The sequence below is a fragment of the Corylus avellana genome, chromosome 2 (assembly GCF_965113065.1).
Source record: "Corylus avellana chromosome 2, dhCorAvel1.hap1.2, whole genome shotgun sequence".
Classification (NCBI taxonomy): domain Eukaryota; kingdom Viridiplantae; phylum Streptophyta; class Magnoliopsida; order Fagales; family Betulaceae; genus Corylus; species Corylus avellana.
In genome coordinates, this window is record NC_142491.1 from 1,367,553 (window position 1) to 1,428,500 (window position 60,948).

The window sequence follows — 60,948 nt, forward strand, 5'->3', positions numbered from 1 at the left end:
CAAGGAATTGAGGGCAAAATAGAAGAAAACTCAACGTCTGAGTAATCCTTATTAGAAAACTGATAAAATATTCAAAATCTACGTTCTTAGGTCACCCATTATAACATGCATTGTATTTATAGTAAACAAACCCTAAACTTAGTAGAGTATTGGAATAAGTCAATTAACAAAAAATGTCGCAGCCGTCCCAAATTTTAGTCCGAATTGAGATTTGGGATGCGCACGTACTACAACTTCCTGAATCACCTCGTTCCAAATCCAGGTTGAACTGCAATATTTGGAAGCAAGCTTCTTAATTTAGCTTGTTTGAATTATTTACAGTCCATTGGTAAGTGTAATTATCATTGTTAGAGGAAAAAAAGAAGAAATGAAAGAAAGTATGTAAAATAGTATTTGTGGAATACCAATTAGAAAGTATGTATGTCTCTGCAGGCACATGCAACACAACAAGGAGTATTTGAGTCGATGCATCGCACACTGATGATTGGAATTGGGAAATGGGAATTTGGTCCAATGGATATTGAGAACCCTTTTCCAAATAATGAAGGCTCAGTTCATGTGTGGCATGGTGATGACGATAGGATAATGCCAGTTACTCTGCAACGCTATATTGCCAACAAACTTCCATGGATTAAATACCATGAGTTACAAGGTGGTGGTCATTTCTTTCTATGTGATGTTGGAATGAGTGAAATCATCATAAAGGAACTTTTGTTTGGGGACAAGTAGTCCACTTTTGATGTTGTATGGTGTTATTGTTAAGACTAATATATTTTATCGTCATCAAAGTCAACCGACAGCTTCAATATCAAAAGATAAATTACGTCAAAAGGATAAGATTTGTTTGTCAGTTTTCTGATATTGTACAGATCTAGAGAGGATAAGATATATTTCTTGACTTTCTATTTATTATTAGGTTAAATACTTCAGGCCTCATGAAGTTTCATAATTTTATTTATTTATTTATTTTTATTGAGTTTCATTTTTATTATAGGAGATTTCTTTGGTTTTGATAATAGATCAAATTAGTCCTCCATCAGTTGACCGTTAGTTGACTTAACGAAATTTCAAGTGGACCAATCAAATGTTGACACGTGACACTTACTTAATTATTTATTTATTTTATATTTTCGAAAAAAAAATAAATAAATTGGGGACCCCTTGGCCGTTTGGGGGTCACTCGGCCACCCCCATTTGACCGGATGCGGGTGGCCGAAACCACCCCCAGTGGGTACTGGGGGTGGCTCGGCCACCCCCATGGATCCTAGGGGGTGGTTTCGACCACCCCCAATGGTGGTTGGGGGGTGGTTTCGGCCACCCTCTTGGCTCCAAGGGCGAGCCGAGCCACCCCCTTGGTGCCCAAGGTGGTGGCCGAAACCACCCCTAGTGGGTACTGGGGGTGGCCGATGGAGCCTAGGGGGTGGCTGAAACCACCCTCAATTGAGCCACTTCCTTGGTGCCAAGGGGGTGGCCGAAACCACCCCTAGTGGGTACTGGGGGTGGCCCCATGGAGCCTAGGGGGTGGCCGAAACCACCCTCAATGGTGATTGGGGGTGGTTTTGGCCACCCCCTAGGCTCTATGGGGGTGGCTCCCAGTACCCACTGGGGGTGGTTTCGGCCACCCCCTTGGGCACCAAGGGGGTGGCTCAACCAAAACCAAATTTTTTTTTTTTTTTTTTTTTCAAAAATACATATATTTTTTTAATTAAAAAAAATTTAAGTAGGTACGAGCCACCCCCAATTTTTTTTCATTTGTTTATTTTTTATTTTTCGAAAAAATATATATATCTTTTTTAATTTTTTTTTTTTTAAATTAAGTAGGTGCCACGTGTCAACATTTGATTGATCTACGTGGAATTCAGTTAAGTCAACTAACGGTCAACTGACGGAAGACTAACTTGGTCTATTATCAAAACTACATGGACTTCCTGTGATAAAAATGAAACTTCAAAGGAAAAAAATAAAGTTGTGTAACCTCAAGGGGGTCTGAAGTATTTAACCCTTATTATAAATACTACAGCCTTTCCATCGTTAGAGGCAAGGCAAAAACGGATCTGGCTTAGGTGCGGTAGTTCAAAACTACTGCACCTATGCTGTTAAATTTCTCAATGGTTGAGATTAAATAGAAAAAGAAATAAAGGCTGAGATTTAACTAAAACAATTTCTAACTAAACTGTGTCGTTTTATTTTCATTAAAATCTTCTAAAGCTAACATTCGATTTTGACGCCGTCCAATTCTGGTTGATATCTCCTCCAACCTTCTTCTCCTGAGCTTCTCAAAACTGAGCAGTTTCATTGATCTTCTATTTCTTTCAAAATTTATCATGCAAGGCCAAGTTTTAGATTGCCATTTTCAAATTAATCTCTATCCAAAGATCGCCAGAGGGATGGTGCCCATCAGCCCTAGAGACTTCTCTCTTACCACCTCCCCTCTCTTCTCCCCCTTTCCCTCATATCTATCTCTCTTAAACCTTCCACCCGGAACCCACTGCTGCTCTTAACGGTGCAAACAGTGGCCGGAGTCGCTAGCCACTCTCTCCTCCCTCAATCTTCTCCAACTCTCAACCCATATTTTATCTCTTAAATCTCTTCCTTTCTCTCTCTAAACTTATTCTCTCACGCTTCAAAATCCAGTCTCAAATCATCACTAAATCAACACTCGTCACAACAGAACGAGAGAAAACAAAATCACAAAAAAAAAAAATTATTTTACCTTCTTTCTCCTCTTCACCTTTGTCTTCTTCTCTCTCTCTCGCTCTCTGTGATTGAAAGGCAATAGAAGGAAATGGGTTTAGAACAAAATGAGTTTTGCAAGACAGACGGCGTTAAGCGTGTTAAATCTCAACCTTTGTTTTTTGTTTTTTTTTTTTTTTTTTTTTTTTCTATTTAATCTCCACCATTGAGAGATTTAACAGCATACGTGTGGTAGTTTTGAACTACCGCACCTAAGCCTGATCCGGCAAAAACACTTCAGTCGATCCTATTTTACACTTTACATATGGGGTGCTAATTGATGCTTTTACTTTGAGGGTGCAAAGGACCACAATTACAATAAATAAGATAAAGTAATTATACATAAGAACATCAAAATTTACCTATTTCGCTTGGCTTGGTCTACGGGTGGAGGCGATCACAAAGCTCCAATACATAAAAGTTTCACATTCCCACAAAAGATATTCTTCCATAAAGGAGAAAAGAACGGAGAAATAAAAGTAAAAAACACTTCTCTTTTGTTGGGAACAAGCAGCTAGCGGTTGGTCTTTTTTTTTCTCTCTTGAGGCTTCTCCAAAAGCTAGTGTGGCGCCTCCAAAATTTAAGAAAGAAAAAAACAATGCTTTATGTTTTTGTGGTCGTACAACACCTCAAATAAAATCTCTCTCAATTTTATTTTCTCGTGTGGCATTCTGAAAATGATAGAAATTTCCTTCGATTCATGTAAAATAGTGTCAAGTGTATATAAACATTTAAAAGACACATTAAATTTAGTCTAAGTTAATAAATTGCTATTAATGAGGTTAAGAATTTAATGTGTATTTTAAATGTTTATAGACACTTGGCACCATTTTACATAGGTTGAAAAATATTTTCTCCAGACTAGTTTGAAGAAAATTTATATCCTTATGAAAAACGATGTTTAGACCTCAATGCAATCGCTAGAGAAGATGAGTAGGTGATGTATAGCAATAATAGCACATTAAAAGTTTGCAGCACGTACAATATATCACGAGTAATGCACCAGAACAAGTATAAAGAGAAACATTCACCACAAGTACACATCAACGCACAAATTTTATTAATGAAGTGGAAACTCATAGAATCACACATTAAAGGTCATTAAAATCACTCCAGGACAGCTAAACCTAAAAAACCAACAATAAGAAAAATTCTTAGTACAAGAAAAGTACACTTACAACCTTTGTACGAGTTAGACATCTCCATGCACACAAGCACCCCCACTGAGCAATTCTTCTTCTTAGTGACTTCAAGTTGGTGTTGATGACAAACTATGTGGTTTGAATGAAACAGTACTCTAAGAGAATAGGCAATGAAAGCTCTCAACTCATAGATTTCTCTTGGCACATGAAAGAGATGCATGGTTAAGCATTGTTTAAGCTCACCAAACATGTAAGAATTGAAACTCTCTAAAACAAATATGAAATAGACTCCCTGTATCTCTGAAGTTCGTGGGGTATGATCATTATAGCGACTAGAGAAAGACAACGTACACTATTTGTTTTGAGTCGGCAGCAATTTTCGATGGATCAACTTAAATTTAATCGATCCAATTTAAATTTCTGCGATCCAAATATACGATCTTATCAGACGAAATTGCTTTGTCCAGACATAGATGCTAAAATAATACCAAACACAAAATATCATCTATATATGTAATTATACTACTCCCCCTATCTCCAAACACTGAAAATTTCTCACCCTTTTGTCACAAAATGACAAAGGGACTACAACCAGACTATCATCAAGACAATAAAAAAATAAAAAAATAAAAATAAAAACAAAGATAATCAATCCCGATGCTCCAGCAGATCTCTAATCTCATGCTCCATATTCTCAAAGCGCATCTTTGCAAGTACACCCCAAAATACTAAATTAGACTTAGTATGCCTTTTTAAAAATCAAGGATGTTAAGGTTGGTTTTAAGTTGGAATTTTGGAGTTTTTAGAATTTCTTGCTAGGACCTATTGTTCGAAGTGTGATAACGGGTTAGAGAACATTTGAAGTTGCGGACTTTCAATGCAACCTAGTGATGCAGGGTGATGTCGTGGGTCTCAAAAATAAACAGCAAGAAAGAAACTATTCTTCTTAAAAATCTTGAATCTATCAAAGATTCAAGGAAAACATAAAAGAAAACTCAACCTTTGAGTATTTCTTATTAATAAAATTCATCATAATAAAAATCCACTCCCTTATTACATATTAGGTCTGCTGTATTTAAAACAATAAGGAGCATCTTCAGCAATATTAGGTAAACTAGCGAATGAAAAAGTACAATTCTACTTTAACTATTGATTTTTGTATACACATTTCAACAAATTCTTTATTTTATTAAAATATTATTTTCTATACAATTTTTTATTCTTTTCTTAAACACTTTTCCTCTCTCTCATTTCTCTCCTCATCTCTCACATTTCTCCATTGCATTTCTCATGGAAGAGAGATGTGGGTTTCAGCCGAAAGAGGGATAGAGAGAGAAAGGGAGAGAGAATAGTGAAGGTAGAAGTTAAGGTAGAATAGCTAATATGAAGCTATTCTGTTGGAGCAAAAATAATGGGCAAAAATAGTTAAATGTAGCTAATATCTTCCTTTTAGATATGCTGTTAGAGATGCTCTAGCCCGCGCTATGCGTGAAATTCTTCATTATAATTTAATTTTAAAATTTAAACACATCATTTTTCATTATAAGTAAAAAAGACGTATCTCACCTCTTTAAATAAAGAAAGTAAATATTCGTTCCTATAAATATATGTGATTTAAAATGAATAGTATAAAGAAAAAAAAATAGCAAGAAAAATACATAGATTATAATATAGTTAATACAATTAATGACGCTAATTAAAGACATGTAGATTATATTGAAATATAATATATGAATTCTGTTTTTTTTTAGAATCCTAAACATATTAATATACATATTAATTGACTAATAGTTTGATTTATATTATTTGTTTCTTTATTTGATTCGGACATTAATAGTACTTAATTTATTGAATAATTTATATATGGAAAACTCTTGAAATATAATTTTTAAAACAGTAAGCAAACTTGAAGCGAAAGTAAACATAAACCTATTATGGAAATTTCTAGAATAATAAAGAAAAAATTACAATTAAATAAAATCATAATTTAAATAACGTAAATAATAAAATATAATATTTTCGATTGCTGGAATAAAATCTTGATTAAAGTCTCAAAAGAGCAATCAAGTCTTTCCTTATTGGATTCTTGTTTTTGTAAATCTTTGAGTTATCTTTCTAATAATATTGAAAAATGTGATGTCTAAAAATTTAGATATAACATTTTTAGTAAAACTCGTCGGTTGCAAATTTCATCCTAGATCACGGCTCCACAATAGTTCGAAGTGCATCCTAAATGATCAATAACCACTTCATGCAATTATGTTTAGAAACATCAGCCTTCTAGAATGCGCACCTACTTAAAGTAATATGTAATGCCTTGCATAATTAATGTCATATTTTAATAAAAGTAAAATGGGACAATGACAGATTAAACCTAGTTAACCTCTTGCATGTTATAAGTCATTAGTAAATAAAACGCCTTTCAAATAATTTTTTTTTTTTTTTTTAAATAACCTCTCTTTATTATTTATTTATTTAAAAAACTTGCGACCTTCAAATGTTCAAAGTTGAATTCGAATGATCGTCCTCGAAAGTTCAATCTATCCAAACATTTTTTTTTTCTAAAAATATCTTTAAACAATATTATGTATCATCTTCCAAATAGTCATTAATATAACATTAACAACTAACATCTATCGATCTAAGCAAACTGACAATGTGAGCCATTCGCTCGACATCTTCATCCCATCGAATTTTACTCTATATCTAGGCAATTTGCTAATATGCAAAATGCCGAGGTGTTCCATAGTTGGAAAAGTAACTAGTATGTCCACCACTTAGTAAATAAATTATTATGGAGCTTGTTTATGTAAAGATCACATAATTATTTCCAAACATGTAACACTTTTTTCACTATGTATAAATATTTTTGTAATTTTTTACCAAAATGCATTGGTAAGAAACTGAGAATAATTACTCTATTAAATCTATCTCAATGAAAAATTTCTTGTCATTTTTAAATAAAGGGCTAAGATTCCTTCTTGAAAAAGGGATTCCCACATGTGATCACCCAGAGAATTTTGGCCACAATAAAGGTCTCACATCTAAATGCATTAAAGTAGTTTATATTTTACATATGAGTTCACAATCTTCTCAAGATTTATAATCAATATCATAAAAAATATATAGGATTACAATAATTTCTTTTTTACGGTGTTTATAAAGAATGACAACTCCCACAATCTCTTTAGTGCATTGCATCCCTATACTTTTGCACCAACACTACAAGATAAAGTCTCTACGTCTTTCAATCAAGATAACTCATCATGGTTGATGTGTTGTAGTCTTAACAAATAGAATTGTCAGTTTTCATTAATGATCGCAAACATTAAAAGATTATGAACTTATAAAGTTTATGGTTTAGTTCCTTTGTTATTTTCTCTTTATGCTTAGATTTTATAAGGTTTATGTCTTACTGACTGTATTTTATTCTATTTTTATATTGAGAAAGGGTTTTCCTTAAATCTGTTTAAATCTCCCATGATCTTTTTGTTATTCTATCTCTCTCGCGGAGCTCTTTGAACGGTTTTCGTGAAAGCTAGGAAAGTCCTCCTAGCATTTTTCTTTTTTTTTTTAAATAAAAAAAAAAAGAAAAAAAAAAAAGAGTGGAATTAAATTGAGCACGTGCTCATATGGCCCACGATCGCAGCACCTTGCGAATTTTGATAATAGAATTCATAGTAAACAGCAGATTAAGTCATATAGTTATGATTCCTACGCTTACCTCGAGATCCATGACCCATTGAATATCATAGCAAACAGAAAATCAATTCATATATTTATGATTTTGAATGCTTCAAATCATAAATATATGATTTGAGAATATATGATTTGAATACTTGGAATGAGTGAAGTCATCGTAAAGGCACTTTTGTTTGGGGACAAGTAGAGCCCTCCCTTGATGTTGGGTTGCTAATTGATGCTTTTTCTTTCCATATTAATTTGAAAAAATAAAAAGAGAAATCAATTTCCACCTTTGACTGTTCGTCGTGCATCCCAAACGATGGATAACAACTTCATGCAATCATATTTTTTGTGATTATATTAATAATTGTTATATAACGGTTTTAATTGGCACATGATCAAGAGGGTTTGATAAGCCATGTCTAGGGAAGACGAATTACTCTACACCTTAACTTAGTATAATTTAGGTAGACAATTTGTACAACCCGAAGATGAGTTATGCTTATCCATTGATTGCGTATAACTGATTAAACGATTTGATAGTCCATACCTAGGGAAGACGGATCGTACCGCATCTAGAGATTAGACAAACGGTCCATGCTATTCGAAGATAGATTATACTTAGGGAAAAATGCAGTTTACCTCCCTGAAGTTTCAAGAGTTTTTCAATTTTAACCTCAAAGTTCAAAAATTGGCAATCTACCCGCCTGAAGTTTCAAAAATTGGCAATTTAAACCCTCCGTTCAATTTTTCTGTCAAAATTGATGAAAATCTATGAAATTACATCATTGCCCTCAGGCTTTTTTTTTAAAAAAAAATTTTCGTCCAATTTAACGGAAAAATTAAACGGAAGGTGTAAATTGCCAATTTTTGAAACTTCAGGATGGTAGATTGCCAATTTTTGAACTTTGGGGTTAAAATTGAAAAACCCCTGAAACTTCAGGGGGGTAAACTGCATTTTCCCCTTATACTTATTTCTTAATTATAGTATCTTCTTGACTACTTGAGTAAGACGGGCTATATATCATGCATAGTATGAATTTCTCTTGTTAATTTATAATTGAACATTACTTTGTGGTTAACGATGAAATCAACCTCATATTCTTTCTCTCATTACTATCTATCTTTACTTTTATGCATTTATTTTTAGAAAACAAAAACAATCAAACAAACTTCTTTTAATTAAGGGGTAACTTCACTGAAGACACGTGAACTTTCACTCGATTTGACAAATCCCTATAAACTTCAAAATTTCTCAATTTAGTCTCCTGAACTTTCAATTACTCTCAATTTAAACCTCTCCGTCAAATTTAGCAGTTAGAAATACCAAAAAAGACAAATATCTCTGATTTTCGTTTTTTCTAAATAAAAAACATTTTGGAATTAAGGGTAAAGTGAGAATTTTATAAAAAAAATCAAGGGTTTAAATGTCATTTAACGTTTAAAATCTGACGTAGGGGTCCAAATTGATTGCAATTGAAAGTTCGGAAGACTAAATTGAGAGATTTTGAAGTTTTGAGGGGTTTGTTAAATCGGGTGAAAGTTTATGAGTCTTCAGTAAAGTTACCCCTTTAATTAAAGTTATATTTGATCTTGACAAACTTAATAACAACACATGCACAGTTTTTGAGGTTCGACACTCTCAATATAACTCTATTCTACAATGATTCATTCTATTGCAAGTGATATTTTTATTATTGATAGTTTTGCATATAAAAAGGCCACATCACCCTCCGTATTTTATTTTGTCAAGTTTCACTATACAAATTTACTGCAAATTTGAAATGGGTCATTCCATGAGTTTTCTGCCAATTTTGCACCGTCTATTAGTGCCGCGTCAGCTTTTTTGTCACATCACAAAAAAATTAAAAAATAAATAAAAAAAAACCTTGGGTGAGCCCCCCACCTGATCAGTAATTGGACTTATTAACACCCAAACATATATATATATATATATATATATATATATATATATATATGGTGCTCTTTTTTATTTACCCAATACAATCAAAAGTGGGCTACTTGTCCCCAGACACAAGTGCCCTTATGATGACTTCACTCATTCCAGCACCAATTGGAAAGAGATGACCAGCACCTGGTACCTCATGGTATTGAATCCATGGAAGTTTGTTGGCAATATAGCGTTGCAGAGTAACTGGCATTATCCTATCTTCATCACCCTGCCACACATGAACTGAGCCTTCATTATTTGGAAAAGGGTTCTCAATATCCATTGGACCAAATTCCCATTTGCCAACTCCAATCATCAGTGCACGATGCATCGACTCAAATACTCCTTGCTGCGTTGCCTGCGTCTGCATGATAAATTGTGTCTGATACTATTTAACAAACATCTTGCTTTCTTTCATTTCTTCCTTTTTCCCAGTAGGAATGATTATTACACTTTCCAGCTAAAAATGATAGATATATAGGCATTATGTAACACTAGGTAAAATTATGTTTTATAAGTGATTTTAAGAAAGTTTTAAATCGACTAATCTTCTTGGGGGTGATAACAGGGATATGACTATTAATGCTTTTCCTAAATCGTTATACGCTCTAGAGGCCTTGTTTGTTAAACAACAAGGCTTTTCTAAGACACTGTTCACAATAAAAAAATAATCAAAAAGAAAATAATGATTGGTATAGCAAAGTAGAAAAGTGGAATTAAAAAGTGAAAATTTTTTGTTTTGTAGTAATTTTTGTATTTGAATAGTAGTAAAAAGTAAATGATGTGATATAAAAAGTGAATTATGTGATATAAAAAGTGAGAATGTTTAAATGATTTTTTTTTAAAAAATGAGATGAATAGTGTTTAGTGGAATTGTGGTGTTTGGTGTGTTTAACAAACACCACCTCGATCATGTGAGATGTTACAAACATAAGTATGGAGATAACGCAGATATGCCACCCACTTTATTTTTAAGTTTATTTTATTATTTTATTTTGTTTTTAAGTTTAAAATAAAATAAAAAATAGGGTAAAGTCCACATACCCTTCTCAAACTACCATTCAATTAACAATGTCCCCCAAACTTTCAATTGAGACAATGTGCCCCCCCAAACTACCAAAATTGTCAATGTCCCCCTCTCCAATGACGAAAATACCCTTAATAAAATTCAATAATAATAATAATAATAACTAATTATGGTGTGCAAATTTACAATATATATATATATATAGTTTTTTTTTCTTAAAGAAAAATTATTATTATTATTTTTTCTTCAAATTTATTGGAGTATTTTATCTTATTGAAAATCATTTAGGGTTATTTTTGTCTTTTTTCTAGCCTTGGGGGACATTGTCAATTATTTGGTAGTTTAGGAAGGACATTGTCCCAAAAAAAAAATTTTGGGGCGAGGGGGTATTTTTATTTCCATGAAAATCACCATTCCTAGGAATATAGGTCGGTACCAAACAAAGAAATGACTATTCTATATAAATAGCCATTCCATTTCAAAGAAGATAATATTTGACAACTTACGTTGTTAAGAGGCTATGTTCCCTCTAAAAACCTACTCGAAATTATCCTGTTAGGTGCTTGATAAGTTAAATTCAATGCAAAGATCATTAGAGATTGGGAATTCAATGCAAGCATGATCACTCCACCATGAGTATTGTAATTAAGAAGGAAAATTTCAAATACCTTAGACATGTTTGTCCCAACAATCTTGGAGATTATTTGAAAATCCTGAGGAGATAATGTATTAATGTTACCGACCACAGCGGTTGATGCAGGAAACCACTTCTGGGTGTTCCACCAATAGGTTAGCCATGGGATATAGTGAGCCACTCGATTCGCCCACAGGTCTTGAGGCAGCTCTCTGTAATAGGCCTCTCTTAACATCTTCGCAGGAAATCCTCCCCACCAATAGTTCACCACAGGAGCCAGTAGTGCTGCTCCTGCAAGCCTGTAGACATACATCCAAGAAAATTAGATAATATAAGTAAGATATAAAGCTTATATATATATATATATATATATATATATATATTTCCAATATTGCAAACCTTCTGCAAAAATTTCAAAACCGATCGAGTCATAGTTTAACACCAGTCTCATCGAGAACTCTAGTAGCACCCAAGCTAATTGTTGGGATTATCCCACGTCGGTCGTGGAAGAGGTTGGTGGTCAATTTATAAGTGTGAAGGAAAGCCTCACCTCTTGAGCTAGATTTGGGGTTGAGAGGGGTCCAATACCACCCAACACTGGTATTAGAGTTCAGGTTCAACCAACAAGTCCTGGTCCAACAGTTCATAGAAGAAACAGGTTGTTTTTGCTCCGACCCAGGGCCCGATGTGTGAGGGAGAGATTGTTAGAGTGTTATCACACATCGGTTGTGTAAGGGGCTAGTGATCGGTTTATAAGTGTGAGAAAAAGTCTCACCTCTTGAACTATCTTTTGGAGTTGAGAAAGGCTCAAGACCAGCCAACACTAATGGACAAACCAATAACCCCATTCACTTCTCATTGCGGAATTCGACCTTGGATCTAGCCCCAAGTGATACAACCTGAATGACCACTAAACCACACCCTCATTGGTATAGTTCAAATGCTTAATTATAGGAGTAACATTATATACTACATTTCTATCACACAACTATTGCACAATGCTGGCATTACATATCACTTGAATTCAAGTATTATTGCAAAGGAGAATCCCATAGATTCTGAAGTTTAATGATGGAATAGCATATATTTGGCTTCTTCTTACCTATGAGGAATATACTTGAGGCAGCCCCAAACAAGCTGGCCACCAATAGAATTACCCATTATATAAAATTTGGATCCGAAGTCCAGCTGATCAGCAAGCTCTTCTATGTCTAAAGCCAAACTTTTCACTGTTTGTTTCGGATGTGGATCACTTTCTCCATAGCCTGGTCTGTCATAGGACAAAACGTAGAGTCCAAGTTCTTCAAAAAATGCCTGAAAATGATTTCCACCATGAAGTTAATTAATTCAACTTATAATTGAGATAACCAAGGCCTGGAAATTAACCCAACTATGAATAAATAATTTCAATCTTAAAGGATTCAGTACTTGAGAGATGTTTACTGCAACCACTAGATCATGTCTACAAGTTCTGAGCCCATGAATATAAATAATCTTATATCTTGCCACTTCTTTTGACACTCCATGCTCCCTGTAGGCCAAATGCCTTCCATCCCTGAGCTTTATTCTAGGTGCTGTTACAGGTGGGCCGCCGGGGCTGCCGCAGATTTTGGGAGGCGGAGGGCGGATGGCTTGCCATGCCCAAGCCAGGAATGCAACCAACAAGACTAGTACTATAAACATCCCTAGGTTGGTTGGCGGAGGGGGAGAATTCTCTGAAAATGCAGGTACATATATATATCAGGTTACTTGATACTAGAGTACTTTTGAAGCAATTTAATGAGTTTTTATTACTTCGGCAAAACTTCACTTACTACAAATAACCTTTCATCATTTTTGCGCTCATACCCTTAAAACTTTAAAGTGTCAATTTAGCTTACTCATCTTTCAATTTTTTTTAATTTCACCCCTCCATTAGGATTTTCCGTTAAATCCTATCAAATTACCCCTATTTTTTTATTAATTTTTTTTTTCAAGATTCAAGTATGGGTATTTTTATACATTCCATTAAATCCTGACCAACATCTAAATCCTAGCCAAAAAAAAAAAAAAAAAAATTCCTAAAAAATAATTGGTATTTTGAAATTTTTGACACATGCATGATCTTCATTAGGATTTAATGGAAAAATCCTAACTAATGGTTGAAATTGAGGGGGGAAAAAAATTGAAAGATTGATGCATTAAATTGACATTTTTTAAAGTTTAAGGATATGATTGCAAAAACAATTAAAGATCGAAGGTCCCCAAGAGGTAGCTCAATCGGTTGGGATCACGCCTAATAAAGCAGAGGTCACTAGTTCGAATCCCCCTCCCCCTCTTGTGCGAACATGTCAAAAAAAATAAAAATTAAAAATTAAAGATTGGAGGTAGTAAGTAAAGTTTTTCCTAATACTTCTTACACATAAGGAAAGATGAATGAGAAAGAACAAAATAGCATATATCTAATTATGTATATGTTACGAATCATTTAAAATTTTGGTATAGCACCATTTTACAGCTTTAAATGTAACAAAAACAAAAATCGTGACAGTAAAATGGTTATTTTCATGGTGATCAAACTCCATAAATTAAGTTCCTATATTCTTCAGTCATGCACTAATAATAAGACTATATATATAGCAAGATGGAGAATCTGCACCTAAAGCCATGCATCAAATTAGACAAGTTTCTATCATGTAGAGTTAAGAAAGAAAAACAAATGAAAATAAACTGACAGAGAATAACAAATGCACACAAATGGAGAAAGAAAAGCTAAATTCCAAGAATGAACGAGAAATAACAAAATAACATTTCTTTGCTGACAAAATATGATTTAAACCCAATACATTACAACACAAAGCTCAATGCTAACCAGCACTGTTGGCCTACGTTGGAGAGAAGAGAGACAGAACCTGAAGTTGAAATGAACGTAGTAGTTGGGCTAGCAAGGCAGCATGCATGCCTTTCTGATCACCCTAAAGCTATATATATATATAAGAGGAAGAATAATGAGAAACTAGGAAATAGAGAAAACAACAAAGAGAAAAGCAAAACATCCCCACCAAACCAGTGGAGTAAATGAAATGGTGAGAAGCCACTGTTTGGTGGGGATGTTTTGCTTGTCTCATTATACACGAGTGACTTCTCACCGGCCATTTCATTGACTTCACTGGTTTTGTAGGGATGATATTTGCTTTTCTCTTATATGTATTCTATGTGTATAACTCGGGGATAAATGGCCGAGTTTGAGCGAGTAATGAATGTGCAAGCTTGGTTTTGTTTAATTTTTTACTTAAGGTCGAGTTAATCAGCTCAAGTTCGTGACGATTGTTAAAAATATGCTTGAGCTCAACTTGCCAAGGAAAAACCTTGTGCAAACTAGGCAAGCTTAGTGCCTTATCAACTACTCAGCTCGGCTCAAATACATTTTTAAATTAATTCCGATTTTAAACCCAAAAAAGTTAAAAATAAAATAAATAAAAAAAGTCCAATAATATTACTTTATTGTTTATGTATAACATGTTAAGGGTTATTATTTAAGTATAATCACTTAAAAAAAGAAAAAGAAAAAAAAGAAGGTTGTTAGTTTTCGTTTTTTTTTTTTTAACGACCTTTTAGAAAAATGATACTAACATTTACATCTCCATTTAGTTTCGTTTTCGGTATATATTATTAAAAATTTATTGAGAAAGCAATACTTTCCATTTGGGACATTAATTAAGCATCCTTTTTTATAAAGGCAAATCGGCAACAACCACAAGCATATATATATATCCTTTTCACTTCACCACGAATCAACTTATTAAATGCTTGATCACCTTCCTCATCATCTAATTCCCATGTTTCCTCTGTGTAATCTGCCACGTGTGTGGATAATAGAGTTCCACGTAGACGTTAGCACTCCAAGTAGCTAGAAGACCACGTAATATTATCCAACTAGAATTCTAGTGTTCTTTTAAGTAGGAATCAGTTCATTCGAATTTAAGAATATCCAGTTAGTTATACTGGATAAGTATTTTTGTTACATCAAAAAGTGAAAAAACAAAAATACCTTTCAAATATAATTAATCGGATACTCTTCAATTCATTTGAAAGATGATTATGTTTCTTTAAGTAGAACACCACGTATTTAGTCTTCTTTTATGTATTACTCTAGTTGTAAGGTGTTGGGCGGGAGAAGCATATAGGGAGTTAAATAATAGTAAGGAATATAGGGAGTTTAGATTTTAATGCATGATCTCTCTATATTTTTGTAAAGTATTGATCACTGGGATTACCCCAGTACACATATATGCATGCCTGATGCATACATAGATCCCAACAAAACATGGCCTATGAATTGTGTCTACAACAATGAAAAAAAGGAGTAAATATGAAATGGAGAGGATCGTTGTCCATATTTGGACCGTCACTACAGTCAGGCCAGTAAGAAAAAACTGATAACAAAAAATACTAGAAAGATTTGTCCCTATGATGAGAAGGAATGAGGGAAGGTGGCGATGAAGTTGTGAGTGGCGAAGTGGTGGAGATATGGACAGCATATTGGCAATGGCGTTCAGTGGAGGAGAGGGGGGCATTGAGTTCATTCTCTTTAAGGGGAATGAGAAATTTTGTCAATTTATGTAGAGAATAGATTGAAATCAATTTTTTTGATTCATGTAGAGGATAGGGTGAGATATGATGTTTTCATATTAGTCACCTATGGTGGTCCATGTTGATGTATCTATCTATTATTGGAGGGCACAAAAGACATGATTTGTGCCAAGTTTAAAAAATAGAAAAGAAAATTAAGAAAAATAAAATACCCTCGTTTGGTAGAGCTTTTCACAAATTTTCACCCTAGTTTGGGCTTTTTTTCGTCCCTGTCAGAGGTGTACAAGCGAGGCAATCATTAACTGTAACACCTCAAAATGAAAATTTTCTTAAATAAGTTAAGTGTGCTTTAAATTAAGCTTAGATCTTTGAAAGATGGATTGAGTATGGAAGTTTATACTTTTAAAGGATTTTGTAATCAATCAAACAATCGATTAGGACGATCGGTCAATCGATGAAACCCTAGTTTTGAGTAATTGATCTGGTAACCGAATGATCGATGGACGGTTACAACAACTTGATTTTTAGATATTTTTACCCATTTGGACGTGCAGCATAGGTTTGCTTTAATAGATGCTTCTCGACTAGTTAGCCTCATTTCAATATTTCTCATTCTCTAGAACATGTAGAACAGTGTTAAAATGCATTTTAGGACCTTATATCTTATTTAGAATAGATTTAGAATGGTTTGGTTTGAGATGATAGTTTCTGACCGAGAATCAAACGTTCAATGGTCAAGTCGAATGATCGGTAATGATCGACTTGCCTGATAAACGAACGATCAATTGTCTGGTAGAATGACTGATTTATCCTCGGTTTAAGATTTAGGGCGTATTAGCTTAGATTAAGTTCTGATTAGTGATTTTTTCTCAAATTTCAATGGAGTTGAGATTCTATAAGGATTTTTGGAGGAGCCTTGCACCCGATGAGTAACCTCACACAAATACACTTTATTTCATATTACTTTATAGCACGACTATTTTATATGATAAATGTGCATATTTGCAACTCTTATGAAATATTTTTTAGAATTGTGTGAACTCTAATTCTTTTATAAAACACATGAGTTAGAATGATATGATGTAAATAATGATTTATAAATGCATGCATATAAAAGATACTATAAATTGCATCATATGACATAGCGCCTCATGTATGGATGAAGGTTATTGGCTACCATTATACGGGTTAGTCCTTATGGTCAAGATATTTACTTTTTATGTTTGGCCTTAAATCCAATATTTTATAGGTGATTGGCGCAACCATGTTTGATTGGTAGTCACAATAACGGCGTCATTAATGGTGTGAATCATCCGAGGTTTAAATTTGGTCAGGCCACAAACAATCACAATATGCGGCAACATCGGTGCAACAATGTTGTACTACAGTTCCCTTAAGGCTACATCAACCCTACCAAGTAAAGGTTAAAGGCTTTGATAGACCATATGAATCACACTATGACATATTCTCTTAATTTATCATGTATCTCATATCTATACTACATTCATATGTTTATAAATGATGATGATATTGCATATTAATGTCTGGAAAGCTAAATGACCTTTATACTCAAACTGAGTTCACAAACTATAACTTGTAATCTTGTGCATCTTTACTCATTAATTCGTGGACTTGCATGTTATCTTTTCTGTGTAAAACACTCATATTCTATAGTTATCGATTCTTTGATGGATGGATGTTGGAAATCAGGACAAGAAACTGGCTTTAATTAGACCGCCTTACTCGGTAGATCTTTAAGGAGTTGGACCCACTCTAGAGTGGAGAGATATATGTGGCGTGATTTCGGCAATTCACTTCATGATATTTTCTTAGGTTTTCTTTGGAAGTATTATCAGCTTTGTGGTAACCCTTTGATGATTCAGTAGAACTGTTTATTCTAGACTTTTGGATATCTTTTGATAAACTTGGATGTTTATTATTATCATTTGATATTTTTTTAGTTGCTCTGGTATAATTGATGTGATGATTATTATAATGATTTTCTTGAAGTATTAGAAAAGTCTTTCGCTGTATGCTCTCTAATCAGAGTTCATGGTCCCTTGGCGCACTAAGGGATAGTTACCCGTTAACTATTTCTTGGAGCATTACACTAATTGCCAACTACATAACCGCATAGCCACATAACTGCTAATAATCACAACCGCATAATCACTAACTGCCTAGGCCCGTTGTGGTTATCGGTTTTAGGGATAAGCGAAAGTAGTTAATAACTTTATATTTCTATTTTTCTGTTGATAATTGGCAATTTAAAACATGACTATATAATCTCCAAATATGCTCAGGATACAATCAAGGAAAGGAATTTCCTAAATTTTCAATTTTTTTTTAGGGGAAACTTCATTAAGGCCCCCTGAACTTCCGGCCGTTTTTGCAGACCCCCCCTGAACTTCAAAAACTCTCATTTTGGACCCTTAAACTTCTATTTTCTCTCACTTTGGACCTTTTTAACTTTTTATACCCATTTTACCCTCGACTAAAACTACGCCGTTTTGGACTTAAACAAAACTACGTCGTTTTTACTCCAAAACTACACCGTTTTGAGCTTCAGAACTACATCACCACCCAACCCAAAACGACGTCGTTTTGGTCATTAATATTAAAAAAATAATAATAAATAAAATAAATTAAAAAAAATAATTTTTTTTTAAAAAAAAAAAAAAAAAAAAAAAAGAAATCGGGGGTGGCTGAAGCCACCCCCTTGGCCAAAATGGGGTGGCCGGACCACCCCATTTTTGGCCAAGGGGGTCGCTCAGCCACCCCTGGCTGGTCTGGGGGTGGCCGGACCACCCCCTTGGCCATGGGGGTGGTCCGGCCACCCCCAAAAGGCCCAAAAAAAAAAACGCGGGGGGGGGGATCGTGGGGGTGGCCGGACCACCCCCAAGGGGCTGGGGGTGGTTTCGGCCACCTCATACGGCCGGTATGGGGTGGCCGAAACCACCCCAGCCCCTTGGGGGTGGTCCGGCCACCCCCAAAGCACCCCGATCCCCTTTTCTTTTTTCTTTTTTTGGGCCACGGGGGTGGTCGAACCACCCCCTTGGCCATGGGGGTGGTCGAACCACCCCCAGATCGGCCAGGAGGTGGCTCCAGCCACCCCCTTGGCCAAAAATGGGGTGGTCCGGCCACCCCATTTTGGCCAAGGGGGTGGCTTCAGCCACCCCCGATTTCTTTTTCTTTTTTTTTCTTTTTTTTTTAAAAAAAAAATTTATTTATTTTGCTTTTCTTTTTTTAAAAAAAAAAAAAAAATTAATGCATAAAACGACGTCGTTTTGGGCTGGGTAGGTGTTGTAATTTTAGGACACAAAACGACGTAGTTTTGGGGAAGGGTAAAATGGGTATAAAACATCCGAAACGACGTAGTTTAATGTTAAAAGGGTCCAAAGTGAGAGAAAAAAGAAGTTTAAGGGTCCAAAATGAGAGTTTTTGAAGTTCAGGGGGGGTCTGCAAAAACGGCCGGAAGTTCAGGGGGCCTTAGTGAAGTTTCCCCTTTTTTTTATGACACGTGTACTTTCAGCGCAAGACACAATTTCCAAACAAGAAACGCGCGTATAGAAACAAATACAGGGCGTGTGTGGTGTTATCATGAAAATGAAATTTGACGTACAAAAATTTGCTAAAAATTGATTTTAATTAATTCATATTTGGAGCATGTTTGAGATTGTGTTTGAGAAATATAGCTTTTAAGTAAAAAAAAAAAAAAAAAAAAAACGTTTTTTGGCAATTTTTTTGGCTTGTTAGACCTTTAAAAGCGTTTTAAATTTTTTTTTATCAAATGGATATTTTTTTCAACAAACAGATTTTTTTTAGTGTTAAACACACTTTTATACTCCTCAAAAATATACCCAAATATGCCCTTTATAAAGTGATATGTGTTTCATAAGTATTTAAATAACATGTTATTAAAATATATATATATATATATATATATATATGTGTGTGTGTGGGGGGGGGGGGGGGAGTAATTCTCACATGTTAAGGGATGCATGTCACTTTATTAGATGAATTTGTATAAATTAACTACAACCAGACTAAAATAATAAATTTATGTCCAACTTCGACCTAGCAGTTCCAAAGCGATTAATAATTGCTAACTAAATATATCAATTTGTGATTTTTGGTAGTAATTTCATGTAGTCAATCAGATTTTGAAAAGTCTATAGTTTCTAATGTTTGAAAAACACTAACACAAGCATACAACAATCAATAGGCCCTAAACAGAAGATTTAAAATACTAAAAAGTTGCTCAAAAGGCCCATTATTTGACAAGCTAACGCGATTGCTATTTGGCCTTCAATAACCACGTAATCGCCCCGTAGCGGTTAATCTCTAGTATGCTAGGTTTATCGTTATTAAAAAATGATCATTATCTATAGCGGTTACGGTTACAGTTAAGGGAAAATAATCGTAACCGCAATCCCGTATCAAATCCAAATGACCTTAGAGTGAGTTTTGTATTAAAATTTAATAGGCCAAAAATGTAATTTTAAATCAAATCGCATAAAATGAATCATTTGGAATTGCATTTTCAAAAAATTGAAAATGTAAAAAAATCCAAAATTATAAAGACTAAACTTCGACTTTAAAAATCAAACTGCAATTTTATTAATAATTTAGCTCCATTTTTCAAAATAACATTTTAAATAATAGTTATTTTTAAATCACTTTTCTTAACCGTTAATCATAACTCCCAGAAAGCCGAGAGGGCGCTTAGGTGAAATGGCTTTATGCCGATTCTCAATCTTTCCCAAGTCTCCTACTTCATTTTTCCCCAATTGCCCTCTAAATTCCCCTGAATTTATGCACCTGCCACTCCTGCTTCAGAATCATAAGCCTACTCATAGAGTCTCCTCATCTGCGTTGCACTCATCATCATCGTCCATGGAATCTGCTCCTGAAGGTTATAGGAGAAACGTTGGTGTGTGTCTCATCAATCCTTCTAAAAAGGTATCTGCTTTTTTATGTGGGTATGTTTGTGTGCATGTGTTTTTGTTTGTATTTCTGTGTTTCAGTGTTTGTATGTTTATATGTTTGTATTGGGCCGGTGGGATTTTCTTTTTTGGGCAGATTTTTGCTGCTTCAAGGCTGGATATACCCAATGCTTGGCAAATGCCGCAGGTACATTTTTTTTTTTTTTTGTTATTTTTGAATGAGCTATTTTAATTTGATTGCTTTTGAAAGGTAAAGCGCTGTGTTTGGCTGCTCAGAAAGTGTAGGAAATTAAAATGAACTAAGAAATGGATAGGCACCCTTTTGTATTTGGTGCACCTGTGTTCTTCCCAAGTTATTGTTTGTTCCAAATGAATACCTCTATTTTTTTTTTTTTTTCAATCAGCATGTTTTACTTTTTTTAAAAAGAAAATGTTTGGAAAAGTTTTGGGTCGATATGTTGGGATTGAAACAAATGGAGCCTCTATTTGAAATGTTCTTGTGTATACGTAATGAGGAATTGATGACTTGAGTGATACGTAATGACCACAATGAGAGATGCTGAAGACATTGCGTGCGTGAATATCTTACTAAAAGAAATGGGGAAATGACTTTTTGAGGATTTTCTCGGTTCTTTTTTTTGATAAGTAATCAAAAATTCATTAAAAAATGCAAAGGCACAACCTTGGTACACAATAAATGTACAAGAAATACAACTAAACCGGAAAAGAAAAAAGATTAAGAAAATCATGAAAGCTTGAAATATTGTTGTAGTGAAAGTTAGTTGTTCAATGGTAAAGAGTATTGAAGAAAAAAGTCTTTAACTCCACCAAGGTCCTCTCGCAATCTTCAAATCTTCGATCATTTTTTTCCCTCCAATGACACCACATTAGGCAACATAGAATCATCTTCCACACTGCTGCACACTAAATATTACCAAAATGCCCTCTCCAACATGCAAATAGGTCTAGTACCACTTGTCAAGGCATAACCCAAGCTAGCCCAACACGACTGAATCTAGTATTCAATGAGGCACTAGCAATCTCACTCGTCTACGTACAACTAAAATTCCTCAGCATGTCCCTTAGTTTACTTTGAAGCCCAATTATAGGTCCCAACAACAATTTTTGGACCTCAAATGGAAATTTCATTGTAGTCATGCGCTTGAAGCAGAGACTATGATGGTTGTCATATTTTGAAAGTTTATGTTGTTCACAACATGTAAATTATTAAAGGAAAAAATGGAAAAAAAAAAAAAAAAAATGATTGTAGCTTGTTGCATGCAAGTTCAACTTTATGAATTTGAAGACAAGTATTGCATATAGCACTGGAGTGATGATTTGTAACTGCCAATATAAGGAGTAAATGTAGAGCTTATGAATGACAATTGGGAATAGTCATTTGAAAGCATATAATCATTATGGTAGTCTGCCTAAAAAGTTGAAAGCATCCACAGTGTCTTATCTTTATACTAATTGGGATAATTGAGAAAGTTGATATCTTCATCTTTGGGAAGTGCTTGATTTCAAGGTATAATTGCCGGTTTTCTCAATTTTGTGGAGTGCAATTGTGTGAGGGCTATTCTTACTGTGTTTTGTTTTTCTAGGGACAGAAAATTATGAACTTCATCCACGTGCATGGTCCTTGGTCTGCACTTTAGCCTCCACTCACAACTGTTCAAATGTTAATAATATAGAATTTTATGCATGAGAAAAGAATTTTAGGCATTATTATTTAGTACTTTCTAGGTTTCTATTTCTTTTCTTTTACATATTGTAACTGAAAATTCCAACTTCTTTCATGTCTCATTGTGGTTTTTTTTTTTTCTTCTAGATTCATTATGAAATTTGTTTAGTGATTGTGCTGTGGTAGCTGTTTGTTTGGTTTCTTGAACTTGGTGCTTGGTCAGTATTAGAATTTTAGGACTGAGCAGCTACTGGAAATTAGGGGCTGTTACAAATACTGTGTAATCTCTTGAAACATTTATTGTTGTTGCGTGATGTAAGCAACCACTTCAAATCATTAGCCACTATGTACTTTAACAATTGTCAATATATGTGTGCTTCTGGTTTGAAGTGAACCAGTTATGTATAAGTAAATTTTGGCAAATCAAAACCAAAACCAAGACTTCTTTTCTGTTCTTTAATTTTCTTTCTGTTTCTCTATCTTCTGTTTGAATATGTGATGGGAGAAAAGCATCATAGTTTCTATGAAGATGTTAATGTTCCATGGCTGTGGTTATTGAATTAGAACTTGAATTATTTTAAAATTGAAGTAGTCTTTACTAAACTTGTGGTTCCTCTTATGGAAAATTTAATTATTTTATATGTGATTTATGATTAGTGTTTTATTCATTTTGATTTGATAGGGTGGTATTGATGAGGGTGAAGATCCTAAAAGTGCGGTCATCAGGGAGTTAAGAGAGGAGACAGGAGTTAGTTCAGCAGAAATTCTTGCAGAGGTATGAATTTTGGACAACTTCTTCAACGACTTAAAATTTTTTTGGGATGCTTTTAACACTTTCAGATGCATTTTGCATGAGGAAATTGTGAGAAGGGAAGAGAAATTTCTTAGTAAAGCCATTGACACTTTGGCTTTGGAGGTCTTGATTGCTGGTCTCTTATAGTTAGACACAGGCTAGCCTTGATGGAGGATAAGTTACAATAGGGAGTTATAGCAAATCCTGAACTAATTTTCATTGTCTAGGAGGCTACTATCTGATTCATTCCGAGCATGTGAAAGGAAATAGTTGCTTTTGGCTGAAACTTGTAGATCTTAATTGCTATTTATTAGCAAAAGAAAGTGACTCTGTTTAGCATCTTTAATATTTGGCTTTACAGCTTGGCTAAGTATATTCAATCATCTTTTCCCGATGGGTGTTTGCAGGGACGGAACTGGGGGGTGGCCGGTGTAGGCCATGCCCTCCCCCCTCCCACAACACAAGGAAAAAATATTAAGGGCAAAAAAAAAATTTGGAATTTTTTTTTTTTGCCTATTGGCCTCTACCCATACCAAAGTCTGGCTCCGTCTCTGGGTGTTTGTCTGCCCTAGATAGGGTTGAATGACAAAAGAGGACTCATGTAGTTTCCCCAATTAGTCAGTCTAAGGCTTAGTTGAGTTGAGTTCTTTGTGTCTGTATTTGCTGTGTGAGATTGTGAGATTGATACAGGATCTTACTAATCTGCACCAAACACTCTTAAGATAGCGTGGATCTAAAGGACTGGTTTAGTGGCTAAGGTCAAGAATCTGAAAAATAGCTAAAAGGTTTATGGTTGTATTTGGGGCTGTAATACACTTAACTGCACATGCAAAGAGAAGGAAAAGGAAAGGAAAGGAAGAAGAGGATAGATGAACCAAACATTAACTAGGGTTCTAGGGTATCTCACCCAAGAGAACAAAGTATCGCACCTCAATGACATAGCTGGTTTTCCCATATTTCTTCATTTCTTAAGAGTACGTCTTTATGTTTTTTTCTTTTTCTTTTTTGTATACATTCCTTTAGAGTATGTGAACGCATTCCTTAACAAAAGACCAATAAATCTGACCAACCTGCACCTGAGCACACAAAACTAAAGCTAGAAGCCAACTGACAAAAAATAAAAGCAATAAAGTACCCAAGGCCAAAAAATTACAGATATGCTTTGCATAGTCTATCATCCAATCTTTGAGAGTGTGTGTGTGTTTTAAATGGTAGAAGTGTCGTGACATCTAGGTTTATCGGGGTGCTTATTTTTGTCTGTATTCTTCTTTACCTCTCACATACATTTTTTTGCTCAGACTAATTATGAATGGTCAGTTTTGTCCTGTCTATCAGTATTTTGATTGAAATACACTTTTGATCAATCTGATCCATGTTTGAATTCCGTCCTTGGAATTTAATAAGTATCAATTTCATCCTTAAATAATTTAAATTGCAGCAATTTAGTCCATCGTGGTTCCACTAACCATTTCCCAAAAAGTCAACTTGCCCTCCAATCTGTCACCACCATTTTGTCGAGATTTGTTCATGATCCAATGACTACTTTATATTTCAGTAACTACTATGTGGCGCTAAAGTTTTTGGATTGCATGTAGACCGAGTTCCTGGAAAAAAAACGTTGTTGTTTACATTTAAAAAAATAAATGCTGGAGAAGACGACTAGACTAGTGTGTGGACATGGAGATGGCCTCAGCACACATTAACTTCCTAGAAAAAGTCTCCTCTGGTTGAGAAGCTGATGGATCCACCTGAGAAACTAACCTTCAATCAATGAAGATCTGGTGCTGATACTTCTTGCGGACAAGCTTTTCTCCAATAGAGGTTAATCAGAGAGAGAGAACTTTTTCTTGCTTTAGTAAAAAGTAAGGAACAAAATTCTAATAATTTTTTACTAATAATTGACATGGCATGCCATGTCTGTTAAAAAAGTGACATGGCATGTCTGTTTGCCACATCAGTAATTCTTGTCATGGAATCCTCTAATTTGATGGACATAAGTACTGAAGTGTTGCCATTTAAATTGTTCATGCAAGAAATTGAACTTTTTAAATTTCAAGGACCAAATTAAAGGACCAGAAATGTATTTCAACGTAGTTTTTTTAATATCAATTCCTTGCGGCTATCGAACAACCCATGCATGATATTTTATTCTTACAATTCCGTTTAAGCAATAAGTTCATGCCTGATTGGGATTTCTCATGCAGGTTCCTTATTGGTTGACATATGACTTCCCTCCTGAAGTCAGGGAAAAGCTTAAACATCAGTGGGGATCAGACTGGAAGGGTCAAGCACAAAAGTGGTGAGCATATGAATTTGGCCATAGATTGTTAGATGCATCATGCAGTGCGTAGGGCTGCAACTGGATCCAGATTAGGTCAGTTTCAGTTCAGATAAAGGAACTAACAAAATTGAGGATTAATTCATCAACCCATGACCACCCTAACATAACCTAACCCAGGGTTCAAAATTTCAGCTTGCTTGGGTTGGTTTTGTTTTTCCTTTATATTTGGATGGAGAGAGATGAAGGGGAAGCAGGAGAGGATTCTCAAAGCCCCTATGTTTAGAGTCCTCTCAAATTGATTAAAATTTCAACAATGCCTAAACAAACTCTTGTTAATTATCTTACTCTATTGGTCAATTTACATAATATCTTGTCCTGTCTCCTTTCCACCCTACAATTAAACAAAAAGAGGGAGACATCCCTCTCCCCCCCATAATTTATTAAATATCCAAACCAAGGAAGGAATGACTACTCCCTCTCTTCTGGCTCTCCTATCCTCTCCCTACCCTTATCCTATCCACTTCTCTCCGACCAGACTTCAAAACATAGTGTTCGAGGGGAGGGGGAGGGTGACAAGAAATAAGCATTTTGTTTTTGGGTATGACATGAATTGGAAGTTCGGTTTAACCTCATCTAACTTGCAACACTTTCAGGTTTCTTCTTAAATTCACTGGGAAGGATGAAGAAATCAATCTTCTGGGTGATGGGACAGAGAAAGCTGAATTTGGTGAATGGTCATGGATGTCTCCTGAACAAGTAATTGAGCATGTGGGTAGACCTCATTGTTCTTTACATTTGAAAAACAGCTGGAATTGGTATTTTCGTCTTGTTGGTTTATTTACATGGTTCTTTTTTCATTATGTGCAGGCAGTGGATTTTAAGAAGCCTGTTTATAAGGAAGTTATGGCAGCTTTTGCTCCATATTTCCAGGAATCTTAGATTCAAGTTTTGACCAATGAGTTACTTCAGTAAATAAAACTAAGTCAATGAGCAATGGTTATCTGAATTATGCGCACCGGAGATCAGCTTGCATGTTCAAATAGTTGTAAGATGGAAAGTTCAACCTTTTTCTTCAATCCTAGATGCAAATTTTCATGTAATGACTATAGATGTTCTTATGAACTCACTAGACTTATTTGTGGTAATGTCCTGTTTGTAAGAATATTATTTCTCTTCATCCTTGACAAGTTTTGATTAAATATTCTATTGTCAAACAACTTAGGCTTTTGTGATAAGTTTAAATGTATCATTTTGAATGCAAGTAATCCAGAAGTTCTATGATTTCATGGTCAATTCTGATTTTTTTTTTTTTTTTTAGCCCAGGTCAATACACACTCAAGAACTTGCCAGATCACTTGTCAAACCTAGGGCAAATCAATTTTACATTTTCCCCCCTTAATTGATTGCATTTTTTTCTTCCTTCCGCCCTTTGATTTATCTTCAATATAAGTTATGGTAAAGTTCCATCAAGATGGGATTAACTGCAACTGAATATAGGTTCTGTGCATTTCATATAAAATTGTCATAAGAGTGGCAATAGTCACTAAAATCCTGATGCATCTCAGACTAGAAGCTTAGCAATTAATGAATTACCACTTGAGTGACTGCCTTTTCAAATTCAATATTATAAATTAATTTGCTCTAGATTCAGAAATGACAAACCACATCTCACTGCAGAGTCCCTATAAGCACAAAGAACAAAGGGTGCATATTTAATCAAATATTGATTGCTTTTTAGATATAATGTGTTTGGCCTTGTGATTTCGCTGTCAAAAAGTGCAATTTTAAATCAAATCGCGGAAAATATATCTTTTGAGAGCACGATTGAAAAAAGTAGACAAATCTGCATTTTGAAATCGCAAGAGGTATGCATTTTAAAAAACGCATGATTTTAAAGACTATAATGTGATTTTACTAAATGCTTAGCTACATTTTTAAAAGTTGTGTTTTTAGATCGCACGTTTCAAAATCGTTACTTTTAAATTGCACATTTTGAAGTTGTAAACCCAAACAAACTCATATGGCAAGATTGTTATAGAACCTCTCAAACTTTGAAGAAGGTGAGATCCTTCAATTGAAGACTCTACTCCTCATGGTCCAAAGCTAAGCTATATTAAATAATATGTGGATGATTGGAAGGAGAAGAAGAAAAAAAAAAGTGCTCATGAGTTTCCATTTCTTCTTAAAACTTAGAAAATTCATAGGAAACAGAATAAGCCCACAGAGAGCATTATTTTTGGCAAATGTATTTGAAACACCGCTGATCAAAATCATTCCATGAGAAACTTCCACGGAGGCCAATAACGTTCATGACAAATCAGTTCAGAAAATGCTGCACTAAAAATATGAACAATGCACTTTTGAATTGCTTTTGGTATCTTTACTCACCCAACTCCTTCACTAGTCTCTCAACTGACAAGAAGCCAACTTCAATGAAGAAAGCAATAATAAGCACATCATCTCTAACTTAATGAACTGCAGCCCTTTTAACTCATCTTCTGAAGCATCTTTCTTATATGATCAGTAACTATCTCCGCTACAATCTCAGGAGAGAACCTTCTTATCATGTCCTCCCTCGCTTGCCTGCCTTTGACCTTGGCTTCCTCAACATTATTCATCACATGCCTCAAAAGAACTCGAAGCTTATCGACAGAAGGTTCCGCCCAAAGATGCCCTCTGAAAGGCCCTTCTGTAACCTCACTCATCCGATCCGCTGGCAATGGATAGCTATTCTCCTCTGTCAAATACTCCGTTGGCCCGGACCAGTTTGTGGCAATCACTGGCAATGACATTGCCATGGCTTCCACAAGAGGTCTCCCCCATCCTTCCCCTCTTGATGGAAGAACGAACGCGTTCGCCGCCTTGTATAGTCGCGGCAAATCAATTTGAGCAATGTGTGTATCAATCACATAAACTGGAGCCCAACCATCCACTGGTTTTTCTATATCAGAGTTCTCCACAAACTCCACTATCTTGTTCCCAAAATCTCTATCAGAATGGTATGGATTGGATAGTAAATACAAAGCAACCCCATCAACCCCAGAGAACTCCTTGAAGTATGATTTCAACAATACATCCCAACCTTTTCTGTACTCCCACTTGAAGATACTCAAAAATATAAACTCCTTTTTTGAATTCAAATTCTGGGTTGTTGAACTTGAACCTAAGACCAATTTCCCTATAGAGGAAAGGTCTAATGGCTTATACTTGAGGGCATCAAAGATCTTCACATCAACAGGCTGAATGATTTTCACCACCTTAGAAGGATCAACCCCACTTTCTATAAATGTAGATACATGAAATTCAGTGGGAACCCAAACATAATCCATTTGATTACAGCGCTTCACGTGGTCGACATTCACCCTATCGGTCTCGAACATGGTCCGGCCGATCACCGACTTGAAATTTCGGTAAGCACCTGGTGGGCAAGGGAGGGTTTCAAACAAGGGAGGGTTCCAAGCACCAGGTTCACTGTGGCAAACCACAATGGTCTCATTCATTCTACACTTTGTTCGGTAAAGCTCAAAGGCCAAGTTCTTGACATGTTGTGGCAAGCCCTCCCAGAATTCAAGGGATTCTTGATCACCATGATGCTCAATAGCCAGCTTGAATAGTGGGGTTTTCATGTGTTCATGGAGGGCTAAGATATATGACCAACTTTCTGAGCTATACCCACCACCTGAAAGAAAAGGAGCCATCCATAGCACACAGCTTGGGGAATGGGAAATGGGATTTGGTGTATGGGTTTGCCTGGGTTTTGGGTTTGGATGAAGATAGCCTAAAAGGGTCTGAAGAAAAATGGGGTGTGATGAGAAAGAGTATTTTAGGCGTTGGGCTTTGTAATAGTTTGTTTTGGTGAAACCGAAGGAGATTGCGAGAAACAGAACTAGAATAGATGAGTAGAGAAGAAGTGGTTTCTTTGTTAATGTCAGGGGGAGAGCTTGATTTTGTTGTGGTTGATTAGTGGGTCGTTGGCTTTCATCAGATTCCATGGCTATGGGATTCAGAGAAGTGACTTCCTCTGTAAGCAAGAAACACATACGGCAGGGACTTCTTTGCCTTTTCTGTTGAGCATTTCATGAGGTAATAGAAATTTCTGTATCACTCTTTCAAAAGTTTTTGATAGGGTTACACAATTTTTTGATACTATTTGTGAATTTTATATAAAATTAGCGAATTATGATTGAGAAGTCGAACTCATTTAATTAAATGAGTCGGGTTATGATTGACTTATATAATCTTATATTTATGTCTCGACATGACCCGAACCTGACAACTGACATTTAAGGTTAGCATTTTTGACACAACGCGCAAAACCGATATAAAATTATCATGTTAGAGTTGACGAGTCTAACATGTTTAATTAAATTGATCAAATTATGGGTGACTTATATAATCTTATAAGTTATACATATATCTCGATATTACCCAATTCAACACACGAACACAAATTGTTATTCCTAAATTCTTGCAGTCCCTCGAAGTTCATCTCGGTTACTAGTATAATAATATAGCCAGCATTTTTTGTTTTTCAGTTTACCAGTTTAGCAATATCAATAACAAGTGGTTAATTTATACAAATTTTTCTTTTTGAAAAAAAAAAAAAAAAAAAAAAAAAAAAACCCACCACGTTGGAGGATGATTGGGTAACAGCCACATCCTACCCTCTCTCAGTCCTCTCAATAGATTATGACAATAGTTTATGAGCACATAATCTCAAGTGTTTACTTAATTTTTTGAAGTGTTCACTTTTTTATGTGGCAATGAAAATTATTGTTAAATAAAATAATAAATGAAAATGAATACTTGAGAATATGTGTAGTACTTCACATAGTTCAATCAATTAGCTTAGTTAAACCGAGTTAGGGTACTCCACAAAATTTAGAGGATCGCTAATTTAATCAATTCACTTCGTTAAAAGAAGTCAAGATACACTACGAATTTTAGAGGATTTTGATCTATGCAAAGGATACACTAGTTTGTATGAATAAGGTACAAACTAATTTGTAACAAATTTATGTCCCACTGGATTTCCTCTTTTTGGAAACAATGAAAAGTTGACCGGCTTTTTTTTTTCTTGGAAAAGCAAGGAAGATTTATTACAAGCAACCTCGCTTCGTTCACCATTAAGGGTGATGAATCAATGACCCAAGGAAACTCCCAAGTGATCTGGGCATGTACTAAAGTGTGTGTTTGAATCTTTACAATGGATAATCTCCACATATGCCTGATTAATATTAACCGCTTTGGATTCTCATTGATGCTCTAGTGAAACTGAATCAGACTATATCTAGTTAGACTTTAAGGAGTGCCTGCTTTCCTTCCGACTAAACCTCTCATGTGCGGCTCCCAACGGGTAAATGCTACTATAGTCACGCCCAAATAAAATAGCCATAATTAGTCTCCCTGACCTATCATTTTAAAAAAAAAAAAAAAAAACCCGCTCCATTGGTTAAAACTTTTGCTTTTTCTCTTTTCAAAACAAAACTACTAATGAACAACCTAAACACAAAACACTATTAAAAAGAAACCATTTTTTACATTTATGTCACATTATATATATAATTTTTTATCAAACCAAACACCAAAAAGCACCCCCTAAAATGCATTAACAAACAAAGCCAAGCGATATGCAACTGGAACTTCACTGCTTCTTCGACTCAAAACATCTGAGCCTACATTTATTTACCTTAGTTCAAGAGTACAATTATTATTTACCTTAGTTCAAGAGTACAATTATTATTATTGTTATTATTTTATCATACATACATTTCATCTCTCCAACATTAGAAAAACCTTGAAATTTCCATTCATTATTTTGAGAGTGCAACAGCTAAAAGAACCAGCAACTTCTACATCTTTGACCAGGAGCGGCTCAAGCTAGCTTGAATTGATCCATGTGGTTCGTCCGTTGGTAAAAATACATCATCAGCAAACTGCATAACATTATGGGTCAGTTTCATTTTACAGCTAATGCATTAACCTCAGCTCTCTCTCTCTCTCTCTCTCTCTCTCTCACAAACACAAAGAACAGATCAAATCCAAATTGCAACATATGATTGCTATATAATCTATGTCAAATATTGTCTACGTACATTGGTATTTTCCCACAACTTCTGCAGACATCACTGGTAAAGAAAGTCATACCTTAACAATAGTTTGATTATCCTTGTTTTTTAGATTAACGGGTAGGAAATGGATATTTGGCATCTTTAATTGGATCGATGATATGTCAAGAAACCTGGAAGCATGAAAAGAAAAATCAAGAATCAATCTAAAAACATTGCACCATAGAAAAACCAATATGTGGATAAGTGCAAGTATGTTGGTGCATGCATGCACCTGTGCCTGGATACTAGTGTCAGCATACGCATCGTGCATGTGTATGTATTTCTGCTGTGTGCGTGTGTGTGGGATGCAAGTATATGAGCATGGATGTGGAAACAGGTGTTGGCATGCATGTGGGTGGGACATGGATTTGTGTGTGATCGCCACAAAGAGAGAGAGACCTGTTGAGTACACTTTTTGCCATGAGATAAAGAGTATTCTGAACAGATGGGCTGTATACTCCCTCTTTTGGAGGACCATAGAAAGTGTCAACCAGAACCTTTTTCACATCTAGGTACCTCTCTGTAAAGTAATGTGGCTTCTGAGGGACGCTAGATAGAGATTCATATGAATACCTGCATCCACATTTATTCGAGAAACATGATTCTTCATTGACCAAAACTCCAAGAGAATCAAAATGGGAAAACATAACCTTTGGAAACTTGATATAGAAGGGCCATGAGGGGAAGCCAAAAACATATGTATATTTTAATTTTCAATTGATACACCTTGCATTAAGTTGGATTAAATTGAAACATCATACCTCCATGCTGCCGTGATCTCTGTTGCCAGCACCCTCTCTCGTGTTTCAGGAAGAGCTGTGTATTGGTCCCTTATAAACCCCTCAAAACCTGACTGCTTGTAATAATAAAATCCATAGTAAGCAATCATCAGAGAAACCGTAATATGCCATGATTACACTCTGCAATTAGATTGCTGTTCACAGACACCATGGAGACACCAAACAAGTACATGAAGCATTCAGGAGAGAAGAACTGATTACATGCCAAACCCTAGCTTGGTTCAAGGTACTAATCCCCATGTAGGTTTAGATCATGTGAGGACAAGTACCTGAGAGAGTTCAGGTTGGAGTGAAATATTAAAGATTCATTTTGCGTACTTTGTGTCTTTGTATATTGGTAGAAGGCTGTAGTACCTCACTTACCTTTAAGAACCCTGAGTGCAGAGCTTGTAAACTCACCATCCGATAATGTTCAAAAACAAATGCTGTTCAAAAGCAAGGGTACATCCTCTATTCACGGTCATAGATCTCATTGTCTTGGCAGTCAATATCATCGCACCAAGTTCCAGAATATGGCAACTTGTCCAGAAAACCCTCCAAGTCAAATTAAAGAACTCTCTCAGTGGCTCTCGGATTCAAGATCCATTACAGTTTTACCATCCAGGTGGACTACTAAGCAAATTTGGATATGCTTGTCACAATTTAAGGTTCTATAATTCTACTTTTTTCTCCTCTTTATCACAATTTTGTTTATTCTTTTCTGTTTTTTTGGACAAACTCACCTTTAAATTTGACTATTGGCTATTGGTAGATAATACAATCCTTTCGCTACATGTACACAACGTTTACCAGTATGAATAAATTTTAGTACCGCAAAGATGCTAATCTATGTTTGTAAATCTCAAATAAAATATAAAATGCATATAAGTAACACTGGCAATAAACAAAAACTATAGACCAGATTTGTTTTAGTATCGTCGTGCAGATAGAAGCAAAAAATTTGACAAGCATGGCAGGCTATTCTGCCTCATCAAGCAAAAGAGATTTTGAAGTACATCAAAGAGCTGATTCTGCTATCTGAAACATGAAAGAGAAATGAGTTCACCTTAGTTGTCTTCAGCAAAGCCAGCCCTTCAATACCAGAAGTCAACTGTAATGCACCAGACTTCTTCACTATTGCTTCTGTAGTATGCTTCTCAGATCCAAGTTTAAAACCTTCAATAGGGAAGACAGTGACAGAATTAAAGATAATAAAAGTCAAAAAAGAAAAAAAAAACCACGTCATTTATTAGCTGTGCAAGCCCAATGAAAATGTGATTATAAATGTAACACTAAGTTCTTGTCCATTTCTCAGCTGCAGAACCTGGATTAAGGTTTGGGGGGAAGGGGAGGAATGTACAAATAATACATCTATTGCCCTTTTCTTTCAAAATAATTTATTGTTAAATTATTTCATTATAATATTTTATTTACAGTCTTCTAAATAAAAAGTAGAAATGAATTTCAGCAAAATGATTTCGCATTACCTTTTATTTATTGTATTGGCTATCTTTTATAGATTGCTTTTTAAATTTCTGTTGGAGGTAACGTAGTGGAATTAAAAATAAAATTAATTAAAAAACTTTTGAGAGAGAGATAGGAAATGACCTACATCAGATCTAGTATGAAAGCCCACCGCAACTTTGGTCCTGCATCATAGTCCCAATTTAATGGAAGGCATATAGTTACTTTGTGCTTTAATTTTGGGACCTAGTGGGATTTCAACCATATTAAGACTGGCAGGATAACAACTGTTATGCCTTCTGAATTCCAAGCCTCAGAATCTCATAAGAGTGCATGTGAAGACTACCAAGGGAATCCTACGAAGACCCAACAACAAGAGTTTTGTCAAGGAAGGGCCCACATCTGTAGATTTTAAAAGCTTTTACAGCTCCACTAGAAAGATAACCATAGGGATGAGACATGGGATTTTCTTAGTTCTGACTAAGATAACTAGCAAGGAAAAACCAAATAAACCTTCCACAAAGAAGTGCTCCCAGATGATTGTCAGGTGTCTAACACAGTAATATGGCCAAGAAAAATTGTTGGCACAAATTAGCAAGCTTAAGACATGCATTAATCAGCAATGCCACTTTTCTTGAATGGTTCAGCACTTCGGATGACGGTCGCAATTCCTAGAAACCCCTCTTTATTCTAAAAATCAAACTTAAAAAAAAGAAGGGAGGGGGGGGGGGGGTGCTTATTGTCAATCTTCTAGAACAATGGCTCACAAGGGGTAGAGTAAAGGTTCATGGATTGTTACTGCACAAATTTTGAGTTGTTTTGCTAGTGTAATTACCAATTGAGTGAATACTAATACTATGGTATGCGTAAGTATTCTTATTCTCTCATAAATAATTTTTATGTAAATTATTTTTTCTTTACAACTAATACCATAAAAGTGTTGGTGGCAGTGCCAATCGCACATCAAATTACTCCCAACATGTTTTAGAAATTAAGCAGAGTTTAAAACAAACAAAAATAAGCACATCGCATGCCATGAACGATCAAAGGGTATTCACCACAAAAAAGAATTCAGTAAACTTCAAAAAAAAAGGTTGTAAACAAAAGAATTCAGTAGACATCTTTTTTTTGGTCACAGAATAAAGTATATATCATATATGAGCCTATTCTCTCCTTCATCAGATTGAAAAAACTAACCATGTTCATGCAGTTGACCATCTATATATACACGCTCCCAAGGCTTTTCCACTATCTTTACTATAGCAGTAGTAACCTACAGAAACAAAGAACATATATTAGATTATCCCCAACTAATGGAACATTTCTAATCATATAATACACAAAAGACTAAAAAGATGCCATGAGAAGAGTAAAACACGTTCTTTATAAAATTTAAAAAAAATTAAAAATTAAAAATTAAAAAATTAAAAAAGAAAAAAAAAGAAAAAAAAAAAAAAGTATATATTAAAGGGAATTACTGATAAACGAACTATGGATATCTTTTGAGCTCAATACAAAAAGAAAGTGGACTGAATATTGAAGAAATTAACAAATCTACATCCAGGAAATATTTGATCCATTAAAACTTCTCTTCTTCTTTTTGTGTGTGTGTGTGTGGTGGGGGTGGGGGCTGGGTTGAGTAGATTGATCTATTAAGCATCTCAATCACAGAGGAAAGCGAGACATTTTTTATTTCATGTAATTTGATGACCTAATTAGAATCTATATATGCCAATGTAAAATGCTATTAAATGCGTATCCCCCATCCACACTTTGTCATCACATGTTTCATTTTCTCAAATTCAGCTTATGAGAAAAGTCAAAATGATTCAAGTTTTGCTTATACCTTCCCTTTCTTCTTTCTGGCAACATTCCAGGAGATAGCACTAGCAATTTCCTAAAGGACATGTCTAGCATTCAAAACTCAGACCTCCAATCCACCTAAAGCATCAATAAGGATGACTTACGACTGCACTATTTTTCACTATGTAGCAGATCCATCAAAAGATGGATTTCAGTCTACACCGCCCCCATCAGGTTGAGAGCCGGCGATGGACCGGGTTTGGGCCAGGCTACTCAGCCCTAGGCTTCGGCCTGCGCTTCCTACTTTTCAACTTATAAAAAGCTAAAGAGACCAAAATAGAAATATGATTGAATCTCCTCAATAATAAAATTTATGATATTGAATGTTGAAAAACATCTATATTTATGTAGTATTTACCTGGTGGTAAAATGATGTGAAGTGCTTAGCAAGTACAATTGCAAAGTCCTCCATTGAGATATGTTCTGAGCATTCCTTTGCTTTCACATATACCTGTATTGCAACTCAGTTTAACATCAACATGAAGGTGAATGGCAGCTTAATTGCTGGAAATTATAACAGATGACACTCGTGAGATAGCTAATGACAATATGAAATCAACAAAAACATTCATTTACTTGCAAAGGTATGTCATGCTTTATGTATTCAGATTTCTAAACTAATAACTTGAAGCTTAACTCATACACAAACCTGTCAGCTGCTAGCTGATTTTACATTACTCGTACCACTATAGTGTTTCTAATTTTTCTTTTTGGCTTTTACGTAATCATTTACATACTCCACCCTTCAACATGCTTGTATATTTCCCAAAATTTAGAATAGAGTCACACTCTACAGCTTTTTCTCTACGCCACAAATACCACAGAACATGGTAATATCTTTTACTTCCAATGATTTTTTTTTTTTTTTTCCATTCTCAAGGAACAATATCCTGTGCTATCAAACTTTAAAACCTAGTCACTAAGTACCCACTTTACATTGAAGAAGCACATTCCTCCATGGACTTGAATTAAGTGTTTGGCTTGGAACTGTAGGCATGCTGACTGCTTCGTAGCCCATCTATATATATACTTCAAGATCCAACCAACCTTATACCTACATGTGTATCAATCATCATTACCTGAAGTTCTTCGATATGCTTCAGAGACCCATATGATTTACAGAAGATTACACACATTTCTTAAGCAGCCAATATACTCCTACTCAGATTTTGAGTAACGAAAAAATTACACACACGCTGATCCCCTAAAATCATGTCATAGAACACAACAATCCTGTTGATGTCAGTGTTTTAACCCAACTGAATCAGTGTTAATCCCAGTCTCTTGACTAGTAATCAATATTCAGAGAAGCCAAGCAGACTCTGTTTATCTCTGATCAGAACGAAGCTCTTACAAAGAAGCAGTAGCCAGAATGCATAATTTCAGGGGGGGAAAAAGAAGACATTTTTAACCAAAAAAGAAGAAATTAGTTCTTATTCCAATATTTTCCCGTCATATAATTTTCTAATGAATTGCAATCAACTACTAAAAGGCAGAGAAAAACAAATTTAACATTGACCATTGGATTATATTCATTTCGCACCAGAAAAAGAAAAAAATAATATGGTTCGTAATCTGAGCCATATTATTTGAGCCAAAAGGTTTTCCAATTCCTCTTTCTAATAACAAGGGGAACGAAGAAAACAAAATTAGAATCCAATTTTCCTCTTTTTTTTCTCAGCCAATCCGGCAACCAAATTGGATGGTTCAGATTCTGTGATCTCAGCATTTATTCATCACATGCCATACGCTAAGTTCATATTTCAAAATATTCTTATTTTTCCTTCCATTTACTGTATATCATACTATTCCATCGAAATCTTGTCACTTCGACATCTAATTATCACATAAAAATAACAATAATTTCAGATTCTAAAATATTCCTCATCTTTTTCTTTGGTTTATAAACTTCAGAGCACAATTGAATTACATACGGTGTTCTTCATGGTGTCAGTGGCGACGATGTCAGAGTTGTCGTCGCGTAGGTAGGCGGCGGCGCAATCGGAGAGGAGGTTGATGCTGACGTTCCACTCCACAAAGAAATGACGGCCAGCTCTGTTTTTCCAGACCCTCCCCACCCTCACGCGCTCTTTCCCGTGCCTCTGCTCGAAGCTGAATCCCTCTGCGTTGACCGCCATGCTTGATTGCTTTGGATTTACTGTGAATTTGGGTTCGTCGGAATCTCTTCAGGTCGCACTTTGCAGCGGCTAATGTGCTGATGTCTGACTAGGAATTTGTTGTCAGCAGATAGGGGGTCCCAGCCTTTCGTATTTTTTCTTGTACTTATCTCGATAGCGATAGAAAAATCAGTCCCGTCCAACAACTCCTTCAATAGTAAAATTTGACCCGGACTCCAAGAATAAATTTGCTCATTATCGTCTCCGAGAGGTAGCTTAATCGGCTGGGACCATACTTAATGAAGTGGAGGTCACTAGTTCGAATCTTTCTCCCCCTCTTATGCGGACATGTAAAAAAAAAAAAAAAAAAAAATTTACTTATTACCGAAAAATCCGCTTCTTTTTTTTTTTTGTGTGTAAATACAACAATCCAATAAAAACAGAACGGTTACATCAACACAAAAGTTTCAGGGTTGAGGAACAACAACAAACCCAGATCGAAATAAGCAGAGCTAATGAGAATGAAAAAACCAAACACCAAATCAGGAAATGAGTATGTTATTGACTGCATAATGTCTCTTGGTCATCTATTCCTTGGACAAAAGCCAAGAATTGGGCCGCATAAAACGGTTTAGGCTGCATAACAGAAGAAGATAGGTTTTACCCCATCCAAACCTCTATCGGGCGAAAATAACCCCTGTAAGGGTGTCGAGAGGGTGGAAGTACTGCAAATCCCAGAAACAGATCTGTCAAAAAGGAGTGACTCACTCCAGAAACAAAGTTCTCCACTACGTAAAACAACAAAATACTGGGAGACCAAAACCCACAATCTGCTTAATTGTCCCTCCTTTGTGTTGTATAAAAAATAATTTATAGATTCATGAAGTTGGCATAAATTATAAATAACTTCATGTAGTATAACAAATAATTTATAGGTCTTTAGGGTATGCCAAATAACAGTTTACTCTTGAAATCAATTTTCGTTAAATAAATATGTTATATTGTCATGTCATACCCAATAAAAACGCAAAACATGATATTATCAATTTTCTGACTTTTAAAAATGACAACTAAGATTTTTTTACATCATTTTAGGGATAGAAGAGATTACGCACAGAGTAAAATTTTAGGGATAGAAGATATTAGATTAATTTACTGTAGTGGTATGATGTTGACTGAGGGCTGATGTGTAATCTTAGCCAGTGTCCTAAAATGATTTGAAAAATCCTAGTTGTCATTTTTTAAATAAAGAAATTAATAATAACACGTGTTGCGTTTTTATTGGCCGTATGATGTGGTAAAGTAATAGATTTTGACATTTTGTTAAGTTACTTAACAAAAATTGATTTCTATAAGTAAACTGTTATTTTGACCTACCATAAGAACCGATAAATTATGTTTTATACCACATGGAGCGATTTGTAATTTAGGCCAATTACAAGACCTATAAATTATTTTTTATACCATAATTTAGTAATTTGTAATATAGGTCAATCACAATGACCAATTTTACATTTATCCCTAAAAGTAATAGTATAAATTATATTTTTATTTTACAACTATCATACATTGTTGACGTGGCATGTAACGACCCAAAAAAAAAAAAAAAAATGCTAACCACATTTGCGCAATCACCCCTCCTTTTGGGTGAAAGCGTAGATGTTGCTAGCACTTTTTTTATGAATCATTACATAATAGTTTCAGCTAACCTTTGATTTATTTATTTATTTTTTTTTTTTTTAACAATGATTAAGAGTTGATTGATACATTCACTTCAGTATTGTGAGATCAAAATAAGCATCAATCTTTAATTACTACTTCTAGCATTTTTCCTTTGGTTGTTGAGGGTGATACATCCACTCCCTTGTTGGTAGTTCTAAAACTATTACAACCAATGCTTTAGGAATATAAGAAGATTATATAGAGTGGGGTGAGTAGGTCTAATGAACTAAAATATGAATTTAAAAACCAAAACAATATTTCAGATGTTAAAAGAAAGTTAATCATGTCATCCATGTACAGCTATAACAAATGCTGAGGTGTTTAAGTGTTGCAGGTAATTCTCCGCTTGATGTTAAGAATATGAGGGATGGACACCATTTAATCTCCAAGTACTCAAGAAGAGATGAACTACTACTGTAACCATTGATGTCATCCTCGTCTAGCAAAATCAACATATTCTTGCAATAACGTATCTCTAGCCGTTTTAGAGTTAGAGGTAACTGGCCTCTTGCAAAGTGTGTCAGCAAATCACATTTACAAATCTCAATGTGCACAACACATGTCGTGCTGTACATCATTGCTTGGGTAAAGATTCCATGCCATTGCAATGAGAGATATAAATTTCTTTGAGTGTGGAAGGCAAACCTGGTTGCGGCTGCTCTTTTACTTCTTCTGCCACTAAAGAAACTAGTTTCGGACAATTATAAAACTTTAGAACCTGAAGACAGGGAAGGGGTTGTAGTAATCCCATATCATTTGACCACAAAGGCATCAGCTCCTCACAATTTTCAATAGCTAGATCTTCTACATGTGTTAGTCCTTCGAGAATAAGCCCTTCTATTGGACATGTGAATTCTGAAATTGTTGAAAGAAACTTAGACTTTAGTGAGCTAAAATCTACCTTACTTCTGCACACCACCCCTTTCGTTCCCTCAATTTGTAGTTCACAGAGCTCAAGAAAGCTTGAAATTGAGACCATCAACTGCTCGCATTCATCTACCAAAAAATTTTTTAGTAAAGGAAGATGGTTAGGTAGGTTCCCCAACAGTTTGGGACAATTTTTAATAGAAAGCTCACGCAGGTGTGGGAACTCTCCAATAGGGCTCCAGTTCTCCCATTCCGTCATATCCTTGAAACTCAGAGTTTCCAAGAATTCAAAAGATTGTGAGCAACTACCCCCATAAAACTCATGACCAACATTCTTCACACTAACCATGCCTTCGATGAAAAGCTGTTTGAGTAATGGTAGTTGCCCAATTGGTGGCAATGACGTGCACTTTTTACAATTTTCAATCCTTAGAAGCACCATATGAGGAAATAAATGACCTTTTAACAAAGTCAAATTTTGTACCACCATAACACCTAATAGTGAGCTCTTTTAAATACTTGTTTGGATGTAGCATGTCAAGTGTGCCTAATTCACATGTTCTATCTTGTAACTCGTCCAAGTTGCCACTCCATTCCAAGAACAATATTGCAGTAAGATTGGGATTTTTAATTAACTTAGCGTCCCTTTCATCCCTGGTTTCAAGGTGATTCTCTAATTGTGAGATGACGAGTGTCCCTCGGAGATGTAACAAAGAACCTAACTCTTTTAGTTCAAAAGCATTGCCTTTTCCTACAATAAGATTAGACAATGTCTAGAGACAAGTTAATTTATCTATTTGTGGAGGCATTCCTTCCAAGTTATTTGCATTCAGAATGTTGAGGTGGCGCAAGTTGACAAAGTTCCCCAACTTTGAATGCAATTTCTCTAAATAATGGCATTCCTTCAATATCAATGTTTGTAAGTTACAGAGAGTTGTTGTTGATTCAGGCAACCCTTTAATAAAAATGTGAGAAAAGTCAAGGTATATATAGTAGATGTTTCAAACCACCAATAGAATTTGATAGCTCATGTGTGCAATATCCATTCATAGAGAACACCTTAAACTTTGTAATTTTAGCAACAATTGAAGAGGAACATTATGAGTCAAATAACATTGCCTGGGACTTGGAAGCATAAGAGGTAGGAATGTACGTAGACATGTGAGTTCAAAAAAAGCCTCGAACTTTCTAGCACTATCGTATTCGCCACCCAAGTAAAAAGAGTGCCGAGCCTTTTTAGGAAGTCTCCTTTCATTACTACCCCTAATTCAATCCTCCATTCTAAAGCATATATCGCCTGCAACCCATTGCGCCAAGTCGTTGATGAGGTCATATATGCATCAGAAATCGTGATCCATCCCTGCTTGATTGTTGGAAAAAGGACCTTGACAATAACTCTTGAAAATACTCGCTACCCAAATCTTCCATTTGCTTATCCCCTTCTACTGCTTGAACTAGGCCTTCAGCTATCCATAATAGAACAAGCTGCTCCTTCTCAAATTCATAGTCCTCAGAAAGTATTAAACAATACGCAAAGCACCTCTTTATGTGAAGGGAGATGATTGTAGCTCAACATAAGAGCCAAAAGAATTCCACTTTTTACCTCTGGTATATCACATATCTTGCTCTTTAATATATCTTCCCACTCATTACGATCTTGTTTAGTGCGTAGGAGGCCTCCAAGGGTTTTTGCTGCCAAAGGCAAGCATTTACACCTTTTAACAACTTCCTTACCAATGTCTTGAAGGTTTGTGTGTGCATTGAAATCGCATGCCCCCAATGCGTGTTGGGTAAATAAAGACAAACAAGCTTCATTTGATAACACTTGCAAATGGTAAGCTGGAATGGTACCGGTCGTTGATGAAACTCCCTGATTGCGAGTTGTAATGACAATCCTACTTCCTAAAGCACCTACTAGGAAAGGAGCAAGTAGGATAGTCCAGTCATGATAGTTTGCATTCCAAAGATCATCAAGAATGACAATATACTTCTTTCCATTCAGTTTCTCCTTTAATTTGACTTGCAAAAAATTCAGATCATTGTCATCACAGCTTTCAGAGGTCACCAATTTCAAAATTGTTTTTGTAACTATTAACATCAAAATCTTCAGAAACACAAGCCCATGCTTTTAGAGCAAAAAAGCATTGCACTTTTTCATCATTGAATAAAAGTTGAGCAAAAGTTGTCTTTCCCATACCCCCATACCAAGTATAGGAATCACGGAGACTCCAGCGCCCACGCTACATTTTTCACTCAGCAACAGTTCAAGCACAACCTCTTTATCTATGTCTCTGCCATAAACATGAGGTTCAGTGACTACAGAAGTTGGAGAAAGTGTCCCTATTTTCTTGTAAGACCTCCCATCAGCAGTTTCTTTCAATCTCAAATCAGCTTCTTGTACCAAGAGATCGTCGATCTCTCACGTCAAATCAGTTTCTCTCACATTAATCAAATTTGCTACAATTCCAGATCACTTTCTTTTTCAAGTCCTTTACCAAATACAGTGATCTTTGACCCCACACCTTAATGTTGATTTTAGCAGCATTTGGAGTCAAACCAGTACAACAAGCAGGGATGAGATTGCGTACCTTACATGTACTGGCCTGATTTTTCTTCTCTCAATTCGCATAGCAAAGCTTCCGTGGCGAACTCATCTAAGATGTGGTTCTTTCGAGGAACACGAGGCTGTTGATTAAGGTTGATAGTGGATCCCCATGCACATTACAGCTGCCGCGCGAGTTTGACATTCTCATTCTACAGTAAAATAGCTTGCATTCCCATTCAGCTTTGACAATGCTGTATTTCAAAATTTTGATTAAGTTTGACGGATTCATAAGGTACTCATGACTCTCATACCCAAGATTATTTATAAATTAAGAGAAATTTCATCGGAGACACGAACACTAGTAGTAATTTTCTTAAATTTTATTTATTTATTATTCAAATGTAGAAAAAATTCTTAAAAAATCATATGTAATATATTCCTTTGGGAAACAAAAAGACTATTTTTTTAATTTTTTATTCAAATATACTTCACAAAAACTTTTCTTATCTTTTCTTATACCAGTAAAATGTTATTTCTTTACAAAATACGAGTTTCCTACCTATTTTTACATTTTTTTCAAAAAAAAAAAAAATTCAATACAGTCCCCAATATTGGATGGCAAAAAGATGAGGGAGGAAAGAAAAATATTTTGTGTTAAGATAATGAATAGAAAAGCTAAAATGCTACCCAATGCATTAAGTAGTACTATAACATACCCGATGTTTAGAGAAACTACTGCATATGATTTTTTTTTTAATTTTCTTTTAGGGAAGCTTAAGAGCATTTACAACAGTTTTCCATTGATTTTTCCTTAAATTGATGGAACAAAACTACTGTTATTTTCTTATTTAAATATACTCTACAATAACTTCCATTATCTTACCCTCATAATAAAGGTCATCTATGAAGTAATTGCCAACCATACTACAAACTAAGAGCAACTTGCTTGTAACTATTATATTTGATATAAATAATGATTTCACAACATATACAAATTTTCTCCGAATTGATTTGTAGGAACAAGTGTCATCTACCATGTTTGGATTTCTCAAAAATTAATGTTTGGATTACTTCTTTTTTTTTTTGACATATCCGCACAAAAGGAGGAAGGAGATTCGAACTGGTGACCTCCGCTTCATTAGGCGTGGTCCCAGCCGATTGAGCTACCTCTTGAGGACCAATGTTTGGATTACTAAATTAGTATGAATGACAATAAATGACTATTAAGAATATTAAAAAAAAATATGTGAGAGATGACACTTGACACTTTATTATAGTAGGTTGGAGAAAATTTATGTCCTTTCACAACTATCAAAATGTATAAATTTGACACGAACTTGATCTTAATATTGTATAAATTCGCTCGATTAGTAAGGGTACGTTTGGGATTGCGATTTTGCAATAATAATATGTGTTTTTAAAAGATATCGAAAAACGTAAAGCGTCTGGCATTGCGATTTAAAAAACACTTAATTTAAAATAGGAAAAAAATATATGATTTCTATAAGCATGCTAAGGGGTGCTTCTTGGAAAAAACGCAAATTTAAACCAAAATCATTATTTCAAATAACAAATATTTGATTTTTTTTTTTAAAAAAAATTAACATATTTTACCAAACACATTTGCGATTTTAAAAAGTAACCATTTCAAAAACACAATTTTTAAAATCGTACTTATTGAAACCATAATCCCAAACGGACATTAAGTGATATATATCTGACTCACTCAAGGAACTGCGATAGAGGCTCACAAGCTTAGCTCTAAGCTAATATGAAATAGTAAATTTAATTATTTAATTAAAAGTAATGTTAAAAACTATATTTTTATCCTACAACTATTATAAATTGCTGACATAGTAGCCTTAACCAACCTTTAAATTTTTTTTTTAACAATGATTTATTCAAAAATTAATTGACACTGTCACTTCAGTATTATAGGATAAAAATATGGTACAACTACTCCCTCATTGGTAGTTTTAAAACTATTACAACCAATGCTTTTGGAATTTAAGAAGATTATACTAGAAAATTTAGCAAAAGGTATATTGACTATGAGAGCCCTTATTAGGATGTGGTATAAAACCTCATTTTATAGCATTCAATAAAAATTTGACACATGAGTTAAAAATATCAAATACAATGGAAATTAAAACTTCGAATTTTTAATTCAAATCAATTCCTTGGACCTTTTCATTTGTTCTAACGACACCAACCACCCACCTCCGAGCCCTCAACACTGGAGTCTATAAAACGAACGAATGGTTTTATTAATAAGTATTTTGTCAAGATAATAAAAATTACTTGATATAAATGGTTATATTATTTTTTGGTGTTTTAAGTTGATATATCTACTTTCTATTGAAGAATGCAAAACACCAAATTTACACAACGACATGAAGTTATACAAGTAACAAGATATTCAGCGCCACATCAATTTTGTTACGATGCAATCCTACCAAAATCTTTTTCTGTGCCAATTGCTATTTTTCCGAGCTTAGAGAGGGGTGAGAGTAGGTCCTAATGAACTAAAATATGAAATTAAAAACCAAAACAATATTTCAGCAAAATATAAATGCTAATTGATCAATAAAGATATGCAAAAAATATTCACGTACTATAGGCTATAGCAAAACATAAGGAAGACATCATGACCGACCATGAGATGAACAAGGGTGTTAATGAAACTAGGAAAGGAAAACAAACTAAAAGGTCTTTACAAAAACGTTCAGACATTCCCCACTAAAACAATCTCTAGAATTTGTTCATGTTAATCTTAAGGACTCACTAAGAGTGAAGAAAAATGTTAGTCCTATGATTCGTTTACAATCCTTTGATAACTTGTTAATACGAGTCGGCATGTGATTTATGACTAATATTACTCAAATTACATGCCAACATGTGTTAATAAATTATAAAAGGAAAAAAAAAAAATCGGTAGGTATAGCGTTACTCGAGAGTGAAACACATAAGGCAAACTTTATAGGATTCGAACTTCTAGTAATTTTTTGTTAAGATTACTAACAATTTGAGCATGAAATAATAAATATGACCATATGAGGGAGCTATTATAGGACTTACTTATTGGAGCAAAACCTGCTCAAAGAGGTAGACCCCATAGAGGCCTTCTTGCGTAATTCTAAATGTCACCCCATGTCTTCTTTATATTATCTTAACATTGTTTTGATTTTTAAAATCACTATTAGATTCAATTAGTTTTCATCCGACAAATAAACCTCACAAAATAAGAATTTCAGCACAATATATCAATATTGTAGAGATTTTTATTCAGCTATGTATCCTATCGATGACTTATTGACTTCTCAATATATCATAAGGTTGCTTAATGTGTTCCATTTGACTTGTTGGTAACAAAGAGATAGTAATCCCAGGTAGCGTAGACCCACCAAGAGCTTCCTACACCACATGCACTAAGAAGAGTCAGAAGACCCTTAACCTGACGCGTCCAATGAAAATTCTTCTCCAAACCTCACAGTCACAGTCCACGCTCTCGCCGGTCAGACCGATTCCAACCAATCAAAATTCAAGACCTACCTAAACCCGAACGCACACAATCCCCACCGCCAAAAGAAACCAAATAAAAGTCCATATCCTTTCCTTCTTCGAAACAACAACGGAAAGTCTCCCATTTCTTGCGTTAACCAAAAAAAAAAAAAGCCTTCTTTTATTAGTTTCGGTTTCGCTAAAACTCAATCAAAATCCAAAAACCCTTCGATTTCTCTGAAGAAGAAGAAGATGAAGAAGATCTTCGGCGTCAAGAAGGAGAAAGAGCCTCCTCCGTCCATCAACGACGCCTCAGACAGGGTTCTCTCTCTCTCTCTCTATGTATATATTGTTTGTTTAATTATTGTTTTTGTGCGCGTTTGGTTCTGGAGAAAGCGTGAGAAATTAGGGGAAAGGAAATCGGAATTGTGAGTTAGGTTTTTTTTTTTTGTGTTTTTGTTTTTCGGGATTTTAAGTTGGAGAGAATGATGAGATTTGAGATGTTTGTTACAATGGCTGTTCCTTGGGATTCTCGGTAACCAAACAAGGGGCTATTGTAGTATTTTGAAGTGATTTTGTTGTCGATGTGTGTGTGTGAGTTGCTGCCTTGCTGGATCAGTGTTTAGGATTGTTCAGGGAACTTGTTTCTGAGTTGCATATAATTTGATTGCAATAGCTTGGTAGTTCAATGGAAATACATTTGTGTTGTATACGACAGTGATACAAATGAAAAGTATGAAAGGGAAAGGGTCGCTAAGTCATGGAGTTGTAGCAAGAATGACATCAAGGGGCTCTCATCTTTGCGTGTAGATCCATCTTTGAGCTGTTGATGTAGAAACCTAGTGGAGGGGATTTGCTTCTCGGCAAAACTGATGGACACTCCATGGGCTGGGAGCTCTGTTATGTACTGTTTGATGGCATTAGCACTGTAAACAATGATGTGATTTCATTTGCAGCTTTGATCTTTTTCCCTTACTTTTGAAGCTTCACCTCCCAATTAGTTTAGGTGGCAGAAAATTGGTGCTGCACTCATGAAGCCTTGTCAACTTTAAGCCCATATAGTGAACTATAGTCTTAGTAAAATGAAATTTTTTTTGGAGGGAAACATTATTAAGCTGTTGAGTATCCAGTTATTAATTTTGATTTCAGTCATTGTTCTCTTCTGAAGCTAGATGAAGTTATTTCCTTTTCCTGCTATGTATGGTTTTTAAGTCGAAAATGGTGATGTAGTGGTCAGCTTAGAGTATGATCCGATGGTGTCAACATACTTTGAAAAAGAAGAACTATGATTTAGATATTATGTATGATATTCATATAATGGTTGTAATTCATTTTTCTGCATAATTTTAAAAAACCTATTTTGGTTCTTGTGAAATCGATTGCCTTATTGTTCCATAATCTGATAATCAATCTTTCCTTAGTTGTATCTCTATGGGTTTTTCACTTGGACTGATGGCTGAATTATATGCTTTTCCAGATCAATAAAAGAGGCGAAACAGTGGATGAGAAGATCAAAAAGCTTGATGTTGAACTCAGTAGATATAAAGAACAGTTAAAAAAAACAAGACCTGGTCCTGCTCAAGAAGCTATTAAAGCTCGAGCCATGAGGGTTCTCAAGCAAAAGCGAATGTAGGTGCCTCTTCTTGTGTCATTGCCTCAATATTTCAGTTTTGTTTGCAGATGGAATTTTGTGTGTGCTAGTATTTATATGCAACAGTTCCTCTTGAAAGAAATATCCTAGCATGAGAAGGTTTTTATCATTATTTGGATCTTAGGTTTTAGCATAGCTTGAAAAGCTTCGAATTTGATGGGGAATCCTTTCAAGCAAGTTTTAATGGGTAAAGAGCTTGAATTTTAGTGAGTTTGTTTAACTGGATTAAACTATTGTTTTTTTTTTTTTTTTTTTTTTTATAAGTAAAAAAAAAGGTTAAAGACACAATGAAGAAAGGTTAAATATTTCAAGTTATCATAATGAAGACTAAAGGGGCAATAGGTTGTATGTTCTTTCTTTCCTTTCTAGCTAGGTGTTTTCTCATGTATACTTCCTGCGTACCCGAGCGTGACTTACACTTCTAATGATATCTCGATTACTTATTGAAAAAAAGAAGAGGGAATAGGTTGTTATGGTTTAGAGATAAAAGAGGTTTATCAAAGACTTGAGACAAAAGTTAAAGATTACCAGAAATATGATAAGCAAATGACCGGAAATATAATAAGCAAATGAAGTAGTTATATATGCAATAATGCTAGGAGGTAATAGGCGTTAATGGAAAAGGAGGATAAGTTTTTTAACTTGATAACTTGACCTATGCAAGGATCATTCCATTTTCAATCACTTGACAAGGAAAATTTTGCCATCTCTTATTGGACAACTGCATGATGTTTAATTCATGATTTCTTTTTAAGAGGTACAATTTGGTCTAGCTATGGTCTTACTTTGGTCAGAATACCTAGTGTTTTAGGACACTTCAATTTTGGCAATACAACTGACATTGGCTTTATGACTGACATGAAACCTTTTTTTGACTTATTGGTATGTTTTAATTGGTTACGTGAATGGACTAATCTATATTTCCTTCCATCTCACTGCTCTTCCAAAGTTCGTGCATAACATTTGGTCCATGATCTAACTTTAACTTTCGCATTTTCATAAAGTTGTTTATATCATTGGTTCACTAACAGGGTAGTTTTGGATATTATGGAATCATTGTAATGTAGGACGTTGCTATGTTTTCTAACTATCAACACCTTGGTGCCTTTTACTAATATTAATGTGAGCATGTAGTGCCCTTATCAATTCCAAAACTTATGTCCTACTTCTTGCAGGACTTGCATTAGACTATTCATGGTTATCTAGATATAGGTTGAAGAAACTTATTGCAAAAAAGTCATTCCTAAAGAGTTCTTGATTGATTTGTGAATATTCAAATTGATAATGAGATGGTCAAAGCGAAGACTGAGCCTATTTTGATTTTTAAAGTTATTTACTTTGTTGAAATATCTGTATAAAAGTATGCTATACAAATTCATGAGTATCCCTCTATTTCCCTCCATGATTTATACAATTCATTAAGCTTTTGAACAGGTATGAAGGACAACGGGACATGCTGTACAATCAGACATTCAATCTTGATCAAGTTGCCTTTGCTTCTGAGGGTATTAAAGATGCTCAGCAAACTGTATGTCCTAATATCATTCATTCGTTTATGAATATTGTTCATTTTAAAAAATTGACCTTATCGAGCCCTAATGGTATAGCCATCTGCTGCACTGGCCTGAACCACAGTAAAAAGTATATCATGCAATTGAGTGGCTTTGTACTTAAAACACTGTAGGGTTCTTCACAGGCTGACTTGGGCTTAAGATTTGTGAATAGTGTTATTACGTGCCATCCATTGCCCAGGAAAACGCAACGGGATATTGGGTGCATTATCTGTAGTTTGTAATTATGTTTAATCCATTTTCAGAACTAGTGCAACTGAATGTTATGAAATGGGACACCCTGGATACTTAATCTTTGTTCTATATTTCTGGACTTGACCATATTATTGCTTAATTTGTGCTTTTTACCTATTGAATTATTACGATAATATAGTTTCATAATTTGTCATGCAATTTTTATAGTCAGACACATGTAAGATGTGATTTACAAATTTTAATCTGTTCTCAGCTTTTCTCTTTAGATGAATAATCAATTTGGAGTAAGTTTATAGTATCATTTTGAACCAGTTTTTGAAGTAGAAGGTTCACTGTATGGTACATCAAGTTTGGCTGTACTGGGGTTGTGCTATATTCACCTTCAAACATTGTTTTTCTTGGTAGCGCCCCAAGGGGCATGGTTCACGACAGTTCAGACGGAGCTTTATCTGTACCCTGATGGGAACCTGCTGCCTACCTCATGAGAGGTAGGGGACGGACCATTTGTCACTAGGGAGGGATTCTTCATAAATATATGTTCAATATAAACTCTAGACTCGTACACTCATTCCCTGTCCATTTAGGTTTATGAGAGAGAGATGCCCTGGAAGCATGATTAGGGAACCAGATAGTTAAGTTAATACTGTATTTTGTCATAATTTGATTTTTTTTTTCTTTTCTTTTCTCTAGATGACAGCTTTAAAATCTGCAAACAAGGAGTTGAAAGGAATGATGAAAACTGTGAAGATCCAAGACATTGATGTATGTGATCTTCTGATGTCTTTTTTTCCCTACTTGATTTCCATTCATAACGTTCAAGAATTTCTGGTGCTGACCAGATGATTTTTTTTTATAACTAGAACTTGCAAGATGAGATGATGGACCTAATGGATGTGAGTAGTGAAATTCAAGAGACCCTGGGTAGAAGCTATAGCGTGCCGGATGACATTGATGAGGAAGATCTTATGGGTGGTAAGCTTTTATATTACCTAAAGGCTCAAATGTTGGAGGAAATATTCTTTAGGATTGTTTACAGACATTATAGGATGTATGTGATTTTAATTTGCCAATTAACTCTATTTGATGTCAGAAGTATTCTATTCCTACTAATTTTTGGTGCAGAGCTTGACGCTTTGGAAGCCGACATGGGAATGGAAACTGAAGCTGATGGTGTGCCTTCCTATCTCCAACCTGATAAAGAACATGATTTGGATTCGGAACTCAGCTTGCCTTCAGCACCCATAGGACAAGCAGCCGTACCAGCTGGCAGATCCAATGCCCAGGTAAATTTCGTTGAATTTTTTTTTTTTTTTTTTCTGAAAAAAAGAGAAATAAATTGATGCAGGATATTGACTTTGTTTGACAAAACTTTTTCCTTCTCCCTTTTGTTTTCTCTTTTGCAAAACAAAAATATTAACAATGTAAAACATGACACTCAAAATTACTCACTTTTATGTTGCATCAAAACACTTTTTTCAAACAAAAAACAAAAAGTACCCCATAAAAAAGCATTAACAAACGGAGCCAATTCTCTTTTTGGTGAATCGTCCAAAATTGTGAGAAAGGAAAGGCGTACTGATTAACAAAACGGGTGGGATCTTTGGCTTGTATGGCTGTTGCTGTTTGGTCCTGTTGTCACATTATTATGTGAGACTACCGCTATTTTTAAGTTGGACGGAGTTTTCCTCTAAATTGGACTTGAAGAAAATTTTCAAACTTGGTCTATTAAACTGGCATTTGTCTTACAAGCATGCTCACATGCTCGTAGGAGCGGCATTTATTTGTGGGTCATACCCGAATCCCACATGCCTCTGAGTCTCATTTATTAATTCTTAAACTTGACACTGGCAGGCTGAGGACGAACTGGGTTTACCTGCTGTCCCTCGGGCATCCCTTCGTGGTTAGGAATTATTGCTGTCTATCCGAGACTCGTGCATTGGTTTATAATTTGTGGAAGCTGGATGGAGCAAGCTCTTGTAAACATTGTGCTGTGCATAATTGGCTTGATTGATATAGTATTTCTTCTTTTGTGGTTTTTTGCCTATTTCACGTGCATTGGATTCTCATCATAAGTTACTACTATTTACATATCTTGTAATTAAAACCCAAAAAAAAAAAAAAAAAAGAAAGGGGAAAAGGAAAAAAAGAAATAAGAGAAAACATGGTGTAGTCGACTGCATAGGCAAGCACTCTGCATTTGTTTGATTCACTTGTAAGAGCAACTATGGGGACTTGTCTCGTGTTTTGGAAGGAGGTGAAAAGGAGGGATATTGTGCAATTCTATTACTTTTAAGTAATGCTTGAAAGCATGCGTTTTTCTCACAATCATCTCTGTCAATTCACCCTTTGATTAGATCAACCGTTGTTTAAAATAATAATAATAATAATAATTAAGGTGGATTGGCATTGTCACATTAGGAAGGTGAAACAGTGGTGAGATAAAAGTGTAATGTTTTGCATTATTATTATTATTATTAATGAGAAATGTTAAGACATTGCACTTTTACTCTACCTTAGTAATGCTAAATACTCGACTTTCATTTTGCTTCCATATAATTGAGCTGATGCGGCAATGTTTATAAGACTTTGGTTTTTTTTTTTTTTTTTAAATGAAGGCTTGCAAATTACACCAAAGCTAATAACTTCTCTCCAAAAAATGTCATAAAACTCTGAGGGATTGGGATATGGATTAGGATCTCTCGTTAACATCGGACTAAATTTCACGTAATTCAAGGCAAAATATGAGAGAAAAAGTGTAGGGCCTAGGGATGTCGAGGCATGTGAGTCTTGCAACTCAAGCTGTTTGAAGACGTGCCCCAAGCTTTGTACCCCTCTCATTTTCTGCACGAATTTCTTAAAATTCAAGAAAAGAATTCTAAGAGATTAGAATTACACTCCTACCACTTCAAGAAAGTTCCTTTGTCATGCAATAATGAAGACTTAAAGGCAGTGTTTGCCAACGGACCGATTTTTCAAATAGGTTCTTGACACCATAGCAGATAAGACTCAAAGCAGTGAGTAGATGTGGGAGACTGTCTTTGGGCAGAGGTGAGGTGTGTTCAGAGTGAGTTCACAATGAGAAACCGTTTGGCTTAAGCCAAACATTTTATCTGCTGTGTAAAAAATATCCTTCCAACCCAAACTTATTTTTACCCAACCTCAAGTGTTCTCTGCATACTTTGGTTAAAAATGAGTTTGGGTTGGAATGATATTTTTCACGCAATGGAGAAAATGTTTGGTTTAAGCCGAACGGTTCCTCACTCTGAACATGCCTCACCTCTGCCCAAGGACAGTCTCCCACGTCTACTCACTGCTTTGAGTCTTATCTGCTACAATATCAGGAACCTATTTAAAAAATTGGTCTGTTGGCAAACATTGCCAAAAAGAGAAGCATATCTAGAGTCAAAATCATGATAGAATTTAACATGCATGTGTTAGGGTTCTTATGAAATAAGGCTAGCAATTTTTAACATGATCCATAAATTTAATACAAAATTAACAAGTTACAGTTGAAAATATGGGTTGGGTTAAAGTTAACTTACAGTCTTATATCCATACCTCAACATGACCCAACATTTAGAACCGACATTTTTTGACATGACCTGTAAATTCAATAATGATTAACCTATATAATCTTATATTTATCTTGACACCATCTTAATCCAACATGCGAATGCAAATAGCTGGCCTAGGTGAAACAAAGTTAATGGCAAACCAGTGTATCTCGTGTTCACTCCTGTCTTATTCAAGGAGACATATTGTACAATAAGCACAAACGCTCAATAAATTGTAGCGCTCATGCACCTTTGCCCCACGCTACATTGGAAAAGAACACCAATTTTTTAGTGCAGAAAAGAGATGGGTACATGTTACATCAACGCTGACTTAATCTGTAAGTAATGCAGAAAAGAGATGCTGTTAAAACTACAGATCTTCTATAATTTTTTCTACGGTCCATATTTAATTTCAACGATCTTCTGTAGTTTTTTTTTTATAACATCTAAGCCAAATCCTTCATAGATAAACACAGATGCTCGTGTCACATTTCACTTCATGATAAAGATAAGTTACTAGAACATAAAGTACTACAAGCCTTCTAAAGACTACAGTTCATAAGTGGGACAGAAAGAAATGGCTATCAATAACATGCTGTAGCTAGGCTGCTGCATCCGCATCAAACATAATGCAGATGAAGCAAAAGAGCCACAGCTTTCAGGGAATCAACCTAAAAATCATGATTCAGCATTTCAGTCTCAACTAATGTCAAGTTTTCCCATATCTAACATCTGCCAAGTAGTGTCTACTCTAGTTGCGTCCGCAGCCGGACTAGACCCAAAATATGTGCTAATCTTGTTATCTGGGGATTTTGCAAAACAAATCTTCAATCTCTCAAGTTGCTTCTTCAGAGACAGATATTGACCTGTAACAAAAAAGGTCGACATGGTACTTAGAAAAGATGCCATCTCATAATTTTGGTCAAGTAAGAAGTATAATACCACTATCAGCATCTTTTGAAAGGAATTGAAATGAGAAACCAAATATATAAGCAACTATTGAAATCCTAAATCCTGGAACGTAATCGCATTGATAGTTTCTCATGCTGTTTAAGTTGCAATTTCCAGAAAGAACTCTGAAACTCCTACAACAAAGCTGGTATTAATAGTAGAAAATACACTATTCCAGTTCAATCTCTTCCAAATATCATCAAAATATTGAAAATACTAACATGTCCAAATTGGGTGTTGTTAATTGTGGCCATAGTGTAAGGTTGTCAACCATCCGTCTTAGACAAGTTCGAGAAAGGTACTGCCAGCTGTCCCACAGAGAATCAAAGGCAAATTAAAGACACTAAACTGCCTGCTCCAGCCAGGGGTGTGCATATTACTGCCCCAATCGACCCAACCCGAAGATTCCGACTTCCAACACGTGTCGGCTAAGGGATCAGTATTAAAACTTTTGATTTCCAACTTGTCAGGTTGGAAATCAGCAATAGGTATTTGGGTTACAAACAACCTGACCTTGTGTCTTCATATGTATGCATGAGAAACCCTAATCTTTTTCTAACATATTCACCTCTCGGCCCCTCCGTCTTGGGTTTTTCAATGTTTATGTAGTAGTATTTGCCGGTGGTGCATGTTGGTCTTTTGAGGCTTTTGGATTTTGGGCGATTGGGTGTTCATCAATGGTGTGGTGGTGGTTGACAAGTTGAGGATTGAGTGTTTTGACTATTTGGGTGCAAAATCTGGAGCCAGTTGCTGCTAGATTTGACGGCAGGGATCCGCAGCCAATTACTGCCATATTTGGTGGTAGGGGTATGAGATCTAACATCCCCACCGCCAATTGCCACCATATAATTAAAATAGGAATTATGAGTATCTTCATTAAGACTAGAAATTTCAACTAGAACTAGTAACTTCTATCCCACCAAGCATAGGTCATTCTCTCTCCCTCTTGGAAAAGTTTTCTAGCATATCAAAGTTGACAAAGTGAACCCATGCTGCATGCAAATTAACACTTACCAAAATTAAAAAATGTCATACACACGAGAGCAAATGAAATTTCAGATTAAAAGTTATCCATAAACCATGCCCTTTCCATTTAACTTCCATCAATAAACTTTTCTTCTGAATAATTTAAATGTAAGCAACAATTTTGTCCAATAATGTTTTCTCATTGCATAACAATGTATTGCCTAAGATGCTTTCTTCAATCATTTGAATGTTTCAGATAAGATTTAAAAAATTTATCAAAATTTATTAACATGTGAAGGGGTTAAATCCTTGGCTACCAATTACTTGAACCACATATGTCATGGTGTTAAAGGCAAAAATTAATTAATTTCATCCATCCAATTTAATCAAAAAGCTTTTTAGATTTCATATCAAAAGTTAAGTTGTCTGTTATGTGAATGCTCACCATGAGTGGCACATCTTGTCAAGAGGATTGCGTAAGTTTGATAAATGCTTGATGATGGCTCCTTTTACTTTCATCATATATAGTTTTATTGTTAACACCCAAAACTCCTTTCTTTCTTTTCTTTTTTTTTCTTTTCTTTCTTTCTTTCCTTTTCTTTCAGTTTTTCGTTGGAAGTAAATTATCCTTTGGATTGCTGTTACCTGAAACCACTTATTTGGAGCTGGCATAGCAACTTAATTAAGTCAGAAAACAAATCGGGCTTTTGCTTATTTAACATATATTATAGCTAATCGAAACTAAATGTGTCTAAATTCATGAGATCATAATATTGTTATAAAAATGCTTTGTTTACAAAAGTTGATTGGAACTGATGTTGACCACACCAAAGATTTTTTAAAACCCTTTTAATTAAAAAATAGCAAAATTTATATCATTAGAAAGATAATGAATTACTCAAATTCTGTCCAACTTCTAATCAGGAAGTCCAAAGCACAGTGACCAAATGCATACTTCTTACACTGCAGGCTGTGTCTAACCTACTTTCAACTTGATAGTGTTCAGTCAGGCAAGCTTCTTATTGTGTAAACATCCATCATTGATGAATTACTCATGTCTCTTAGAACTAATCATCCTCACTTAAAATTAACATCTTCCAGACGTTTTTAGGAACCTTTTCTACCACTTCTCTCATTTGGCACTCCACTTCAGGAATGGCATTCTCTGATTGTTTTGAATGATAAATTTAGTTTTTTCACTAACAGATGAATAATGCTGCAATGATATTGGTTTCATATGATTAAACCAAAAAGCTAAAAATCAGATATGCAAGTAATCTCATTAGCTCTCAAAATAGTCAAGGGTCAAATGACTTTGGACTCTTGGAAACCATCCCTTAATTTCTGAGTTACCCATAGAAATCAACAAAAAGATATAACAACTTACGCTCCATTATTAATTTTTGTTGCTGCAGTCTGGACATCTGCTCCTTTAATTTGCAGTTTTCCATGGACAAAGACACACGTTGCTGAAGAAGAGCAGCGACTCTGACTGCCAATCCTGATTCCAGAGTCTGCATAATGTGAAAGAACCCATTCAGTTCCAATAGCTTTCATGAATATTTCATCAAAAAACAGATATGGAACTAGAAAATGAATGTGCATGATCTATAAGATACAAAGACCAGCAACAGAAAATAATAGATCGGTTTCAAGTAGTAAATTGGTTGCCATATTGAACTGCAATGATGCCACAAGCATTAAAAATGGAGGATCTAGCCTAAGTTACAGATGTGGCCAAACTTCAAAGCATTAGAGATAATGAATCCTCAAATAGTGATGAAAGGGGGTATTATAACATGGGAATTGGAAAAGGTATCCTTGGTGTAAATATTTGACTTCTACTTTCTGGATGCACCTACATATGTACACTTAAAGCTGATTCAGATCGTCTTTCTCCTTTAATTTTTGGCTAAAAATAGCAGCACGTATGTTACCACATGCAACATAATTTACCTTAGAAGTTTAGATAATCTTGGTGACATATAGTATTTATTGTTTGAATAATGAGACAGCCCTTTGCATGTCATCCGAACAAAGACCAGTCTGAGTATACTTGAATATAAGTAGCAGACAGTTCCATATTATCTCATTTTGTTTTCCTCAAAGTTACCTGCAAACCATCTACAGTTCTTTCCAGTTCAGCAATATACTGGAGTTTACGAACCCTTGATCGCTGGCCAGAGTGCCTGTAGAAAGTCATCAAACCAGTCAAATTTTGAAAAATGCACAGAGGCATAATCAAATTCAAATGGGCATGTATAAAAACACTTAGGTGGTTGAATGTCAAATTTTATGGATTTATCATCAAATACATATGAAAATTGTAAAGGAAACATGCGTATATACAAGGGATATAAAATGATATGGGCAGTGATGGACTTCCATGGTTCTTTTCCAGACATAACCTCATTTATTACAAGTCATCCAAAATTGAGGCCCAACAGCACAAGGCTATGATACTGACAGTGTAGTTACTCTCTACCAATACATATTAAGTAGAATGTTTTTTTCCCAGAATCCACATTCCCAATTCTTGGATACTTCATAGATATATCTATATAGACTTCTTCAAGGGAAAGAACAAAGCTCATCTTGACAGGGCATTTTGGGACCAAGATGCTTGTAACGTCATTAGATTAATGACAGTTTATTAACTACAGAATTGACTTTTCCCTGAACTTTCCACAGTTTTTATGACAATTTTTTTTATTATAAATACTGAAAAGCACTTCAATGTCTATATGACAAATTTTGCACATTTGATCCACTGAGCCTTCAATAAATTCTAAAAAAATTCAAAGCTCCCTAACTGCACAGTGAATACAAAAGGTTGTTTTAAAGATTAACTGCTACTACTACTCTTCAATTAGCACTTAACTAACTGCTTTCGCTCTCTCTCCCCTCCCAGAAAACCCATTTGAAACCCCCCCTCTGTGAGCCTTTCGGGAGGAGGGAGGCCCTCCCTTCCCCACCAACCCCCCCCCCCCCCCCCCATACCACTTTTTTGGAAGCTAGATCTACCACCGCCCGGAAAACACCATCAAGCACGCAGCTCCCCCTGGCCTCCCCGCCCCCTGATCCACCACAAGCCTCCCTCATTTCTGTCCCTCCTCCGGCATGAGGCTCACATACCGCCCCCCATTGGCAGCATCATATCTTGTTTTCTCTCCCTCCCCTCCTCTGCCACCTACTATCTCCCTTCATCTCTTTCCTCTTCATTTTTATCTTTGCTTTAGGAAAGTTGGAAGCCAGAAGGTGCAGAACGGTTATCACTTGGCTGTTGCGGTATGCATTTCAAGAGCAATGCACAAGCAGCCAAATTTAGCAAGATGTTGGTAATATCTACAACTACCAGAAATCTAGAATCACCAAAATGACACACACACACAAAATAAACATTTCTATTAACAGAAACTATGTCCCTAATTAAAACATACTACTAAAATAAATATGTAAAGCACACATCATATCACTTTTTGGCCAATACATACTTGAACCATGCCTGTGATAGCAAGTGAAGTCAACAAATTAACAAAGTGAGTTTAGATTCTAACCCTTTTACAGGCTTGTTCTCTGTGTTTAGATCACCAACTGAATGACAATCATCTCCTTTCCAATCAGCGCGAGTAGTTGCAGAAATGTGAAGATTCCCATCTACATAATGTGTAGGTTCCTGAGAAACAGATTCAGACAATGCTGAAACTATGGCATTCTCTACAAATGTTAAATTGCTTTTTTTCCGAGGGGAATTAGGACCATAGGTACAAGCTGATTCCAAACCGTTACAAGTCTCATTAACAACTGAGTTCTCATCATCTCTATGCAAAGCCAGACTTGGGAACGTGTCTGCAAGGGCATCCAAAAGCGCAATAGAGTCGCTAACTGATCGACGATGGTACATTCCCTTGGAGTTGGAATCTGGGCCACTTAATAAGTCATCAAGCCATGTTGGCGGCTCCTCAGGGATGGAGATTTGGGAGGAAGACTTATGGTGCTGTGGAGCAACAGATTCATGAATGCCAGCAATGGGTTTCTTCAGGATTGGGCAGCGTGGAGGAAGGTGAGCTTGCCTTGACATTGTGAACTTAATTTACAGGGTGCTGGTTGGCTTCTCATTATTTACCATGATTAAACTTCTTTCTGTCTCTTTTATGACCAAAACAGAAGACAACATTTTCGTCCCTCTATAAGCCTAACTTACTGGAAAAAAACTTTACAAGAGGAAAACAAAAATTATAAAGTTGAAAGAAAGAAAAAAAAACCCAAAAAAGGACACAACAAAAGTTTAACTGAAGAGAAAAAAAAACAATTATTTGTGCGATAAAACTTAGAATGAAAATTACCCAAAAAATCAACAACAACAAAAAAAAGATAAAACCTTCTTTGCAACATTACAAACTGCACGCTTACAATCCCCAAAAGAAATAATAGCAGAAAAAGTACTACGAAATAAGTTGTTCTCTAGAACAATCAATGGGAGTGAATACTCAATTGAATTTTCTTCTTCTTTTTTTTTTCTTTTTTCTTTTTTTTCTTTTTTTTTTTGTCATTTTTCTAGTATTTACCATTAAAAGCAAGTTTTAAGTTTTTTCTTTTCTTTCTCTAATTCTGTCACTATTGGTTTTCGGTTGTACCACAATCAGAATCCTGAGATACACTCCAAACTCTGTATTCTTTTTCTTTCATTCACTTTCTTAGCAATCAACAGGAGGACAAGAAATTCTTCACAAATTCTGTCAAGGTATAAGAGTCCAAAAGCCTCCTAAAGCAACTTATGATAACAAAGCACCAGAGGAAAAAGCTACATTCAACATTTAATAGGAAAAAATAATTAAATATATCAAACTTGAAAGAAAAAAATAATAATAATAATAAAATCAATGCAACAGTTAACACTACACAATAAGAATCTAACTCTACCAGGGATTGAAAATAACCACATAAGATCCCAAATTTACAGGACAAAAAAAACTTTACAGAAACTTAAGATCAACATAAATTGTTATTTACAGAATGAAATCCCAACCAGGTAGCCCCAAGTGAAAAAACCCACAACCAAATCAACTCTTTTAAAGAAGAAAAAGAAATAAAATTTAAAAATCCGCTGTTTTGGAGTAGCAATTGTCCTTTTTTTTTTTGTTTTTTCTTGAGGAACTTTGGCTTACCTTTCCTTTTCTGTTTATTTCTTCAGAAACAAGGAGACAGAGAGACAGACAAAGGGAGAGGGTGAAGGATGGTATACATGAAACCACAAATCCTTAGCACATGAATCCTTCAGTTCTGTTCTGTGTGTGCGTGTCTCTCTCTCTCTCTCTCTCTCTCAGAGTATCATATTGCAGTGTCTCTCCCACTTGCTGGGTCCTGGGTTAACAGGGTGACAAAAATGTACGGATTGTTGGGGGCGTGGGTTTTTTTAACTTTTAAAAGCTTAGGTCTCGTCAGCGTTCAGTTTGTGGCGAAAAAACTAATACTAAAATAAAGTTTTATATATATATATATATATATATTGCAAATAAGGAAATAAAAATGCTAATGGTCAATACGTTTCTTATATTTGGTTCATATTATCGTACAAATTCAATAGATTGATTATTAAATTTGTGGAGTCCAATATTTATTTATGTGAGGTCTAAATAAGTTCA

At 35.2% G+C, this 60,948-nt stretch overlaps 7 protein-coding genes across 9 annotated transcripts in view; 3 read left to right on the plus strand and 4 right to left on the minus strand.

Moving 5' to 3' along the window:
- Nucleotides 1–729, plus strand: part of LOC148587167 (uncharacterized) — a 3,904-nt gene extending 3,175 nt beyond the window's left edge. The window contains exon 6 of the mRNA XM_088513602.1: nucleotides 433–729. Within this exon, the coding sequence (XP_088369728.1) occupies nucleotides 433–729 (297 nt within the window). The remainder of the gene's footprint in view (nucleotides 1–432) is intronic.
- Nucleotides 730–9,483: 8,754 nt separating this feature from the next.
- Nucleotides 9,484–12,854, minus strand: LOC132167730 (uncharacterized). Of its 2 annotated transcripts, none has more exons than XM_088513599.1 (4): nucleotides 12,600–12,854; nucleotides 12,274–12,485; nucleotides 11,206–11,470; nucleotides 9,484–9,874 (listed from the first exon to the last, which is right to left on the minus strand). In XM_088513599.1, exons 1-4 carry the CDS (start codon nucleotides 12,852–12,854, stop codon nucleotides 9,578–9,580), a joined length of 1,029 nt encoding a protein of 342 aa, XP_088369725.1. In that variant the 3' UTR covers nucleotides 9,484–9,577. The 2 variants fall into 2 exon arrangements, with proteins under 2 accessions (XP_088369725.1, XP_059434737.2); XM_059578754.2 differs by having other exon boundaries at nucleotides 9,484–9,892.
- Nucleotides 12,855–20,449: 7,595 nt separating this feature from the next.
- NUDX26 (nudix hydrolase homolog 26) lies at nucleotides 20,450–26,725 on the plus strand. The gene is made up of 6 exons (XM_059604495.2): nucleotides 20,450–20,705; nucleotides 20,826–20,876; nucleotides 23,056–23,148; nucleotides 25,371–25,465; nucleotides 26,101–26,215; nucleotides 26,315–26,725. Exons 1-6 carry the CDS (start codon nucleotides 20,478–20,480, stop codon nucleotides 26,384–26,386), a joined length of 654 nt encoding a protein of 217 aa, XP_059460478.2. The 5' UTR covers nucleotides 20,450–20,477; the 3' UTR covers nucleotides 26,387–26,725.
- A 928-nt stretch (nucleotides 26,726–27,653) lies between these two features.
- On the minus strand, nucleotides 27,654–29,495 carry LOC132166955 (UDP-Glycosyltransferase superfamily protein). Its single transcript, XM_059577820.2, has one exon. It carries the CDS (start codon nucleotides 29,485–29,487, stop codon nucleotides 27,934–27,936), a length of 1,554 nt encoding a protein of 517 aa, XP_059433803.2. The 5' UTR covers nucleotides 29,488–29,495; the 3' UTR covers nucleotides 27,654–27,933.
- A 1,595-nt stretch (nucleotides 29,496–31,090) lies between these two features.
- On the minus strand, nucleotides 31,091–38,024 carry LOC132168045 (uricase / urate oxidase / nodulin 35). Its single transcript, XM_059579114.2, has 8 exons — nucleotides 37,598–38,024; nucleotides 36,022–36,114; nucleotides 34,998–35,073; nucleotides 33,403–33,512; nucleotides 32,319–32,410; nucleotides 31,957–32,130; nucleotides 31,595–31,688; nucleotides 31,091–31,383 (listed from the first exon to the last, which is right to left on the minus strand). Exons 1-8 carry the CDS (start codon nucleotides 37,799–37,801, stop codon nucleotides 31,300–31,302), a joined length of 927 nt encoding a protein of 308 aa, XP_059435097.1. The 5' UTR covers nucleotides 37,802–38,024; the 3' UTR covers nucleotides 31,091–31,299.
- Nucleotides 38,025–46,555: 8,531 nt separating this feature from the next.
- VPS60.1 (SNF7 family protein) lies at nucleotides 46,556–51,867 on the plus strand. The gene is made up of 7 exons (XM_088513924.1): nucleotides 46,556–46,736; nucleotides 47,893–48,044; nucleotides 49,501–49,594; nucleotides 50,523–50,594; nucleotides 50,693–50,804; nucleotides 50,955–51,115; nucleotides 51,684–51,867. The coding sequence occupies exons 1-7, from the start codon at nucleotides 46,668–46,670 to the stop codon at nucleotides 51,735–51,737; spliced, it is 714 nt and encodes a 237-aa protein (XP_088370050.1). The 5' UTR covers nucleotides 46,556–46,667; the 3' UTR covers nucleotides 51,738–51,867.
- A 1,982-nt stretch (nucleotides 51,868–53,849) lies between these two features.
- LOC132167587 (bZIP protein) lies at nucleotides 53,850–60,660 on the minus strand. Of its 2 annotated transcripts, XM_059578597.2 has the most exons (5): nucleotides 60,472–60,660; nucleotides 58,861–59,517; nucleotides 57,417–57,492; nucleotides 56,691–56,817; nucleotides 53,850–54,252 (listed from the first exon to the last, which is right to left on the minus strand). In XM_059578597.2, exons 2-5 carry the CDS (start codon nucleotides 59,382–59,384, stop codon nucleotides 54,086–54,088), a joined length of 894 nt encoding a protein of 297 aa, XP_059434580.2. In that variant the 5' UTR covers nucleotides 59,385–59,517; nucleotides 60,472–60,660; the 3' UTR covers nucleotides 53,850–54,085. The 2 variants fall into 2 exon arrangements, with proteins under 2 accessions (XP_059434580.2, XP_088369003.1); XM_088512877.1 differs by having other exon boundaries at nucleotides 58,861–60,660.
- Nucleotides 60,661–60,948: the final 288 nt, after the last annotated feature.

What these genes read in the sequence shown, in the direction of transcription:
- LOC132168045 (XM_059579114.2), bottom strand. Translation starts at nt 37,801, where the DNA reads ATGGCGGTCAACGCAGAGGGATTCAGCTTCGAGCAGAGGCACGGGAAA. An exon ending in CTGACACCATGAAGAACACC is followed by an intron (nt 36,115 to 37,597) that starts GTATGTAATTCA and finishes GTTGCAATACAG; the next exon opens with GTATATGTGAAAGCAAAGGA. An exon ending in TCACATCATTTTACCACCAG is followed by an intron (nt 35,074 to 36,021) that starts GTAAATACTACA and finishes TTGTTTCTGTAG; the next exon opens with GTTACTACTGCTATAGTAAA.
- LOC132167730 (XM_059578754.2), bottom strand. Translation starts at nt 12,854, where the DNA reads ATGTTTATAGTACTAGTCTTGTTGGTTGCATTCCTGGCTTGGGCATGG. An exon ending in TTGCAGTAAACATCTCTCAA is followed by an intron (nt 12,486 to 12,599) that starts GTACTGAATCCT and finishes AATCATTTTCAG; the next exon opens with GCATTTTTTGAAGAACTTGG. An exon ending in TTGGGACAAACATGTCTAAG is followed by an intron (nt 9,893 to 11,205) that starts GTATTTGAAATT and finishes AAATAGTATCAG; the next exon opens with ACACAATTTATCATGCAGAC.
- LOC132167587 (XM_059578597.2), bottom strand. Translation starts at nt 59,384, where the DNA reads ATGTCAAGGCAAGCTCACCTTCCTCCACGCTGCCCAATCCTGAAGAAA. An exon ending in GAGAACAAGCCTGTAAAAGG is followed by an intron (nt 57,493 to 58,860) that starts GTTAGAATCTAA and finishes GACTTTCTACAG; the next exon opens with GCACTCTGGCCAGCGATCAA. An exon ending in ACAAAAATTAATAATGGAGC is followed by an intron (nt 54,253 to 56,690) that starts GTAAGTTGTTAT and finishes TTTTTGTTACAG; the next exon opens with GTCAATATCTGTCTCTGAAG.
- NUDX26 (XM_059604495.2), top strand. Translation starts at nt 20,478, where the DNA reads ATGGCTTTATGCCGATTCTCAATCTTTCCCAAGTCTCCTACTTCATTT. An exon ending in TCATCAATCCTTCTAAAAAG is followed by an intron (nt 20,706 to 20,825) that starts GTATCTGCTTTT and finishes TTTTTTGGGCAG; the next exon opens with ATTTTTGCTGCTTCAAGGCT. An exon ending in CTGAACAAGTAATTGAGCAT is followed by an intron (nt 26,216 to 26,314) that starts GTGGGTAGACCT and finishes CATTATGTGCAG; the next exon opens with GCAGTGGATTTTAAGAAGCC.
- VPS60.1 (XM_088513924.1), top strand. Translation starts at nt 46,668, where the DNA reads ATGAAGAAGATCTTCGGCGTCAAGAAGGAGAAAGAGCCTCCTCCGTCC. An exon ending in TCAACGACGCCTCAGACAGG is followed by an intron (nt 46,737 to 47,892) that starts GTTCTCTCTCTC and finishes ATGCTTTTCCAG; the next exon opens with ATCAATAAAAGAGGCGAAAC. An exon ending in TGAAGATCCAAGACATTGAT is followed by an intron (nt 50,595 to 50,692) that starts GTATGTGATCTT and finishes TTTTATAACTAG; the next exon opens with AACTTGCAAGATGAGATGAT.
- LOC132166955 (XM_059577820.2), bottom strand. Translation starts at nt 29,487, where the DNA reads ATGTGTTTCTTGCTTACAGAGGAAGTCACTTCTCTGAATCCCATAGCC.